The 72089-nt window shown below is 48.0% G+C and overlaps 1 protein-coding gene across 1 annotated transcript; it reads right to left on the bottom strand.

Annotated features, from left to right (window-relative positions):
- Positions 1-21117: 21117 nt before the first annotated feature.
- On the bottom strand, positions 21118-59818 carry LOC144505271 (SLAM family member 8-like). The gene is made up of 6 exons (XM_078231326.1): positions 59688-59818; positions 53549-53869; positions 37688-37972; positions 25262-25399; positions 24164-24285; positions 21118-22381 (listed from the first exon to the last, which is right to left on the bottom strand). The coding sequence occupies exons 1-6, from the start codon at positions 59752-59754 to the stop codon at positions 22286-22288; spliced, it is 1029 nt and encodes a 342-aa protein (XP_078087452.1). The 5' UTR covers positions 59755-59818; the 3' UTR covers positions 21118-22285.
- Between the last annotated feature and the right edge of the window lie 12271 nt (positions 59819-72089).

Below are 72089 nucleotides of genomic sequence, written 5' to 3'. Positions count from 1 at the left end.
GCGTGGGTTTCCTCCGGGTGCTCTGTTTTCCTCCCATAGTCCGAAAGATGTGCTGGTTAGGTGGATTGGCCATGCTAAATTGCCCCTGAGGGTCAGGGGGACCAGCTGGGTAAATAGGGGATGGTTACAGGGATAGGGCCTGGGTGGGATTGCGGCTGGTGCAGACTCAATCAGTGGGATTGGGAGTCGACCTTCCAACTAGAGGGATTCTATGATTTGGTGTGGATGTTGGGGAGGAAGGAGACAGAGAGAGAGAGAGAGAGAAGAGAGAGAGAGGTAGTCTGTAAGGTTATTCATGCTGGGCCCCTCATTCCCTCCCAGCAACCCATATCTCCATGAATCTGGATGCTGGCAAGCCAGCACCATCCACAATGCCATGTGTCACCTCAATGGGCTGCCAACCCTGGCCACATCCTCGTCATGGCGAGTACAGGTGGCTGTGAATGGGTCCCCATAGGGAACTCCTGAAGCTTATACAGGATGTGGGCTGCAGTGGCTTCCTGGGACGGCTGGCAGTTCAGACAGACGGTGGGGAAGCACCCTCGTGATGAGCACGAGATGGGTTTCCAATGAGGGCAGCACTGCAGAGTCCATGGTGTGTGAGGAGCTGTGTTAACACCAGCAGAGCTGTCTTGACTGGAGCAATAACTGCCAGGCCTGGTTCTTGTTGCTGTTAGTGGGGCGTGGGATGGGATGGCAGCAGTCAGCCACAGAGCCTGTCCAGCAGACAGATGTGGAGATGCCGGCGTTGGACTGGGGTAAGCACAGTAAGAAGTCTCACAACACCAGGTTAAAGTCCAACAGGTTTATTTGGTAGCAAATACCATAAGCTTTCGGAGCGCTGCTCCTTCGTCAGATGGAGTGGTCTCTGTTCTCCAACAGTGCACAGACACAGAAATCAAGTTACAGAATACTAATTAGAATGCAAATCTCTACAGCCAGCCAGGTCTTAAAAGGTACAGATAATGTGGTTGGAGGGAACATTAAACACAGGTTAAAGAGATGTGTATTGTCTCCAGACAGAACAGCCAGTGAGATTATGCAAGACCAGGGGCAAGCTGTGGGGGCTACTGATAATGTGACATAAATTCAACATCCCGGTTTAGGCCGTCCTCATGTGTGCGGAACTTGGCTATCAGTTTCTGCTCAGCGACTCTGCGCTGCCGTGTGTCGTGAAGGCCGCCTTGGAGAACGCTTACCTGAAGATCCAAGGCTGAATGCCCGTGACTGCTGAAGTGCTCCCCCACAGGAAGAGAACAGTCTTGCCTGGTGATTGTCGAGCGGTGTTCATTCATCCGTTGTCGTAGCGTCTGCATGGTTTCCCCAATGTACCATGCCTCGGGACATCCTTTCCTGCAGCGTATCAGGTAGACAATGTTGGCCGAGTTGCAAGAGTATGTACCGTGTACCTGGTAGATGGTGTTCTCACGTGAGATGATGGCATCCGTGTCGATGATCCGGCACGTCTTATAGAACACCGTCTACCAGGTACACGGTACCTACTCTTGCAACTCGGCCAACATTGTCTACCTGATACGTTGCAGGAAAGGATGTCCCGAGGCATGGTACATTGGGGAAACCATGCAGACGCTACGACAACGGATGAATGAACACCGCTCGACAATCACCAGGCAAGACTGTTCTCTTCCTGTGGGGGAGCACTTCAGCAGTCACAGGCATTCAGCCTTGGATCTTCAGGTAAGCGTTCTCCAAGGCGGCCTTCACGACACACGACAGCGCAGAGTCGCTGAGCAGAAACTGATAGCCAAGTTCCGCACACATGAGGACGGCCTAAACCGGGATGTTGGATTTATGTCACATTATCAGTAACCCCCACAGCTTGCCCCTGGTCTTGCATAATCTCACCAGCTGTTCTGTCTGGAGACAATACACATCTCTTTAACCTGTGTTTAATGTTCCCTCCAACCACATTATCTGTACCTTTTAAGACCTGGCTGGCTGTAGAGATTTGCATTCTAATTAGTATTCTGTAACTTGATTTCTGTGTCTGTGCACTGTTGGAGAACAGAGACCACTCCATCTGACGAAGGAGCAGCACGCTCCGAAAGCTTATGGTATTTGCTACCAAATAAACCTGTTGGACTTTAACCTGGTGTTGTGAGACTTCTTACAGCAGACAGATGGCAGGGTAAACAGAGCGACATCAGTGGGATTGGGAGTCAACCTCACAAGCGACCCCTCAGGGGTCATTCAGCGGTCAGAGGGAATCGCGCAACTCAAGCCCCAAGCCAGGGCCAACCCTGTCCTGAAGACCCTCCATACCGCCCCAAATCTCACAACCATGCAAGCGCCCCACCCACCCCGCTCCATGGCGGTGGCTGAGACCCCGCACTTCCCCCCACACACCAGGATGGTTGGTGATCAGTGGAACTCAGCTCCTCGATCTCCTTTGCTGTGCCTGAACCATGCTTTATAGAGCAGCTGTGATTCGAGCTAGCGTGACATCTTCCAGGGAGGTTAGAAGCATTTGGGAGGGGAATGATAGTGTACAGATTTGCTAATGGTATTGAAATCCATTCAAATTCATGATAATGAATGGCTCTCGCCATGAAAAGGAGAGTGGGAAGATACCAAACTGTTTGGCGTCTGGTGCAAAGGTTTTTTGGCAATGTATGCAAACATTCCAACTCACTATGCTGATTGACTGGTATGGAGTGGTTGTAAGATCACACCCATTGTTTTTCCTTGATTAAAGGGTTCAATAAAGTTGTGTTTTGGACCATTACCTGACTCTTGTCCCCTTTGACTACCTCATTGCGTAACACACCTGAGTTACACAGGGTTACTGCAAACTGGTCAAGATTAGTCAGAGTACCTTTCACTTTACAACATCATCAAACACTGCCAGGACAGGTAGAGCACGGGGTTAGATACAGAGTAAAGCTTCCTCTACACTGTCCCCATCAAACACTCCCAGGACAGCTACAGCACGGGGTTAGATACAGAATGAAGCTCCTTCTACACTGTCCCCATCACACAATCCCAGGAGAGGTACTGAATGGGGTTAGATACAGAGTAAAGCTCCCTCTACACTGTCCTGATCACACACTCCCAGGACAGGTACAGAATGGGGTAAGGTACAGAGTGAAGCTCCCTCGACACTGTCCCCATCAGACACTCCCAGGACAGGTACATTACGGGCTTAGATACAGAGTAAAGCTCCCTCTACACTGTCCCCATCAAACACTCCTAGGAGAGGTACATTATGGGGTTAGATACAGTGTAAAGCTCCCTTTTCGCTGTCCACATCAAACAGTCCGAAGACAGGTACAGCATAGGGTTAGGTACAGAGTAAAGCTCTCCCAACACTGTCCCCATCAAACACTCCCAGGATAGGTACAGCATGGGGTTAGATAGAGAGTAAAACTCCCTCGACACTGTCCCTATCAAACTCTCCCAGGACAGGTACATTACAGGGTTAGATACAGAGTAAGTCTCCCTATACACTGTCCCCATTAATCACTCCCAGAATATGTACAGCATGGGGTTAGATACAGAGTAAATCTCCATCTGCACTGCCCCCATCAAACACTCCCAGGGTAAGTACAGTATGGGGGTAGATACAGAGTAAAGTTCCATCTACACTGTCCCCATCAAACACTCGCAAGACAGGTACATTACGTGTTTAGATACAGAGTAAAGCTCCCTTTACACTGTCCTCATCAAACAATCCCAGGACAGGTACAGCATGAGGTTAGATACAGAATGAAGCTTCATCTACACTGTCCTCATCAAACACTCCCAGGACAGGTACAGCACGGGGTTAGATACAGAGTAAACCCCCTCTGTACTGTCCCCATCAAACACTCCCAGGACAGGTACAGCACGGGGTTAGATACAGAGTAAAGTTCCCTCTACACTGTCCCCATCAAACACTCCCAGGACAGGTACAGCACGGGGTTAGATACAGAGTAAAGTTCCCTCTACACTGTCCCCATCAAACACTCCCAGGACAGGTACAGCACGGGGTTAGATACAGAGTAAAGCTCCCTCTACACTGTCCCCATCAAACACTCCCAGGGCAGGTACAGCACGGGGTTAGATACAGAGTAAAGCTCCCTCTCCACTGTCCCCATCAAACACTCCCAGGACAGGTACAGCACGGGATTAGATACAGAGTAAATCTCCCTCTACACTGTCCCCATCAAACACTCCCAGGACAGGTACAGCACGGGGTTAGATACAGAGTAAATCTCCCTCTACACTGTCCCCATCAAACACTCCCAGGACAGGTACAGCATGGGGTTAGATACAGAGTAAATCTCCCTCTACACTGTCCCCATCAAACACTCCCAGGACAGGTACAGCATGGGGTTAGATACAGAGTAAAGCTCCCTCTACACTGTCCCCATCAAACACTCCCAGGACAGCTACAGCACGGGGTTAGATACAGAGTAAATCTCCCTCTACACTGTCCCCATCAAACACTCCCAGGACAGGTACAGCACAGGGTTCGGTTCAGAGTAAAGCTCCCTCTACACTGTCCTCATCAAACACTCCCAGGACAAGTATATAATTGGACTGTGACATCTGAATGCAATTACTTATTTCTATCTCTGTGACACTCACCAGGTTTGTTTTCATTGCAGACGTCACTCAGTTTGATGTGTGCAGTGTCTTCACTGACGGGGTTCCTGGCCTCACACTTGTACACATTGTGCTCGATCTGTGCTGTGAAATGAAGCTGTAACTCCTGTCCATTTTCAGAGAGATGATGGATGCTGTCATTACTCAATGCCTCTTGTCCCCTCCACCAACTGAAGCTGGTGTTGTCGCCTGTGTTCACTGAGCAGTGAGAGTTTTAACAACACCAGGTTAAAGTCCAACAGGTTTATTTGGTAGCAAACGCCATTAGCTTTCGGAGCGCTGCTCCTTCGTCAGATGGAGTGGAAATCTGCCCTCAAACGGGGCACAGAGACACAAAATCAAGTTACAGAATATTGATTAGAATGCGAATCTCTACAACCAACCAGGTCTTAAAGATACAGACAATGTGAGTGGAGGGAGCATTAAGCACAGGTTAAAGAGATGTGTATTGTCTTCAGACAGTGAGATTCTGCAAGTCCAGGAGGCAAGCTGTGGGGGTTACTGATAGTGTGACATAAACCCAACATCCCGGTGTAGGCCGTCCTCATGTGTGCGGAACTTGGCTATCAGTTTCTGCTCAGCGACTCTGCGCTGTCGTGTGTCGTGAAGAACGCTTGGAGAACGCTTACTCAAAGATCAGGGGCTGAATGCCCGTGACCGCTGAAGTGCTCCCCCACAGGAAGAGGACAGTCTTGCCTGGTGATTGTCGAGCAGTGTTCATTCATTCGTTGTCGTAGCGTCTGCATGGTTTCCCCAATGTACCATGCCATCTGACTCTGACATCCACTCCATCTGACGAAGGAGCAACACTTCGAAAGGTAATGGCATTTGCTACCAAATAAACCTGTTGGACTTTAACCTGGTGTTGTTAAAACTCTTACTGTGTTTACCCCAGTCCAACGCCAGCATCTCCACATCTTCACTGAGCAGCTCAGGGTGATGTTACAGTTCTCTGTGATCTGATAGCTGATCTTTGTTCCTGTCACAGGCTCTGATATTCAGATTGAAAGACAAGAAATACATGAGGAAGGAATATCGGCCCTTGTGGGTCACCTCAATATCCAGCACCCTCACGCCCGCTTCAGACACCCACGAGAAAAATCTGATCGCCGATCATTCCTTCATCCTCCATTTTAACCGTTCCCCTCGTCCCACTGAATTCAAACAGGCCATTTGTGTCAATATGAGGAGTGGACACAGCGTTACACAGTCTTTCACGACAATCACGAACATTAATTTACTGCATTTGGACATGCACTGCTTCTGTATCTGAGGAGTCGCAACTGATGCTGAACCTTGTGCAGTCTTCAGCAAACATCTCTACTTCTAACCTTGTGATGGCAGGTAGGGCATTGATAAAACAGTTGTAGATGGTTGGTCCGAGGACACTACCCTGAGGAACGCCGGCAGTGATGTACTTAACTGCCCTCTGAAATGACCCAGCTAGTGGCTCAGTTCAAGGGCAATTAAGGATGGGTAACAAAGGCTGGCCTTGCCAGCAATGCCCATATTTCATAGAAGAATAAAATATCCCCTGATGACTGGAATCCATTTGAGGCTGTCCTCTCTGATCTCAGCAACAATGACCAGAATTTACAAATGTCTGGACCAGGACACTGTGGTTGGAGCAACAACTCAGTTATTAACATGGGGAAGATGAGGAATTATTCAAGATGGTTAAAATTCTTAATGTATTTGACAAGGTAGATGCTGAGAAGCTGTTACCCACTTCCTTCCCTGCTTGCAAATGGTAGAATTAGAAGGGTCACAATCTCAGGATAAGGAGTCAGCCAATTCCAGACTGAGATGAGGATGAAAGTTCTTCAGTCAGAAGGTTGTGAAGATTTGGAATTCTCTCTCCGAGAGAGCTTGGGTTTCTCTCTCGATGAGGATCTTCGAGACCGAAATGGATAGGTGTTTAGATGGAAGTCGGATTGGGGGATTTGGGAATCGGGTGGGATGATGTAGTTGATGTTGCTGATCAGACAGGATCTTATTGAATGGTGGAATGGGCTCGAGGGGCTGAATGGCCTCCTTTTCTTCCTATTTTTTTAATGAAGCTCAGTCCATCCAATAGAATCTCACTTACTGTACACATCCAGTTTGAATCTCTCTGTAGTTTCCACTCCTGAGTTTCCTGTTACAATCACCTCATAATCCCTGGTGTCCGCTCTCTATAAGTCACTGATTTGCAGGCTGAAGCTCCCAGGATGAAGTTTTATCCATTTCCTGCAATCCTCAGCACCGAAATATTCAACATGGTCCTTCCTGTATCTTGCTATTCTGAGTCTGGGCACAGATCATTTTCAGAAACATTGATATCCATCAATCCATGTGGGATCTCTGGAGATAGAGAGACTGACTGACCCAGGGATCCATTTACTGGGAGACGGGCAGCCTGATTCTGAACTGAAGTTTAACAAGAGTTTGATCATGCCTTCCTGTCTCAAGTGGTAACCTGTGGCAATGTTTTGGATTTGTGTTTCAACAACCCGTGTGAGGGCAGATGGTCACATGTGCCGAGGTGGAGTTGACTGATTGGAGTGTGCTGATGAGTAGTTGGGAGGCATCATGGGGTCTAGTCAGAGATGACTGGAAGATGGGGTGGTGCCTGAGGGATAGGGAGTGAGGCCAGAGGGAATGGGGCTTGTAGGTGAGGAGGACGGACATGGGGAACAGATGGAGGGGACTCTGGGAGAGCAAAGGTCTTGAGGATGGGTGAGGCAAAAGAAATTGAGGAGCGGCTGGTGATGAGGGAGATGAGAAATAATCAACTCCAATCTCCCTGTGATAGCGGGCAATCCTTCGTGGGCCATGTGCCCTGGCTGAAACCAATGGAGCATGAGCGCAGGTACCTGATGAATCGGGAGCGAGGGCACGCATTCCCGGGATGGAGGGCTACGGGAGTAGACCTCGATCATTGTGCTGTTAAATCATTAGTTGTAGTTCGTTTCTCACTCAGTAAACCTTGCCACATCGAGTCACCTTGAGTTGCTACACTCGCTATCTCTGTAACTGCCTCCATCCTATAGAACCTTCCCTATCTCTGTAATCTCCTCCAGCCCCTACAACCCTCCCTATCTCTGTAACCTCCTCCAGCCCGAACAACTCTCCCTATCTCTGTAACCTCCTCCAGCCCCTACAACCCTCCCTATCTCTGTAACCTCCTCCAGCCCCTACAACCCTCCCTATCTCTGTAACCTCCTCCAGCCCCTACAATCCTCCCTATCTCTGTAACCTCCTCCAGCCCCTACAATCCTCCCTATCTCTGTAACTGTCTCCATTCCCTACAACTCTCCCGATCTCTCTAACCTCATCCAGATACTACAATCCTCCCTATCTCTGTAACTGTCTCCATTCCCTACAACCCTCCCTATCTCTGTAACCTCCTCCAGATACTACAACCCTCCCTATCTCTGTAACCTCCTCCAGATACTGCAACCCTCCCTATCTCTGCAACCGTCTCCATCCCCTACAACCCTCCCTATCTCTGTAACTGTCTCCATCCCCTACAACTTTCCCTATCCCTGTAACCTCCTCCAGCCCCTACAACACTCCCTATCTCTGTAACTGTCTCCATCCCCTACAACTTTCCCTATCCCTGTAACCTCCTCCAGCCCCTACAACCCTCCCTATCTCTGTAACCTCCTCCAGCCCCTACAATCCTCCCTATCTCTGTAACTGTCTCCATTCCCTACAACTCTCCCGATCTCTGTAACCTCCTCCAGCCCCTACAACACTCCCTATCTCTGTAACCTCCTCCAGATACCACAACCCTCCCTATCTCTGCAACCGTCTCCATCCTCTACAACCCTCCCTATCTCTGTAACCTCCTCCAGCCCCTACAACACTCCCAAGCTCTGTAACCTCCTCCAGATACCACATCACTCCCTATTTCTGTTGCCACTTCCAACCCCTACATCACTTGCTATGTCTGTAACCTCCTCCAGCCCCTACAACCCTCCCTATATCTGTAACCTACTCCAGCTCCTACAACCCTCCGAGATCGCTGCGCTCCTCCAATTCTGGCCTCTTGAACATCCCACTGATTCCCATCGCTCCACCATTGGTGGCTGTGCCTTCAGCCGCCTGGGGTCCTAACTCGGGGATTCCCTCCCTAAACCTCTCTGCCTGGATCAGCAATTGACATACATGAGTCCACTGCAGGTGACGTCTGTCAATCCCGTTTCAGGCCCAAATATATTCCTCAATGATCCACACAATTTTTAACATGGTGACTTTGTACTTCTGCAACATAAGAGACTGGTCCCGTTCTTTCCACAATTTTGCCTGCCACCCATCCTGGTCCACCTGCAAAGTTTCTGGACAGACTAAATCATCAGCTTCTAAAATGCTATCCCTTTTTCTTGAGTCATGATTTTCTTTCTTGGAGGTTTGCCTCGCCTCCTTCCACCCCATCAAGTCTGGAAATACCAAATCCAAGTGGGTTCGCGGGCAGTGTCCCATTAGTAATTCCGCTGGCATTACCCGTGTGGTCGCATTCGGCGCAGTGTTATTCAATAACAAGAAATTTGCCAAGCGTAAAACAGTGGCCTTGCTTTTTCATAGATGATTTGAACATTTGTACAGCTCATTCTGCTAAACCATTAGAAGCTGGCTGGTAAGGGGCTGGCCAAACATGGTGAATACCATCCAACTTAGTAAATTTCTGAAACTCCTCCGCTGTAAATGTTGTGCCATTGTCTGACACGAAGACCTTTGGGATGCCGTGGGTGACAAATATCTGTGAATGTGGCTGTGGTAGACTTTATCAATTGGACATCCAGCCGCTTTGAATGAGCATTCAGCAGGACGAGGAACATACGTCCCATGAACAGTCCTGCGAAATCTATGTGCAGTCTTGACCACAGCCCTCCCGGCCGCTCCCATTTGCTGGTGGTGACAGTGACTGCTGGGTTTCACAACTCAGAGACTGGCTGAGCATCCTTTCAATTTATTTATTGATGTAACTTTGGGCTCGTGTTTTCGTCCTAATTTGCCTGGGGTTCGCATTGTGCAATTCTTGTAATAAAAGTGGTCCCCCCTGGAGTGGACGATAACACAAGTCCCCCACAATAACACGCTGTCCTCACACGTTAGCTCCACCTTATGCTGCAGGTAAGGTCTTATTGCTCTGACTTATCATATTGCCAACCCTGTAACAGCATCCTCTTAATTTTTTACCATATTAGATCCCTTTTGGTCCAGTTTTTATATGGGCAGCTGCGACAGGCAAAGTCTCGATCGGGTGCAGCGCCAACACTATTTCTTGTGGTACAGGTGGTGATGGTACGGTCTGCAGCAGAAGGAGGCAGCTGAGTGCATCCACATTCAATATCTACACCCCTGGCCTATGTTGTAAAGAGTAGCTGTCTGCAGCTAGCAATGAAGTCCATCTCTATACCATCGCAGAGGTGACTGGTGGCAGTGGTTTATCCTCTCAGAATAAACCCAAAAGCGGATTGTGATCTGATACTATTGTGATCTGATACTATGCTTACCATATGTGGATTGATGAAACTTCTTCACCACATAAATTACCTCAACTCTCTTTTGTCAATTTGAAAATAATTTTTCTCAACATTTGATAAGGTTCTTGACACAAATGTGATTAGTCTCTCCACTCCACCTGACATCCTGTGGAACACGATTGCTCCCACGTCATATGGTGATGTATCACAGGTAACTACCAATGGTTTGGTTGGATCAAAATGTACAAGCAGTGTTGATGACTGTAAGGCTTGCTTTACTTTTGCAAATGCCTCTCTCCATTTTCATCACCTTTGCTTCTCAAAAGCTGGTGTAGTGGGGCTAAGATTGTAAACATATTTTGTAGGAATCTGCCGTAGTAATTTATCATCCCGAGGAACAATTTTAACTTCAGTACATTTTTAGGCCGGCGTGGTACATTCTTTATCACTTTAACCTTGTCCTCCAAAGGATTTGGCATCTACCCTGAAGCCCAGGTACGTAACTTCATTCTCCTGGAAAGTGCATTTCTCTTGTTTCAAACGGACACAAGCTTTTTAAAATCTTTTGAGGACTTCTTCTGGGTTTGCCCTGTGCTCTTCAAGGGACGCTCCCGTAACTAGTACATCACTATTTTGAGAATGCCTTGCAATAAACTTTCCATCATACACTGGAAAATGGCACAGGTCAATGAGACTTCAAAGGGTAAATGTGTGTACTGGTATAACTCGTTGTGAGTGTTGATGGTAACTAACTGCTGGGAATCTTCATTCAACTCCAGCTACCAGTAGGCGTGACTGAAATCTGAGCTTGGTGTACTTAGGTCCCCTGCTAATTTTGTGTAGAGGTCCTTGATTCTTGGAATGAAGTATCTATCTATCTGAGCTCCTCAATTTACAGTTAATTTATAATCCCCACAGATTGTTAAACCTGTATAGTTCTTATGACACCCAAGATTTCCAATCATCCGAGCTCCACTTCTACTTTATGATGGAGTGTGTAAGGCACCTTGTGGGCTTGAAAGAATTTAGGCATCGTCTCGGGGTGAAAAAACATTTTGGCTTTAGCCCTTTTTTTTCATCCCGGTTCCTTCTGGAAAATCCCAGAGTTTCTGCACAATAGCTCTTGAAATCCTACATCCCAAATATTCAATATCTCCAGCCAGTCCAATTTTATCTGTTTCAACCAGTCTTGACCCATGAGACAAGGTCTGTGTCCCTCAATCATTAGAACTGGTAATTGTGCTGTTTATTTACTGTCGGATACCATTACTATAACTGACCAAACTGTCTTCAGCATCTCTCCAGTAGATGTAGACAAAATAGCTTCCGATTCACTCAACCTCAATGATTACAAACCTTTCTCAAAGCAGCTGAATGCTTGTTCCCCTATGACTGTGGCTGTGGCTCCAGTGCTGACCTCCATTTTAAGAATTCTGCCATTGACCATCAAAGCTAATTCTATAGGTGACAACTTGCTGAGTTGGACCTGGTTTAAAGTGTTAGTTTCGGATCCCTTGTCAGGCTCCTCAGACACGTGCTCTAACGGTACTAAACTAACTTGTTTTTATTGTGTGTGTTCTGTCCTCTGTGCTCTATTTTGCACCATGCCTGTAAATGATCCTTCCTCTTGCAACGGAAACATACATAATTTCTGCATTGTTCCCTGGGAGAGCTCTCCCCTACACCAAAAACAAACATCCACCCCCAATGCTGTACTACACCTCTCAGGCTCTGCTGCACCCTTACTCGGCCTGTTCCTCACAGCAGCCATTTCATGACACAGACAGTTCACTTCATTAGGCACGCCTTGTACTTCACTTGTGTCCTGCTCAGTACATTCAGTCACCGAGGCCATTTCTATGGCATTTTCCAAAGAGATTTTAGTCTCAACCAGCAGCATTTTTTGTACTGTGAGGCTGTTAATTCCACAGACCAGTCTCTTAACATCTCCCCCAAAGTTGGACTGAATCCACAGAGCTCTGCTAACCCTTTCAATCGTGCCATGAACCCAGAGACTATCTTCCATGAGACCCTCACTGCAGAGTGAAACAAATACCTCAACATGATGATTGAAGGTTGGAGGTTAAAATTATCTTTGACCAATTTTTAACCATCTGTTTTCAGTGGGGGTGAAAGGGGATCCGCTGCCACTGAGATCAGTGGGAGAGAAGGGGGGAGAGGCCTGCGATCAGTATGGTTGGCGGGAGTGTGGGGGGATAAGGGGGTCAGTAATGTTGGGGGGGTGGGGCAATGTCTGTGGGGGCCAGGGGGAGGCATTAACCAGCCTGGGAGGGATGTGGCAGGGGAGCAGCATTCTATCATTTTATTTTCTGCACATGCGCAGTTGGAGGCGCTGATCGGAGCTGCTGAGTTTTGGACGTGTTAAGCCCCACCCACAAGCTTGTGCATGGTGATGCAGAATCGCTGATATTTTTGCAGGCAGAGTGCGTATGGGAGCACCTCAGAACGGGTCTAAAAGTCGGATCTGAAACACTCCCACTTTAAAGTCTGTCCAGCACTTAGAATCAAAATGGCAAAATAGGACCTTTTTCCTTCCACTTGAGGGATTCCAATCTCTGCTCTTGAGAAACAGTTTGGAATCTTCTCCCACACGCTTTCTCTCGGAAGCTTGCACTAAGGATTAAAAACCTCCAGGGTTTTTAATCTCTCCTTTTAGTTTTCCTTCGATCACCATGTGCATTCAAGCTTTGCTTTCCACAGACTCTCTCAGGGATTCAGTCACACCAATAGAATACCACTGCCTCACATCCATAATAAGGAGTCACCAACATTTTGAGCCTTTCAGATGTCTGGTTTCTCACACAGTCAACTTTAAATCTGTTTCTTGCAGCTGTCTGTTTAATTCAGAGTCTCCTCTCTGTCCTTCAATTTTACTGAACTGGACCTTGCTCAGATTTCCATTCTTTGTTCATTTTACTTAACCGTCTACCTGAGACTTTCCTTTGTTGCCTGATAAAAGTCTACAAGGTTATGAGAGGCATGGACAGAGTGGATAGTCAGAAGCTTTGTCCCAGGGTGGAAGAGTCAATTACTAAGGAGCACAGGTTTAAGGTGTGAGGGGCAAAGTTTCGAGGAGATGTACGAGGCAACTTCTTTACACAGAGGGTGGTGGGTGCCTGAAACTCGCTGCCGGGGGAGGTAGTGGAAGCAGATACAATAGTGACCTTTTAGGGGCGTCTTGACAAATAAATGAATAGGATGGGAATAGAGAGATACAGTCCCTGGAAGGGTAGGGGGTTTTAGTTCAGTCGGACAGCATGGTCGATGCAGGCTTGGAGGGCCGAAGGGCCTGTTCCTGTAATTTTCTTTGTTCTTTGCATTTCTTGATTTCTGGGACTTCCGTTCATTCTTTTGGGAAATCTGCTGTCTGCAGTCCCCTGTCCTATGCCCAGTTGCTATTGGCACTAGATTACAATTAACTCAAAAGCTCTTGCAGTCTCAGTGTGGCCTTTGGTTGCTGAGCAACAAGCTAATTTTATTTAAACCCTATTTGCTTTAACATCATTAAGCAATATATACAATACATTCATCTGGACCAAACTACAGACTGGCTTTCCCAGCACATAAATAAAGAAACACAAATCAAGCTTAAACTTAAAAGCTATACTTTATTTCTGATATCTGCAAGCAAATAAAAATAACGTAAAACTACCTCTACTTCCTGACACAAGCTTCTTGAGTGCTCTCAACCAAGCAAGTGGAGAATATTTCATCACACTCCTGACTTGTGCCTGTAGACTACTTAGCACTTCTGCATGAAGATGGTAGCAAATGCTTCAACCTTGCCTTTTGCACTGAAGTGCTCTTTTGCTTTCTAATTTTCTCAGTCTCCAGGAAGTGGACTTACTCTGCTACAGAAGAAGAAGCTAGTTATTTGCTGAGTAACTGGTAGTTGACTATGATTCATTCTATTCCTAAGGTTCAAAGTAGTCCAGGAACTGGTGCTAAGGTTAACAAACTATATAAAATCAAAATACATAATTGAATAAAAGTAATTAAAGTGAATTCGCGCACATTAAGGATGGCAGTACAGATGTGTCACAGCTGCAGCATGTAGGGCCCCTTGGATGCCGGTGTGATCCAGGGCAAACACATTTGGAGCATTTGAAGTTTGAACAGTTCGGCTCAGAGTGTATGAGCTGGAGGGTGAACTACAGACACTGCAATGCATCAGGTAATGGGAAAGCTACCTGGATTCTTTATATCAGGAGGCAGTCACACCTCTTTGGATAGAGCTTTCTGATTTGGTCAGTAGTCAAGGACGGGAATGTATGGCTGCAAGTGAGGCAGATAAGGGGACTCAGAGGGCAGAAGCACAGTAGATTCAGCCTTTATAATTCTGAAACAGGGTTTGAGGTTCTCTCAGCTTGTTTGGACGAGAGTGGAGGCTGCAGAGTGGATGAGCTAACTGGCCATGGCACAGTGGTACAGAAATTTAGTGGTTGTAGGGGACAGTATAATGAGAAGGATTGACACTGTTCTCTGCAATAAAAAGTGAGAATCCAAATGTCTGTGTTACCTGCCCAGTTACGATGTGGAGATGCCGGCGTTGGACTGGGGTAAACACAGTAAGAAGTTTAACACCAGGTTAAAGTCCAACAGGTTTATTTGGTAGCAAATGCCACTAGCTTTCGGAGCGTTGCCCCTTCGTCAGGTGGAGTGGAGAAATGCTCACAAACAGGGCATACAGAGACACAAACTCAATTTAGAGAATAATGATTGGAATGCAGTCTTTACAGATAATCAAGTCTTAAAGGTACAAACAATGTGAATGGAGGGAGCATTAAGCACAGGTTAAAGAGATGTGTATTGTCTCCAAACAGGACAGCCAGTGAGATTCTGCAAGTCCAGACAAGCTGTGGGGGTTACAGATAGTGTGACATGAACCCAAGATCCTGGTTGAGGCCGTCCTCATGTGTGCGGAGCTTGGCTATTAGTTTCTGCTCAGCGACTCTGCGCTGTCGTGTGTTGTGAAGGCCGCCTTGGAGAATGCTTACCCGGAGATCAGAGGCTGAATGCCCGTGACCGCTGAAGTGCTCCCCCACAGGAAGAGAACAGTCTTGCCTGGTGATTGTCGAGCGGTGTTCATTCATCCGTCGTTTTCCCAATGTACCAGGCCTCGGGACATCCTTTCCTGCAGCTTTTCAGGTAGACAACATTGGCCGAGTTGCAAGAGTATGTACCTGGTGGATGGTGTTCTCACGTGAGATGATGGCATCCGTGTCGATGATCTGGCACGTCTTGCAGAGGTTGCTGTGGCAGGGTTGTGTGGTTTCGTGGTCACTGTACTCCTGAAGGCTGGGTAGTTTGCTGCGGACAATGGTCTGTTTGAGGTTGTGCGGTTGTTTGAAGGCAAGAAGTGGGGGTGTGGGGATGGCCTTGGTGAGATGTTCGTCTTTATCAATGACATGTTGAAGGCTCCGGAGGAGATGCTGTAGCTTCTCCGCTCCGGGGAAGTACTGGACGACGAAGGGTACTCTGTCCACTGTGTCCCGTGTTTGTCTTTTGAGGAGGTCGGTGCGGTTTTTCGCTGTGGCGCGCGGAACTGTTGATCGATGAGTCGAGCGCCATATCCTGTTCTTATGAGGGCATCTTTCAGCGTCTGGAAGTGTCTGTTGCGATCCTCCTCATCCGAGCAGATCCTGTGTATACGGAGGGCTTGTCCTTAAGGGGTGGCTTCTTTAACGTGTTTAGGGTGGAAGCTGGAGAAGTGGAGCATCGTGAGGTTATCCATGGGCTTGCGGTACAGTGAGGTGCTGAGGTGACCGTCCTTAATGGAGATGTGTGTGTCCAAAAATGCAACCGATTCTGGAGAGTAGTCCACAGTGAGTCTGATGGTGGGATGGAACTTGTTGATGTCATCATATAGTTGTTTCAGTGATTGTTCACCATGAGTCCAAAGGAAGAAAATGTCATCGATGTATCTAGTGTATGGCATCGGTTGAAGGTCCTGTGCGGTGAAGAAGTCTTGTTCGAACCTGTGCATGAAGATGTTAGCATATTGAGGTTTGAATTTGGTCCCCATGGCTGTTCCGTGTGTCTGGATGAAGAACTGGTTGTTGAAGGTGAAAACATTGTGGTCCAGGATGAAGCGGATGAGTTGTAAAATTGCATCTGGAAACTGGCAGTTGTCGGCGCTGAGCACTGAGGCCGTTGCAGCAATGCCGCCATCGTGGGGGATGCTGGTGTAGAATGCCGAGACATCCATTATGACGAGGAGTGCTCCTGGTTCAACTGCTCCATGTGTGCTGAGTTTCTGTAGGAAGTCCGTCAGTCGCGACAAAAGCTGGGGGTTCTTTGTACAATGGGTTTCAGGATGCCCTCGACATAGCCGGAGAGGTTCTCGCACAGGGTCCCTTTGCCCGATACGATGGGACGGCCAGGTGTGTTTGCCTTGTGTAGCTTCGGGAGGCAGTAGAGATCTCCAACGCCGGGGGTACATGGGATGAGAGCACGGAGGGTGCTCCGAAGGTCCGGATCAAAGATCTTGATCAGAGTGTTGAGTTGATGGGTGTGTTCTTTGGTCAGATCTGTGGGTAACTGTCTGTAGTGTTCCTCGTTGTTCAGTTGTTGGTACACTTCTTTGCAGTAATCCGTTCTGTTCAGTATGACAATGGCCCCTCCTTTGCTGGTTTGATGACAATGTTGCGGTTGGTCTTGAGAGCGCAGATGGCATTGCGTTGTACTTGGATGATGTTCAGAGCTGTCTTGTGAGTGCGGCCGATGAATTTGGTGTTGACGCACCTCCTGATGGCTTGGGCATACATGTCAAGTCGAGGGCAGCGGCCTTCCGGAGGAATCTAATTCGACTCTTTCCTCTTCGGATGCACTGCGGATCTCTCTGTCAGCTGTTCCGGTTCATTGGCTGTCTCATTGTGTTCGCTGTTGGCCTCTTGGGGTTTATGGAAGAACTGCCACAGCCTCATTCACCTGATGAATTCCTCTGTGTCTGCTGCGAGACTGATGGGGTCTATTTTAGTGGTGGGGCAAAAATTGGGCCCTCGGCTGAGAACTTCGATTTCATCTGGCTGAAGTGTGTAGTCCGACAAGTTGACAATGGACTTTCCTGCAGTGGTACTGTTTTCTACTGTGGTACCGGGGGAGACTTGGTTGCTGCTGGTGGTGATGCCGAGTTTCTCAAGTTTCCTGTTCTTGGTGTGCATGTAGATGGTGTAGTTCCTTTGTCTCGTCTGCTTGGCAAAGTTTCACAGCTGGTCTGCGTCCTGAGCGTAAGTTGAGAATATGGATTCGATCTTGGTTTCCAGGCTGCGGCGTTTGCTGTAGAGCTGGTGTATGAGGTGGTTGAGGAGCGTGAGAAAGGTGCGATGGCAAAGTGTCTCAGCGTAGTCTGTGTTAAAGGTTGACCTGAGTGGGTTCGTGATCTGTAGTCCTTTCGGTATCTTGTCTGCTTTCTTGCATCTTTGTAGAAACTTGATGTCTGTGAAACTTGATTACCTGCCCAGTACCAGGGTTCTGGACACTTGCTCAATGTTGGAGAGCAACTTGCAATGGGAGGTGGAGAACAAATGACATAGACAGGACAAAGAAGGAAATTCTGCATGATCAGTACGAGGACCTAGGCACCAAATTAAGAAGCAGAACCCCAAGTCACAATCTCTGGATTATTACTTGAGCCGCATGCAAATTGGCATTGGACAAATCAGATAATAGAGGTGAATGCATAGCTCAAAGCGTGGTTTGGGAGAAGTGAGTTCTGATTTGTAGGGCACTGATATCAGTACTGAGGAAAATGGGGGCTGTACCATTGGGACCGTCTTCACACAAACCATGATGGGACCAGTATTCTTGCAAGCCACTTAACTTGGGGCATAAAGAGGATTTTAAACAAGGCAAGGAGGGGCAAGGAGTCAAATTTGGAAAAATGTGGTAATTCAATGAGCAAAGACAAGGCCAAAGAGAAAGGCATTATTACAGGAAATGAAAAACAGACTGTGACATCAGGAAAGAGAGTACAAACTAACACTAAAATCACTATCTAAATTTATGTAGCATTCAAAACAAAAACAGGTGAACTGAGAGCGCATATAGCAATAAATAAGTATGATTTGATGGCCATGGCTCTAAAACGACATGGATCTCGACCTGAATATTAAAGGGTAAACAATATTTAGGAAGGACAGGAAGTGAGGAAAAGGTGGCTCTGTTGGTTAATGATGCTATTAGCACACAACATGATGGAGGGGATCCTCAATGTGAAGATGCGATTTTGTCTCCACAAAGACTTTGTGGTGGCCACTCCTATCGATGCTCTCATGTACAGATGCATCTGCAGCTGGCAGGTTTGTGAGGATGAGGTCAAGTATGTTCTTTCCTCTTGTTGGTTCTCTCACCACCTGCCACAGTCCCAGCCTAGAAGTTATGTCCTTTAGGACACAGCCAGCTCAGTCTGCTTTGGTACTTGGTGATGGATATTGAAGTCCCCACCCAGAGTACATTCTGTACTCTTGCCACCCTCAGTGCTTCCTCCAAGTGGCATTCAATATGGAGGAGTACTGATTCACCAGCTGAGAAGGAACAGTATGTAGTAATCAGCAGGAATTTTCCTTGCCAATGTTTGACCTGTGCCATGAAACTTCATGTGGTCCATAGTCGGTGGTCAGGACTCCCAGGGCAACTCCTCCCCTACTGTATAGCACTCTGCTGGTACCTCTGCTGGGTCTGTTCTGCTGGTGGGATAAGACATAGTGAGGAATGGTGATGGTGGTGTCTGGGATATTATTTGTAAGATATAATTCCATGAGCATGACTGTGTCAGGCTGTTGCTTGACTAGTCTGTGAGAGCCCCAAATACTAGTAAAGACGACTTTGCAGGGTGAACACGGTTGGGTTTGCCTTTGTCATTTTGGTCCATCCGGTTTAATTCCTTTTTGACTCCACAGCAGTTTGATATGACGGAGTGGGTAGAATTTGTTGCCTATCCCCAATTGCCTTTGACCTGAGTGACTTGCGGACATTTCACTGGGAAGTTAAGATTCAATGACATTGCTGTGGGCCTGGAGTCACATGTAGGCCAGACCAACCAAGGGTGGCAGATTCCCTTCCCGAAAGGGACATAGAACATAGAACAATACAGCACAGAACAGGCCCTTCGGCCCACGATGTTGTGCCGAGCTTTGTCTGAAACCCAGATCAAGCTATTTCTTCCCTATCATCCTGAAGTGCTCCATGTGCCTATCCAATAGCTTCTTAAATGTTCCTAAAGTTTCTGACTCCACTATCCCTGCAGGCAGTCCATTCCACACCCCAACCACTCTCTGAGTAAAAAACCTACCTCGGACATCCTTCCTATATCTCCCACCATGAACCCTATAGTTATGCCCCCTAGTTACCGCTCCATTCACCCGAGGAAATAGTCTTTGAACGTTCACTCTATCTATCCCCTTCATCATCTTATAAACCTCTATCAAGTCTCCTCTCAACCTCCTCCGCTCCAAAGAGAAAAGCCCAAGTTCCCTCAACCTTTCCTCATAAGACCTACCCTCCAAACCAGGCAGCATCCTGGTAAATCTCCTTTGCACTCTTTTCAGTGTCTCCACATCCTTCTTGTAGTGAGGTGACCAGAACTGCACACAATATTCCAAATGTGGTCTCACCAAGGTCCTGTACAGTTGCAGCATAACCCCATGGCTCTTAAACTCAAACCCCCTGTTAATGAACGCCAACACACTATAGGCCTTCTTCACGGCTCTATCCACTTGAGTGGCAACCTTCAGAGATCTATGGATATGAACCCCAAGATCTCTCTGTTCCTCCACATTCTTCAGAACCCTACCTTTGACCCTGTAATCCACATTTAAATTTGTCCTACCAAAATGAATCACCTCGCATTTGTCAGGGTTAAACTCCATTTGCCATTTTTCAGCCCAGCTCTGCATCCTATCTATATCTCGTTGCAGCCTACAACAGCCCTCCACCTCATCCACTACTCCACCAATCTTGGTGTCATCAGCAAATTTACTGATCCACCCTTCTAGCCCCCTCCTCCAAGTCATTTATAAAAATTACAAATAGCAGAGGACCAAGCACTGATCCCTGTGGCACTCCGCTGGTAACCGGTTTCCAGTCTGAAAATTTTCCATCCACCACTACCCTCTGTCTTCTGTTAGATAGCCAGTTACCTATCCAATCGGCCAAACTTCCCTCTATCCCACACATCCTTACTTTCTTCATAAGCCGACCGTGGGGGACTTTATCAAACACCTTACTAAAATCCATGTATATGACATCAACTGCACTACCTTCATCTACACACTTAGTTACCTCCTCAAAAAATTCAATCAAATTTGTGAGGCAAGACTTGCCCTTCACGAATCCATGCTGACCATCCCAGATTAAGCTGCATCTTTCTAAATCGTCGTAAATCCTATCCCTAAGGACCTTTTCCATCAACTTACCGACCACCGAATTAAGACTAACCGGCCTATAATTACCAGGGTCATTTCTATTCCCTTTCTTAAACAGAGGAACAACATTCGCCACTCTCCAGTCCTCTGGCACCACCCCCGTGGACAGTGAGGACCCAAAGATCAATGCCAAAGGCTCTGCAATCTCATCCCTTGCCTCCCAAAGAATCCTAGGATATATTTCATCAGGCCCAGGGGACTTATCAACTTTCAGTTTATTCAAAATTGCTAGTACATCTTCCCTCCGAACATCTACTTCCTGCAGCCTATCAGCCTGTGACACCCTCTCTTCCTCAAAAACATGGCCCCTCTCCTTGCTGAACACCGAAGAAAAGTATTCATTCATCACCTCTCCTATCTCTTCTGACTCCATGCACAGCTTCCCACTGCCGTCCTTGACCGGCCCCAACCTCACCCTGGTCATTCTTTTATTCCTCACATAAGAGTAAAAAGCCTTGGGGTTTTCCTTGATCCAACCCGCCAAGGACTTCTCATGCCCCCTCCTAGCTCTCCTAAGCCCCTTTTTCAGCTCATTTCTTGCTAACTTGTAACCCTCCATCGAGCCAACTGAACCTTGTTTTCTCAACCTTACATACGCTTCCTTCTTCCTCTTGACAAGACATTCCACCTCTTTTGTGAACCATGGTTCCCTCACTCGGCCATTTCCTCTCTGCCTGGCAGGAACACACCTATCAAGGACACGCAGTATTTGTTCCTTGAAAAAGTTCCACTTATCATTAGTGCCTTTGCCTGACAATTTTTGTTCCCATCCTATGCTTCCTAATTCCCGCCTGATTGCATCATAATGTGTAAACCAGATGGGTTTGTATGACAATTGACAATGGTTTTTGTGATCATCATTAGACTCACTTTTAATCTCAGATTTTTATTAATTGAATTTAAATTCAGCTGTCGCTGGAGTGGGATTTTAACCTAGGGCCCCAGAACATTAGATTTTAACCTAGGGCCCCAGAACATTAGATTTTAACCTAGTGCCCCAGAACATTAGCCTCTGATTACTAGCCCAATGACAATACCGTTCACTCTGAGATTATGAAGGGACTTGACAGGGTAGACACTAGAGGCTGTTTCCCGCTGGCTGGAGAATCTGGAATGGTGAGACAATCTTAAAAGATGGTCATTTAGGACTGAGATGAGGAGCAATTTCTTCAGTCAGAGAATTGTGAATTTTTGGAATGCTGTCCCCAGGGGTTTGTGGATGCTCCATTCTTGAATATTTCAGGCTGAGTCAAACAGGTTATTAGTCTCTCGGAGACTGGGTGGATCTGAGGTAGTAATTCAGCAATGATCATATGGAATGGTGGAGCAAGTTTGAGGAGGCTGTGTGGTTCACTCCCGTTCTAATTCCGCATGTCCTTATGTCCTTGTTTATTAAAATGAATGTAGACACATATCTATATTCTTGTGTCACTCTGTCTTAAGCACACATTTGATTACAATGGATGGGATTTTCCAGCTATTCCTGCCAGTAGGATCTAACGGTGCCATCGGAGGGGGTTCTTGCGGTGGGTTCCTATAAGAGTTATAGAGGCGATAGCAAGAGGGTGTCAAAAACAAATTGAAGGGCCTTATGAAATAAGTAATTTAAAAAATCTGGCATAGGTGAGATGCTATGTTCTGGGAGCAAAGTCGAGTCGTAGCCTTGCTTCCTGTCGAGACAGGCTCGGTTCAGTTCACACAACACAGAGCAGGCAGAAATCTGAACCCATCCTGGTTTGAACTGGGTAGAACTTAATCACATTATTTATCCAGCAGTTCAGGCTCTGGCACTCCAGGGTTCCTGATCGTATCGTAGACTGTGAGTGGCATTTCCAAGCACTCTGACTGCTTTGGAACCTAAAGAAAAAGCAGAGAAATATTTTTGAAAGAAGAAATGGCTGTGATCTAAGAACCCCCTTATCCGTGGGCACAAATACTGAAATGGCCGTTAAATCTCAGCAAGAAGCCAAAATCTGGATTTGTGCCGGCGAGATCTCAGAACGAGATCTTACCTGTCCCCTGCGATGACATGAGGAGGTCGTGTGGAAGGGTGCGAGCCTGATTAGCAGATATTATAACACATTATAATATAATTAGTGTGCTTACTGCCGCGACATCCCCCCTCGTTGTAACGTCCCACCCAGGCGATGAGACGACACACTGGCACTAATCACTACTGGTTGACAAAAGCAAAAACAGTCGTGATGACCAGGTCGGGAGTGCAAAGATAAATAGAGCCCCCAGGCGGTGAGGGTGGCAGGGAATGCAGTAGAAATGCACTGATGCCTTGTGGAGGGAGGGGGAGAGGGAAGGGTGTGTGTGTCGATGCTAATAGTGGGATGGGTCACTCAGATCCTTGTGGGAGGGGGTCCTTTTACCTAAATCAGAGATAGGCGGCCCTTTAAAAAGGGGGTCGATCTTGGGATTCTTGGCCTTGCTGACTTTTTCAGCCCCACCCTGGCAGCTGACTGCCTGATTCTCACTTCCCCTTTGAAATTGCATGAGTGTTGTTTAATACAATAGGAAAAGTCAGCCGTGCAGTTACAGGTTTCACGCTAGTTTTCTTGCATTTTTGGGAAGATTCTGCCCACAACTTTTATTTATTTGTTCACAGGATGTGGGCCTCTCTGGCTCAGTCAGCATTTATTGCCCATCCCTAATTGCCCCTTGAGAAGGTGATGGTGAGCTGCATTCCTGAACTGCTGCAGTCCATGTGGTGTAGGTACACCCACAGTGCTGTTAGGGAGGGAATTCCAGGATTTTGACCCAGCTGCAGTGATGGAAAGTCGGGATGGTGAGTGACTTGGACAGGAACCTCCAGGTGCTGGTGTTCCCAGGTATCTGTTGCTCTTGTCCCTCTTGATGGTAGTGGCTGTGGGTTTGGAAGATGCTGCCCAAGGAACCTTGGTGAGTTCCTGCAGTGCATCTTGTAGATGGTGCACACGGCTTTCACTGTACATCGGTGATGGAGGGAGTGGATGTTTGTGGACGGGACAACAATCATGCGGGACTGCTTTGTCCTGGATGGCATTAAGCTTCTTGAGTGTTGGAGCTGCACTCATCCAGGCAAGTGGACAGTATTCCATCGCGCTCCTGACTTGTGTCTTGTAGAAGGTGGACAAGTTTTGGAGAGTCAGGAGGTGAGTTACTCACCACAGGATTCCCAGCCTCTGACCTGCTCTTATAGCGACAGTATTTTATGGCTGGTCCAGTTCAGTTTCTGGTCAACGGTAACACCCAGGATGTTGAGAGTGGGGGATCCAGTGAAGGTAATCTCATTGAACATGCCTCAGTGCTGTTTAGGAGGGAGTTTGCCCAGTGACAATGAAGGAATTGTCGATACATATCATGATTGGGATGATGTGTGTGTGCCTGAGAGAGATTTTGGAGGGGATTTGGAGCTTTTGCTGTTTCCACGCTAACCACCACCCTTGCCATTCTCAGTCTTGGATGTTATTTAGACAGGTGAGGCAACCTTAGGCTTCATTGGAACACTGGAATCTTGCTATCCGTGCATTTCCGGGATTCAGTACAGCAGGTGAGGTTCCAATGAGGAGATTGTTAGATATTGAGTGGGAATCAGGAATCCAGTGAATGTACGGGCCCTGGGGGTGAAATGTGTGTCCTATTTCCCATTACCATCTCATTTCCTTCTGGGGAAGGGCGTTGCTCTCCATGACTTTTCCCTGCCTGCACGCACGCATAAATGGTCTGTGACTCAGGACCTGTGGGATCCTGCACACTTCCCGACTTATTCGAACCTTTGAAAGGAAAGAATAGACAATAGTGAGTAACGTGGGAGTTCGTCAATGAAACCTCATCGTACATGTCCCTCCTCTTCACTCCCCACTCCCCCTCCACCTCTCCACAACCTGTCCATGCTGTCCTGTCTTCTCACTGCTGCTCCCTCCAACCTTGTGCTCTCCTCCGATGCCCTTCCTTTCATGTCCTCTCCATTCCTGCCTCACAATTCTTGCCCCCTTCCCTGTGGCACCTCATTCTTAACCAGCTGCCAAAACTCTACCGCAACCTATCTGGTCCCCTGAGATTTCATCCCTGCCCATTCCTCCCTTGTTCCCTCTTGCTCTGTGTCCTCTTCTGCTGCCCCTTGCTCTCTTGTTCCCATCTCCCCAACTCCCTCACGCTGTGCCTTCGCCAATCCTCCCCTCTTTTCACGAGACCACTCCTTCCCTTGACCCTCATCCCCTGCCGTCTCCAATCATGCTTCTACGTGTTCTTCTGCAGTCAGCTACACTCCTGCCTCTTCCCACTGGGCAACTTCCTCACAATTCTCCCACAAACTCTGCCACCCGTCATGTTCAGTCAGTCACTTCCCCATTACCACTTCACCCTCATTCCCTCCCATTCCCCTCGCTCCCCAATTTCCCTCCTCCCATTCCCCTCACTTCCTCCCTTCCCCTTCGCTCCCTCAATTTCCCTCATTCCCTCCTGTTTGCCTCACTCCCTGCATTTCTCTCTATCCTCACATTCCCGTAATTCCCTCCCATTCTGCTCAACCCTCACTCCCTCAATTTTCCCTCATTCCCTCCCATTCCCCTCACTCCTCCCATTCACCTTACTTCCTCCCATCCTCCTCACTCCCTCCAATTCCCCTCACTCATCCCATTCACCTCACTCTCTCCCATCCACCTCACTCCTACGCCATCCACTGCTGCAATTCTCCCTGTCACAGGATCATGAGTCTCCCAAACATAGAGAAGTATTTCCAAAACTTGCCTTCATGTATACAACAGTTTTTCCTTAATGCAGCTTTATTCTTCCAGGAACAATAGCAAAAGATGAGCAGGATGATGATGATGGGCACTGCTACATATCCTGTTATTTCATACGGGAAACTTCCAGATGAGTCAGTTTCTGAATGTTGCGAATGGGAGGATTAGAGTTTAGAATGACATCAATATGAATTTCACAAACAGACACAGCAGCACACGGACTACACGTAGCTAGCTGCCTCACACTGTCACTCAGTAACCCCTCTCCCCCAGCACCCTGTGTTACTGACTGTATCTCTACTGGTGTTAATCCAGCTCCCTCACACTGTCACTCAGTAACCCCTCTCCCCCAGCACCCTGTGTTACTGACTGTATCTCTACTGATGTTAATCCAACTCCCTCACACTGTCACTCAGTAACCCCTCTCCCCCAGCACCCTGTGTTACTGACTGTATCTCTACTGATGTTAATCCAGCTCCCTCACACTGTCACTCAGTAACCCCTCTCCCCCCAGCACCCTGTGTTACTGTCTGTATCTCTACTGATGTTAATCCAGCTCCCTCACACTGTCACTCAGTAACCCCTCTCTCCCAGCACCCTGTGTTACTTACTGACTGTATCTCTACTGATGTTAATCCAGCTCCCTCACACTGTCACTCAGTAACCCCTCTCTCCCAGCACCCTGTGTTACTTACTGACTGTATCTCTACTGATGTTAATCCAGCTCCCTCACACTGTCACTCAGTAACCCCTCTCCTCTATATTACTGACTGTATAGAGTTAGAGAGCAATACAGCATGGAAACAGGTCATTCAGCCCATGTCAACCATGGTGCCGTCCTAGCCAGTCCTAATTGCCCGTGTTTGGCCCATATCTCTAATCCTTTACCATCCATGTACTTATCCAAATGCTTTTTAAAATGTTGCTATTGTATCTGTCTCAACCACTTTCACTGGCAGCTCATTCCATATACACAACAACCTCTGCGTGAAGAAGTTGCCCTTTTAAATCTTTCCCCTCTCACCTTAAACCTATGCCCTCTAGTTTTCAATTCCCCTTCTCTGGGAAAGGCCTCTGCGCATTCATCCTATCTATGCCCCTCATGGTTTTATACACCTCAATAAGGTCACTCCTCATTTTCCCATGTTCCAAGGAATAAAGTCCCGGCTAACCTCTCCCTATAACTCAGGCCCACTGGTCCTGGCACCATCCTCGTAAAACTCTTTCCAGTTTATCAATGTCTTTCCTATAACATGGTTATCAAAACTGTACCCAATACTCTAAGTGCGGCCTCACCAACGACTTATACAACTGTAACATAATGTCCCAACTCCTATAGTCAATGTCCTGACTGATGAAGACCTGTGAGCTAAATGCCTTCTTCACCATCCTGTCTACCTGTGATGCCGCTTTCAACAAACAATGTACTTGTACTCCTAGGTCCCTCTGTTTCTCAACACTCCCCAGGGTTCTACCATTCACTGTATACGTCCTACCCTGGTTTGACTTTCCAAAGTGCAACACCTCACACTAATCTATATTGAAGTCCATTTGCCAATCCTCGGCCCACTTACCTAACTGATTAATATCCCCCTGTAATTTTAGATAACCTTCTTCACTATTAACAATTCTTCCTAACTTAGTATCATTCGCAAATTCACTAACCATGCCTTGTACAGTCACATCCAAATCATTTACGTAAGTACTTACAAGGGCCCTAACACCGACCCCTGAGAGGCACACCACTAGTCACAGGCCTGCAGTCCGAGAAACAAAACAAGACCATCACCTTCTGCTTCCTACCATTGAGCCAATTTTGAATCCAATTAGCTAGCTCTCCCTGGATCCCATGCAACCTAATCTTCCAGAATAGTCTGCCATGCCAAAGGCCTTGCCAAAGTTCATACAGGCAACATCTACTGCCCTACCCTCAATGGCGGCATGGTGTCACAGTGGTTAGTACTGCTGCCTCACAGCGCCAGGGACCCATGTTCGATTCCCAGCTTGGCTCACTGTCTGTGCAGAGTCTGCATGTTCTCCCGTGTCTGCATGAGTTTCCTCCGGGTGCTCCGGTTTCCTCCCACAATCCAAAAGACATGCTGGTTATATGCTTTGACCATGCTAAATTCTCCCTCAGTGTTACCAGAGTGTGGCGACTAGGGGATTTTCACAGTAACTTCATTGCAGTGTTAATGTAAGCCTACCTGTGACACTAATAAATAAACTTCAACTTTAAACAGCATTCTCTTGATTACCTCTTAGAGTTTTTGGAAAAGATTTGTCAGATATGACTTTCCACACACAAAGTCATCTGTAATCAGACCTCGACTATCCAACTGCTGGTAGATTCTGTCCCTCAGAATCCCCTCCAGTAACTTACCCACCACTAATGTCCAGCTCACCGGCCTGTAATTCCTTGACTTTGCTGCCCTTCTTTAACAAAGAACAACATTAGCCACCCTCCAGTCTTCCAGAACTTCGCCAGTGGAAAAGATGAAGCAAATATCTCTGCAAAGGCCTCTGCAATTTCTTCCCTAGCCTCCCACAAGATCCGAGAATACACTTGATCAGGCCCAGGGCATTTATTCACCTTAATGTGCTTTAAGGCTGTAAATACCTCCTCTCTAGTAACATGCATGTGGTCCATGACATCACCATTTGCTTCCCTTATTTCTTTAGCACCCATGATTTTCTCCTTAGTAAACATCGAGGAGAAATATTCATTAAATATCTCACCTATCTCCTGTGGCTCCACACACAGATGGCCATGCTGACCTTTAAGGGGGCCTATTCTCTCCCTGGTCACTCTTTTAGTCTTACTATAGACTATAGAACCTCTTGGGATTTTCTTTAACCTTACCTGCCAGATCCATTCATATCTTCCTGATTTCCCTCTTGAGTGAACTCTTACACTTTTTATAGTCATCGAGGAATTCACTTGTCCCCGATTGTCTAAACCCAGCTTCCTTCTGTTTCTTGACCAGAGCGTCAATATCCCTCACCAGCCAGGGATCCCTAAACTTGCCATCCTTTCCCTTCACCCTGACAGGAACATACTGACCTGGACTCTTGATATCACACTTTTAAAAGCTTCCCATTTGCCAGTTATTACTATCCCTTCAAACAGACTCACCCAATCGACCTCTGCTAGATCCTGCCTAACGGCCCTAAAATTGGTCCTACTCCAGTATAGGACCTGTGGACCTGTCGCATCTTTTTCCATAACTATTTAAAAACTAATAGTGTTATGGTCGCTGAACCCAATGTGCTCCCCAGCTGACACTTCAGTCACTTGTCCTACCTCGCTTTCTAAGAGGAGGTGTCCCCACGCACCCCCCCCACCACCCCTCCACACCACCCCCCCACCCCCCCACACCACCACCCCCACCCCCCCCCCCCCTCCACCCACCACCCCCCCCCCTCCACCCACCACCCCCACCCCACCCCCCCTCCACCCACCACCCCCACCCCACCCCCCCTCCACCCACCACCCCCACCCCACCCCCCCTCCACCCACCACCCCCACCCCACCCCACCGAGTAGGGCCCCTCTATACATTGATTCAGGAAACTTTCTTGGGCACATTTAACAAATTCCACCCCGTTCAGGCCCTTTGGGGAAATTAAAATCTCCCACTATTATTCTTACAACTATCTTTTCTCTCGTCACATCTGCTCCTCTCACCAACTTGATTGAGTTTTTGAAAAGGTGACAAAGATAATTGATGAGGAAAGGGCTCTGGATGGAGTTTTTATGGACATTAGTGAGGCGTTTGCCAAGGTCCCACGTGGCAGACTGGTACAAAAACTAAAATCACATGTGATTCGGGGTGGGCTGGCTAGATGGATACAGAACTGGTTTGGTTATAGAAAACAGAGTAGCGGTGGAAGGGTTTTTGTCGGAATGGAGATCTGTAGCTCGTGGTGTGCTGCAGGGATCAGTGCTGGGACCTCTGTTGTTTGTAGTACATATAAATGATCTGGAGGAAAATGTGGGGGGTCTGATTAGTAATTTTGCAGATGAAACGAAGATTGGTGGAGTTGCTGATAGTGCCGAGGATACAACAGGATATAGATAGATTGAAGACATGGGCACAGAAATGGCAGATGGAGTTTAATCCGGACAAATGTGAGGTGATGCGTTTAGGAGGATCAAACTTAGTTGTGAATTATACTGTGAATGGCAGAACTCTTAGGAACATTAATATACAGAGGGATCTGGGCGTGCAGGTCCACAGTTCCCTAAAAGTGGCAACACATGGGGTCCAAGGGGTTAAGGAACCATATGGCATGCTTGCCTTCATCGGCTGGGGCACTGAGTACAAGAGCCAGGAAATCGTGTTGCAGCAATTTTAAATGTTGATCAGACTGCATCTTGAGCATTGTGTGCAGTTCTGGTTGACACACTATCAGAAAGATGTGGAAGCTTTGGAGAGAGTGTAAAGAAGGTTCACCAGGATGTTGCCTGGTCTTGAGGGTGGTGACTATGAGGAGAGGTTGCATAAACTGGGATTGTTTTCACTGGAAAGACAGAGGCCGAGGAGGGACCTGATAGAGGGTCTACAAAATTATGAGAGGTATAGACAGGGTGGATAGTCAGAGGCTTTTTCCCAGGGTGGAAATGTCAATTACAAGGGGGCACAGGTTCAAGGACAGAGGGTGGATATGTGGGGGAGGTTTTTCATGCAGAGTGTGGCCTGGAATGTGCTGCCAGAGGAGGTGGTGGAAGTAGGCACATTAGCAACATTTAAGAGGCATCTGGATAAAATATGTTAAGTTCATAGAGGGATCCGGTCTGAGTAGGGGCATAAGATTTTTTTTAGTTTAGTTAGGGCATCATGAACGGTACGGGCTTGGAGGGCCGAAGGGCCTATTCTTATGCTGTACTTTTCTTTATTCTTTGTTCTTTCTTTGATGTCATTCCGGCTCCCTCACACTCTCACTCAGGAACTCCCTCTGAAAGTAGTACCTCATTAGATTATCCTGCCCCCACCTGATGCTACTATTGGACACAAGCCACTGAACGTTTGAGGTAGGTGTGAAAAGAGGGGCTAAAAGGATTAACTTGGAGCCCAAGCGCTTTCTGCGTTTTTTATCTTCTTCAGTGCCGTTTCCAGACTGACAGCTGAGAGCAGCTCAGCATCTCCAGCTCTTGGTATCCCATGGTGAGCATCATCTGACTAACCAGGCCCAGAAGACCACACCTGTGAGATGATCCAACAACCAGAACCAGCCCTAGACAAGAGGGGAAGGCCAAATCGACGACTACAGAACCTGAAACCTCCGCCAACCCTCAAAGAATGAGGAATATTCTGTCCCAGTGTTACTGAACAGATATTTCCAGTCTTTTCAGACAAAGAGTTCTAATTCAGTGATAGGGACCTGTGGATAGGGTGTAGCGAATCCTTGGAAGTGTGTGCCAGAAGTTGCTTGCCAGTGTAGATTAGAAACTGTTTACTTAAAGATTTAAGACTGTTTACTGAGGAGTCCTGTGAAGAGATTGATAGAGGTTGATAAAGTTTACTAAAGTACAATAGTAGAGTCTGATAAATATTTTTGTTTTTCCTTGATAAAGAGTTTAATAAAGTTGTGTTGGATCTTCACCTGACTCATGTCCCTTTTGTCTCTGTCATTGTGTAACAGGCCTGAGTTATAAAGGGTCACTGCAAACTGGTCAAGTTAGTCAGGGTACATTTACCCAGCATTCAGTTTGCAACATCATCAAACACTCCCAGGACAGGTACAGCACGGGGTTAGATACAGAGTAAACCCCCTCTACACTGTCCCCATCAAACACTCCCAGGACAGGTACAGCACGGGGTTAGATACAGAGTAAAGCTCCCTAAAACTGTCTCCAATAAACAATTCTAGGACAGGTACAGCATGGGGGTAAATACAGAGTAAAGCTTCCTCTGCACTGTCCCCATCAAACACTCCCAGAACAGGTAAAATACAGGGTTAGTTACAGAGCAAGTCTCCCTCTGCACTGTCTCCATCAAAAGCTTCCGGGACAGGAGCAGCACGGGGTTAGATACAGAAAAACCAGGCAGTGTACAGAGATCCATTGAGGAAGTTAGGGCCGAAACCACTTCCCGTGCTGTGTTTATCAGCCAACAAGTTCTCATAGCTGCAAGAGTGAAGCTTAAACTGTTTTTACCCAAACTAGCCCCAGCAATATGCAGAACGTAATGTATAGTTCTGCATTTACACAGCACCTTCAGTTCATCATTGCAAGATTCTCTATGGAAGTAATTAAATTATATTTAACACTGAGACAGAGAAGCAGATATTCAGGACTATTAAAGGAGGAGTAAGTGAGAGAAGGAGAGAGAGAGTAACAGAAAGAGAAAGAGATAGAGGAAGCGAGAGGTAGACAGAAAGAAATAGAAATACAGAGACAGAGACAGCGAGCTGCAGAGTGAGGAGAGAAACAGACAGAGAGAGAGAAAGACAGAACTGAAGAGAGAGAGATGGAGGCAGTGCCAGAGAGCGAGAGAGATAGAACTAAAGGCCGACACAGAGAGAAAAACATAGAGGCAGATAGAGGAAAGATAGAGCTGGAGAGGTTTAGAGAGGCAATTCCTGAGTTAGGGCCCCAGCAGCTGAAGGCACAGCTGCCAATGGTGGAGCGATGGGAATCGGTAGGATGTTCAAGAGGCCGGAATTGGAGGAGTGCAGAGATCTCGGAGGGTTGTAGGCACCGGAAGTAGTTTCAGAGATAGGGAGGGTTGTAGGGGCTGGAGGGGGTTACAGAGATGCGGAAGAGTTGGGAGCTGGAGGAGATTACAGAGACAGGGAGGGTTGTAGGGGCTGGAGGAGGTTACAGAGATAAGGAGGGGTGTAGGGGCTGGAGGAGGTTACAGAGTTAGGGAGGGTTGTAGGGGCTGGAGGAGGTTACAGAGTTAGGGAGGGTTGTAGGGGCTGGAGGAGGTTACAGAGATAGGGAGGGTTGTAGGGGCTGGAGCAGATTACAGAGATAGGGAGGGGTGTAGGGGCTGGAGGAGGTACAGAGACAGGGAGGGTTGTAGGGGCTGGAGGAGGTTACAGAGATAGGGAGGGGTGTAGGGGCTGGAGGAGGTACAGAGATAGGGAGGGTTGTAGGAGCTGGAGGAGGTTACAGAGATAGGGAGGGGTGTAGGGGCTGGAGGAGGTACAGAGACAGGGAGGGTTGTAGGGGCTGGAGGAGGTTACAGAGATAGGGAGGGGTGTAGGGGCTGGAGGAGGTACAGAGATAGGGAGGGTTGTAGGAGCTAGAGGAAGTTTCAGAGACAGGGAGGAGTGTAGGAGCTCGAGGAGGCTACATAGATAGGGAGGGTTTTAGGGGCTGGAGGAGATTACAGAGACAGGGAGGTGTGTAGGAGTTAAAGGAGGTTACAGCAGCTCGAGGTGAATTGATGTGGCAAGTAACAAACTAAAAGGTTTTTTGACTGAGAACTATGTAGATTTAAACAGCACAACGGTACAGGTCCAGTCCCGCCAATGCCCTGGGAGTGCGTGCCCTCACTCTCAATTGGCCCAGGTTCCTGCACTCACACTCTATTGGTTTGACCAGATCACATGCTCCCTGAAGGATCGCCCATTATAGGGGGAAAACTACCATGGGGACGGTTATAGTTGATTATTTCTCACCTCCCTCATCACCAGCTACTCCTCAAACAGTTTTGCCTCACCGATCTTCAAGCCCCTTGCTGTCCCACAGACCCCTTCATCTCTTCCTCCTATCCGGCCTCCTCATCCACAAGCCCCATTCCCTCTGGCCTCACTCCTTATCACTCAGGCCCCACCCATCTTCCTCAGGCTCATCTAATCATCTCTGGCTAGGCCCCATGATCCACTTCATCACCCACCCTCCAATCAGTGAACTCTGTCTCAGCACATGTGACGTATAATCTCTTATCTCACATGGGTTGTTCAATCATTACTTGATCCAAAACATCACCAGAGGCCACCACCCAAGACTGAAGGGTATGGTTTGAACTCTGACCCCAAAACTGATGCCTGACTACGAACATAGGCAGTGACTTCTGACCCCTGACTACAGAGCCTTGCAGTGAACCCTGACTCCACATGCTGGCAGTGAACTCTGACCTCTGACTGCACACACAGTCAGCGAACTCTGACCCCTGATTGTGCGCACAGTCAGTGAACTCTGACCCCTGACTGCTCACACGGTCAGTGAACCCTGGTCCCTGGCTGCGCTCAGTGTCAGCGAACTCTGACCCCAGACTGCACATCACAACCATCCACACTGGCCCCAGGTCACACTCTGACCACTGTGCACACTCCGTGACCCCAGACTGATGTCACACCATGCTCCTGACTGTGGCTCTGACCCCAAAACCCCTCACTTAAAAACCCTGAATCTGAGTCCCAAACTTTGACCCTATAACCCTCATCCTTAGGCAGGCACAAACCAAGGTGACAGCCCTCTTACCCTGCCCCCCCAATACACAACATTTAAATCCTGCTCCGAAAAACCCACTGCACAACTCGTGCTGCCCCCTCTGCACTTTCTTCTGAACACTGGCACACAGACTCACCTCACAGACTCCCCAACACATGGCAGTTTGAGGGGCGGCCGAGATTATGAGCTGAAGTCTCAGGTGGTGGGAAGATTGAGAGAAGTCTGCAGTTTGCAGACGGAACTTCAATTCCCCGTCCCCCATTTCCTCTCTGCCCTCTCCCAGGAAAGCAGGAGAATGGTGTGTTCAGCTCCACTCACTCTCTTACTCAATAACTGTGGCCTTGACATCAGCGCTTGGCTCTATCTAATTTTAAAATTACTTCTTGGTTTCCTGTTTTCACCCAGTGTCTGTTTTCTGCTGCACAACCGTCTATGACCTGACACTGATTGGATAGTGAGACCCTGTTAGAGCTGAGTGAAGCCTCCCCGAGCCCACCATCCAACCCAATCCCACTCCAACTATATACCTCAGTGTTAGTAGTCCTGGGGAATGGGGGACTTCAGTCGATGGGAGATTCTGGGAGGAGCTGGGATTGTTCTCCTCAGCACAGAGAAGGTTAAAGAGAGGGATTGAATTGAGGTATTCAAAATCAGGAAGTGTCCGGATGGAGTGAATGAGGAGAAGGATTTTCCCGTGACAGGAGAGTCAGTAACAAGATGGACAGAGATTGAAGAGAATCAGTAAAGAACCAGAGAGGAGGATGAGGAGGAATGTTTTTACACAGCAAGTTGTTGTGATCTGGAAGGTGCTGCCTGGAAGGCAGTGGAAGCAGATTCAATAGCAACTTGCAAATGGGGGAATTGGAGAAATACTTTGAAGGGGGAAAATGTACAGGGAGATAGGGGACAGACCAGGGAATGGGATAAATTTGATTGTACCGTTAAAGCGCTAGCATAGGCATGATGGGTTGAATGTCCTCTTCCTGTACTGTGTTGTGCTCTGAATTGAAATATCCTCCAGTCACTGGGCTGGCCTTGTTCTGCACTCACTGACTGTCTCCTCTTGTTAAACTTCAGTAAAGAGTCAGGCTGCCTGTCTCCCTGTGAATCGATCCCTGGATCAGTCAGTCTCCCTGTCTGTGAAGATCCCACATGGAGTGATAGATATTGAGCTTCTCTCGATACAATCTTCACCTGATGCACCATATGCAAATAGAATAATTAAATATTTTGGTACTGATGTGGACAAGAAACGGTTAAAACCTCATCCTGGGCACTTCAGTCTGCATATCAGTGACTTCGAGAAAGGTGCTGGGGTTTATGAGGTTATTGTAACAAATGATTCAGGAGAGGAAAATACAGAAACAGTTAAACTGGATGTGTACGGTAAGTGAGATTCTATTGGATGGACTGAGCTTCACTGCTCACTGAAAGATAGGAATAAGAGGTCATTCAGCTCCTTGAGCCTGTTCCACCATTCAATAAGATCCTGTCTGATCAGCTACATCAACTCCATCATCCCACCCGATTCCCAAATCCCTCAATCCGACTTCTGTCCAAACATCTGTCCATTTCAGTCTCAAATATCCTCATCAAGTGAGAAGCCTGAACTCTCTGGGAGAGAGAATTCCAAATCTTCTAAACCCTCTGAGAAAAAGCATCTGTCAAACACACTAACAATTTTAACCGTCTCATGTAATCCTTCACCTGTCCCATGTAAATAAATGAGTTGTTGCTTCAACCACCATCTCCTCGTCCAGATGTTACTGAGATCAGAGAGGACAGCCTCTAATATATTCCTTTCGTCAGGGGATATTTTATTCTTTCATGGGATGTGGGCGTTGTTGGCAAGGCCAGACTTTGTTTCCCATCCCTAATTGCCCTTGAACTGTGCAGCTTTCTTGACAATCTCAGAAGGCAGTTAAAAGTCAGCCACATTGCTTTGGATCTGAAGTCACATGTAGGCCAGACCAGGTAAGGACAGCAGATTTCCATCCCTAAAGGACATTATGAACTTGATGGGTTTTTACAACAATCAATGGCAGTTTCATGTTCACCATTGCTGAGATTAGTTTTCAATTCCAGATGTTATTAATTGAATTTAATTTCTATCAGCTGCCATGGTTGGATTTGAACCGACATCAGCAGAGCTTTAGTCTGGGTCTCTGGATTACTGATCCAGTGACATTATCACAACACCACTATCTCCCTGAACAGGGTACACAGTGACAACTCTATCATCATTCTAGAGTCTCTCTATTTGTGAACCCAGACTGATCTTCTTTAACCAATTCCCCAGCAGATCGAGAGGGTGCGATTGAGGTATTGTTCCTCCAGTCTGCGCTGAGTTCACTAGAACATTGCAAAAGGCCAAGGACGGACATGTGGACAGGAGAGCAGGGTGGTGTGTTGAAGTGACAAGCTATAGGACAGACCGAATGTGTTCAGCAAAGTGGTCACCCAGTCTATGTTTGGTCTTTCTGCTGTAGAGTAGACCACATTGGGAGCAGCGAATGCAATAGACCAGACTGAAGAAGATGCATGTGAAGTGCTGCTTTATCTGAAAGGAGCATTTAGGTCCTGGGTGGTGAGCAGGGGGAAGGTAACGGGAAGGTAAAGGCGATTGCATAAGAAGATGCCTTGGGCAGGGGGTGAGGTGTTGGACATGATGAACGAGTGGATCGATGTGTCCCGGAGAGAATGGATCCCTGTGGAAAGCTGACAGGGGGAGTGAGGGGAAAATGTATTGAGTGGTGACATCATGCTGGAGTTGGTGGAAATGGCGGAGGATGATCCTTTGAATGTGGAGGCTGGTGGGGTGCAAACTGAGGACAAGGGGGACCCTATCCTGGTTCTGGGAGGGAGGGGAGGGAGTGACAGCAGTGGCCCAGGGGATGGTTCAGGCACAGTTGAGAAGCTTGTCAACCATGGTGGGTATTAATTCAGCTCCCTCAAAATGTCTCTCTCGGTAACCCCTCGACCTCTGCTTTCAGTGTTACTGACTGTATCTTTACTGATGTGAATCCAGATCCCTCACATTCACTCAGTAACCCCTCTCCCCCAGTGCCCTGTGTTACTGGCTATCTTTACTGATGTTAATCCAGCTCCCTCAGACTGTCACTCAATAACCCCTTTCCCCCAGTGCCCTGTGTTACTGACTGTATCTCTACTGATGTTAATCCAGATCCCTCACATTGTCACTCAGTAACCCCTCTCCCCCAGCACCCTGTGATACTGACTGTATCACTGCTGATGTTAAGGCACCTCACTTATAGTGTCACTCAAGAACCCTCATGCAACAACTTGTACAAGAACAGGATCTCAGTTATTTTAATGATATCATTCTACTTTGTCCAATCAAACATTGCAGGGATACGAAAAGTACAGTATGAGATACAGAGTAAAGCTCCCTCTACACTGTCCCCATCAAACACTCCCAGGACAGGTACAGCACAGGGTTAGATACAGAGTAAAGCTCCCTCGACACTGTCCCCATCAAACACTCCCAGGACAGGTACAGCATGGGGTTAGATACAGAGTAAAGCTCCCTCGACACTGTCCCCATCAAACACTCCCAGGACAGGTACAGCATGGGGTTAGATACAGAGTAAAGCTCCCTCGACACTGTCCCCATCAAACACTCCCAGGACAGGTACAGCACAGGGTTAGATACAGAGTAAAGCTCCCTCTACACTGTCCCCATCAAACACTCCCAGGACAGGTACAGCATGGGGTTAGATACAGAGTAAAGCTCCCTCGACACTGTCCCCATCAAACACTCCCAGGACAGGTACAGCACAGGGTTAGATACAGAGTAAAGCTCCCTCTACACCGTCCCCATCAAACACTCCCAGAAGAGGTAAAACATGGAGTTAGATACAAAGTATAATTCCTCGATATTATCCCCTTCAAACCTTCCCAAAGAGATCGAGCATGGTTTAGAAACAGAGTAAATCTTTCTCTACATTGTCCCCATCAAACACTTGACTGTGTAATAACTAATTGCTGATTTATTTGTGACACTCACCAGGTTTGGTTACATTGCAGACGTCCCTCAGTTTGATGTGTGCAGTGCCTTCACTGACTGGGTTCCTGGCCTCACACTTGTACACATTGTCCTCGATCTGTGCTGCGAAATGAAGCTGTAACTCCTGTCCATTTTCAGAGAGATGATGGATGCTGTCATTCCTCAATGTTTCTTGTCCCATCCACCAACTGAAGCTGGTGTTGTCGCCTGTGTTCACTGAGCAGCTCAGGGTGATGTTACAGTTCTCTGTGATCTGATAGCTGATCTTTGTTCCTGTCACAGGCTCTGATATTCAGATTGAAAGACAAAAGATACATGAGGAAGGAATGTCGGTAATATCCAGCACCCTCACGCCCGCTTCAGACCCTCACAAAACAACTCTGAACCCCACTCAACCCTCCATCTGCCAATTTAACCATTTGCCTCACCCTCTTGGTTGAAGCAGGTCATGTGTCAATATGACGGGTGGATGGAATGCATGTCGATTGTAACACAGTCTTTCACTACAATCACAAACATTAACTTATAGAATCTCTACTGTGCAGAAAGATGCCATTTAGCCCATCGAGTCTGTTCTGACAACAATCCCACCCAGGCCCTATCCCCGTAACCACATGCATTTACCCTGCTAATCCCCCTGACACTAAGGGGCAATTTAAGCATGGCCAATCAACCTAACCTGCACATCTTTGGAATGTGGGAGGAAACCGGAGCACCCGGAGGAAACCCACGCAGACATGGGGAGAACGTGCAAACTCCACAAAGACAGTGACCTGAGGCCGGAATTGAACCGGCAGCAGGGCTAACCACTGTGACTGCCCAGGTTTTGGAATTGTAGCCTGGGAATTCTCATTGGTGACTCCAGTAAGTGGACCTTTATTATCTGGAGTGCAGCCTCTGTCTCTATTCTGTGTTTAGTTAATGTTTGTGGAGCCTCCGACATTGGGATAGACCCAGAATTACATTGACATTGTTCCTGGTAGTTCAGCATGTGTGTGTGAATGTGGGGAACATTGCTGTAAATCTCCGGTCACTCACAAAGTAGTGGATAAACAAGCAGAATGGGTGTGTCATTGAAATGATAAGTTCAACTTTAATCAGAGGGAGCCGGTGATAGACTCACAAAGGAATGGTAAGAGAGAGACTGATACAATTTTATCTGCACCAGTGCTTGTTTATAAGGCTGTGAACTTTTCAAACAAACGGGTGGGATTCTCCCAACAGAATTCTAAGTGCTGAATTTGCGTAAAAACCGAGTAAATTCCGCTGGTTATTTCAGCAGGATTTTCAAAATTAATCTCCCATACTGTGCATCACAGAGAGCCCCCTTGCATTAATCCCATTAGAAATCTGTGGGTGGGGCTTCTTCCTGCTGGAGAGGCCGGCATTGGACTGGGGTGAACACAGTAAGAAGTCTCACAACACCAGGTTAAAGTCCAACAGGTTTATTTGGTAGCAAATACCATAAGCTTTCGGAGCGCTGCTCCTTCGTCAGATGGAGTGGATATCTGCTCTCCAACAGTGCACAGACACAGAAATCAAGTTACAGAATACTAATTAGAATGCGAATCCCTAAAGCCAGCCAGGTCTTAAAGGTACAGACAATGTGGTGGAGGGAGCATTAAACACAGGTTAAAGAGATGTGTATTGTCTCCAGAAAGAACAGCTAGTGAGATTCTGCAAGCCCAGGAGGCAAGCTGTGGGGGTTACTGATAATGTGACATAAATCCAACATCCCGGTTTAGGCCGTCCTCATGTGTCCGGAACTTGGCTATCAGTTTCTGCTCAGCGACTTTGCGCTGTCGTGTGTCGTGAAGGCCGCCTTGGAGAACGCTTACCTGAAGATCCAAGGCTGAATGCCCGTGACTGCTGAAGTGCTCCCCCACAGGAAGAGAACAGTCTTACCTGGTGATTGTCGAGTGGTGTTCATTCATCCATTGTCGTAGCGTCTGCATGGTTTCCCCAATGTACCATGCCTCGGGGCATCCTTTCCTGCAGCGTATCAGGTAGACAACGTTGGCCGAGTTGCAAGAGTATGTACCGTGTACCTGGTAGATGGTGTTCTCACGTGAGATGATGGCATCCGTGTCGATGATCCGGCACGTCTTGCAGAGGTTGCTGTGGCAGGGTTGTGTGATTTCGTGGTCACTGTTCTCCTGAAGGCTGGGCAGTTTGCTGCAGACAATGGTCTGTTTGAGGTTGCGTGGTTGTTTGAAGGCAAGAAGTGGGGGTGTGGGCATGGCCTTGGCGAGATGTTCGTCTTCATCAATGACATGTTGAAGGCTCTGGAGGAGATGCCGTAGCTTCTCCGCTCCGGGGAAGTACTGGACAACGAAGGGTACTCTGTCCACCGTGTCCCGTGTTTGTCTTCTGAGGAGGTTGATGCGGTTTTTCGCTGTTGATCGATGAGTCGAGCGCCATATCCTGTTCTTATGAGGGCATCTTTCAGCGTCTGGAGGTGTCTGTTGCGATCCTCCTCATCCAAGCAGATCCTGTGTATACGGAGGGCTTGTCCGTAGGGGACGGCTTCTTTAACGTGTTTAGGGTGGAAGCTGGAGAAGTGGAGCATCGTGAGGTTATCCATGGGCTTGCGGTACAGTGAGGTGCTGAGGTGACCGTCCTTAATGGAGATGCGTGTGTCCAAGAATGCAATCGATTCTGGAGAGTAGTCCATGCTGAGTCTGATGGTGGGATGGAACTTGTTGATGTCATCATATAGTTGTTTCAATGATTGCTCACCATGACTCCAAAGGAAGAAAATATCATCGATGTATCTGGTGTATAGCATCGGTTGAAGGTCCTGTGCGGTGAAGAAGTCCTGTTCGAACCTGTGCATGAAGATGTTGGCATATTGAGGTTTGAATTTGGTCCCCATGGCTGTTCCGTGTGTCTGGATGAAGAACTGGTTGTTGAAGGTGAAAACATTGTGGTCCAGGATGAAGCGGATGAGTTGTAAAATTGCATCTGGAAACTGGCAGTTGACGGCATTAAGTACTGAGGCCGTTGCAGCAATGCCATCATCGTGGGGGATGCTGGTGTAGAGTGCCGAGGCATCCATTGTGACGAGGAGTGCTCCTGGTTCAACTGCTCCATGTGCGCCGAGTTTCTGTAGGAAGTCTGTAGTGTCGCGACAAAAGCTGGGGGTTCTTTGTACAATGGGTTTCAAGATGCCCTCGACGTAGCCGGAGAGGTTCTCGCACAGGGTTCCATTGCCTGAAACGATGGGACGGCCGGGCGTGTTTGCCTTGTGTATCTTTGGGAGGCAGTAGAGATCTCCAACGCGTGGAGTACGTGGGATGAGAGCACGGAGGGTGTTTTGAAGGTCCGGATCAAAGGTTTTGATCAGAGTGTTGAGTTGACGGGTGTGTTCTTTGGTCGGATCTGTGGGTAACTGTCTGTAGTGTTCCTCGTTGTTCAGTTGTCGGTACACTTCTTTGCAGTAATCCGTTCTGTTCAGTATGACAATGGCCCCTCCTTTGTCTGCTGGTTTGATGACAATGTTGCGGTTGGTCCTGAGAGCTTGGATGGCGTTGCGTTGTGCTTGGGTGATGTTCGGGGCTGTCTTGTGAGTGCGGCTGATGAATTTGGTGTTGACGCACCTCCTGATGGCTTGGGCATACATGTCAAGTTGAGGGCAGCGGCCTTCCGGAGGAGTCCAATTCGACTCTTTCCTCTTCGGTTGCACTGCGGATCTCTCTGTCTGCTGTTCCGGTTCATTAGCTGTCTCATTGTGTTCGCTGTTGGCCTCTTGGGGTTTGTGGAAGAACTCCCGCAGCCTCATTCGCCTGATGAATTCCTCTGTGTCCGCTGCGAGACTGATGGGGTCTATTTTGGTCGTGGGGCAAAAGTTGAGCCCTCGGCTGAGAACTTCGATTTCATCTGGCTGAAGTGTGTAGTCCGACAAGTTGACAATGGACTTTCCTGCAGTGGTATTGTTTTCTACTGTGGTACCGGGGGAGGCTTGGTTGCTGCTGGTGGTGATGCCGAGTTTCTCGAGTTTCCTGTTCTTGGTGTGCATGTAGATGGTGTAGTTCCTTTGTCTCGTCTGCTTGGCAGAGTTTTGCAGCTGGTCTGCGTCTTGAGCGCAAGTTGAGAATATGGATTCTATCTTGGTTTCCAGGCTGCGGCGTTTGCTGTAGAGTTGGTGTATGAGGTGTTTGAGGAGTGTGAGAGAGGTGCGACGGCAAAGTCTCTCAGCGTAGTCTGTGTTATATGTTGACCTGAGTGGGTTCGTGATCCGTAGTCCTTTCGGTATCTTGTCTGCTTTCCCGCTGGGCACCGGCCAGCGGCATAGCGCTGAGCGGGTCACTGTGCATGCGCTGATCTGTCAGTGCCAGGATCAGTGCATGCACAGGAGCCCCACACAGCCGGTCTCTGGTCAGCTCGATCGCTGGTCAGACCTGTGGCCTGCTCTCTTCCCCGCGCCCCCATCTCCCCCGCCCCCTTCCCCCCATCTCCCCCTTCCCCCCTGCCCCCCTTGCCCCCCCGCCCCCCCTTCCACTCGCCCCCCCTTCCACCCGCCCCCCCTTCCACCCCACCCCCATTCCCGGCCCCCCTTCCACCCCGCCCCCCCTTCCACCCCGCCCCCCCTTCCACCCCGCCCCCCTCCCCCCCCTTCCACCCCGCCCCCCCTTCCCCCCACCCACCCCCACCCGGTCTCACTGACCTCCCTGACGTGTCCGGGCCAGCTCCGACACCCACCCCCACCTGGGCCGCCTCGATCTCCCCTGCTTACCCCTCCCCCCTCCCCGATCCTGAACCCCAACCCCCTCCCCACTGGTGGGGAGCTGGTATAAACCCCATTGGAGTGAAACACTCCTGGCCAGGGGTGGGCGGGCTGGTGGAGAGGATTGCGGGCCCAGAGACTTCAGTCCTGGGCCCGCGAATGAAATGTAAATTATCATTTGCATAATTTATACACCACCCCACCGATTTCTGGCGCAGAGCTGACAATGCTTGAAATCCAGTGGTCGGAGACACGTGGTGCCCAGCGGGAAGCCTGCTACACGGCCTCCGCGAAAGCAGCGCAGTGGGCTGGGAGAATCGCCCCACATTGGAGTTTACTTTTTGAGATGTAATTGAAAATGAGAGAAGTTATGTTAAACTTTTATGAAACCTTGCTTGTAGTACATTTGGAGCGCTGTGCACAATTCTGGTCTCCATATCCCTCAGTTATACCACATTTGGAGCACGATTCACAGTGCTTAATAGGATGGACATACAGAAAATGTTTCCACTTATGGGTGAGACTAGAATCGGAACACAGGAACATAGGAATTAGGAGCAATTCAATTAGTTTATGGCTGATCTCTCCCTGGTCTCAAATCTACCTCCTTACCGGTCCATTTAACCTGTTTTTTCACAGAAATATATCTATCTCCTTCTTGAAACCATTTAATAATTCAGACTCCACCATGCTATGGGGCAACGAGTTCCACAAATTCATCATCCTCTGCAAGAAGCAGTTCCTCCTCATAGTTTCATGTCTACCACCTCTCAATCCATACCTGTGACCTTTTGTTTTAGATTACCCCTACAAGGGGAAACATTTGGTCCACGTTTACTTTATCAACGCCTTTTAGTATCACCTTGATCAGATCCCCCCTCAGCCTTCTAAACTCCAGCGAGTATGAGTCCAAACTGTTTAATCTCTCCTCATATGTCAATCCTTTCATCCCTGGAATAGGGACTATAAATATAAGATTGTCACTGATTACTCCATTTGAGAATTCAGGGAAATGTTTTTGTAATAAATCCACGGAGGCGAATATCCCGTCACCAAAAGTTCCTTTATTTACAAGATATACAACACAACAGAGTGCTCCCTGTGTGCTTCCTGCTTCAGCAGGCAGAGATACTGACACGCCTGCTTTAAATAGGGCACATGAGGCTCCATGATTGAGTCCTAATTAATGGCCCAATCAGAGAGTTCATACTGTAGCAAGCCAACCTCATTAGCCTGACTGAACTCATCACACTCCTCCCCCCCCCCAAATCCTCTCGGTCAACTTTCTTCAGGGGTCTTTTTCTCCGCTTGAGTGCTGGGTTTGATCCTCCAGCTTGGCCTCTGATGTCGGCGAGTGTGTCAGTTGGGTGCTCATCTCTTCCACAGCGAATGCCAGAAGGCTGGTTCCTCTTCCACTTCTGATAGTAAGGGAACTGCTGCAGCTTCGTTCCCTGTGTCCATCTCGGACTCTGAGGTCCTCACCAGTAGAGAGATGGTACTGGCCCGTCGAGGAGGACTCTGCTCGGCCCTAGGACTGCAAGGCTGACTCAGCTCAGGAACGGGTGATGAGTTTGAGGCACGGACCTGATCTAGGTGTTTCCTTAAGACGGCCTCACCCACCTGGTAGGATACCGGTCCCCTCCTGAACTCGACTTTTCCCGTTATCCATGCGGGTCAATTTGTATAATTTCTTACCCAGACTTTCTCGCCTCTCTTGGTGAGAGTTGTCATGGCCCCGGCAATGGGCTTCTTGGTGTTTTTCCACTTTCCCTCTCAGTCTGGTGCGGGATCGTCTGTCCATCAGTAATTCTGCTGAAGTTATTCCCGTGGTGGTGTGTGGAGTTGTTCTATAGTCGAATAGCCAGCGCGAGAGTTTAGTCTCTAATGAGGCCACTGGCTGTTTTTCCAACCCGGCTTTTAAGGTTGGCACTGATCTCTCCGCTAGCCCATTTGATGCCGGGTGATAAGGTGCCGTCCTGATGTGCCAAAACCCATTCGAATTCATGAATTTTGTGAACACTAGGCTGGTGAAAACGGATCCATTGTCGGAAACTAATACCTCTGAGATCCCGTGCCTCGCAAACAAGGTGCGCAGTTTCTCAACGGTTAGCATTATGTTTGCCGAGTTCAGTTTGTTGACGTACAACCATTTGGAATGGGCATCTACTATTACCAAAAACATGGACCCCATAAACGGGCCTGCAATATCAACATGGAGTCGCGACCATGGTCGACCTGGCCATTCCCACGGGTGTACTGGGTTACTGGTGACGCCTTCTGCCCCTGTTGGCACTGTCCCACCAAATCTGCCATGTCTGTATCCAGACCTGACCACCAGACATAGATCCTGGCCAGCATCTTCATTTTGAACACTCCGGGGTACCCATGGTGGAGTTCAGCCAGGATGGCCCGACGGCTCTGACTTGGGACTATGACTCTTGCTCCCCCTAGCGGTATCCTGTCTTCCATAGAGATCTGCTCTCTTCTGCTCCAATCAGGGTGGAACTATGGCTGGACTGGTCTTTCCAACTCTCCTGTTAGCAGCAGGTGCTTTACCTTTGCTAATAAGGGGTCCTTTTGTGTCCACTGGCATATGCTGTGTGCGGCCACCGGGAGGGTATCCAAGAGGTTTAGTGTCATCACCGTTTCCTCTACTCTGGGTGCCAAAGGTGGGGTGTCCAGTAATGGTAGCCAGCTTAGGGCATCGGTGTTTGCCACTCGAGTCCCTGGCCGGTATTGGTATGCTGCCATAATAATGCCCAGTGCTGGATCCGGGCTGAAACTATTAGCAGCACTGCTTTGTCCTCCTTGTGTAGGCCCAGCAAGGGTTTGTGATCAGTGACGATTGTGAATTTTCACCCACATAGATATTGGTGGAATTTTTTTACTGCGAAGATTGGGCGGCATGGTAGCACAGTGGTTAGCACTGCTGCTTCACAGCTCCAGGGACCTGGGTTCGATTCCCGGCTTGGGTCACTGTCTGTGTGGAGTTTGCACATTCTCCCCATGTCTGCGTGGGTTTCCTCAGGGTGCTCCGGTTTCCTCCCACAGTCCAAAGATGTGCGGGTTAGGTTGATTGGCCATGCTAAAATTGCCCCTTAGTGTCCTGAGATGCATAGGTTAGAGGGATTAGTGGGTAAAATGAGGGTAGGGCCTGGGTGGGATTGTGGTCGGTGCAGACTCGATGGGCCAAATGGCCTCTTTCTGCACTGTAGGGATTCTATGATTCAAAATTACAGCCAGACCTTCTTTTCCGATTTGGGCATATCTTCACTCTGCCATTGCCAGGGTCCTGGAGGCATACGCTATTGGCCACTCCTGTCTGTTTTGCCATCCGTGTGCCAGGACTGCGCCAACCCCATATGAGGACACGTTGCAGGTGAGCACTAATTCTTTCCTGGGGTGATAATGCACTAAAACATTTTCTGATGAGAGCTGTTGTTGAATTTTCTTGAAGACCCAGTCTTGGAGGGCCAACCATTCCCAGGGTTGCTCCTTTTCAAGTAACTGGTGAAGGGGATCCAGAATGGAGGCCCTGTTCTGTATGAATTTCCCATAAAATGCCACCAGCCCTAAAAATGACCGTAACTCCTGGATTGTGGTGAAGACCAAGGCATCTTTTATTGCTCCCACCCAATCCTCCAGAGGATGTAAGCCCGACCTTTCTACTTTTTAATCCAGGTAGGTTACTTGCAGTGCTAAAAAGACAAATTTCTCTCTTTTCAAACGCACACATGTGGCTGCAAATCTCCGAAGGACTTCCTCCAGGTTTTGCAGGTGTTCCACCCTTGTTTTTCCTAGAATGAGGACATTGTCCAGGTAAATGGCAACCTGTGGCAATCCCTGTATTATGCTCTCCATGGTTCTCTGGAATATGGCACAAGCTGACGATGCCCCGAAGGGTAATCTTTTGTACTGAAAAAGGCCTTTCAGCATCTTTATTGGAGCAAATTTTTGTGAATCTCTGTCTAGCTGCAGCTGCTGGTCCGCGTGATTCATTCCAGTTTTGTGAATAAGAGTCCTCCTGCCAACTTTGCGTAAAGATCCTCGATCCGGGGAATTAGGTATTTATCGAGCTGAGAGTAATGACTTACGTCTGTTTGAAATCGCCACAAAGACACACTGAGCTGTCTTGCTTTACGATAGGGACCACGGATGCCGCCCATTCTGAAAACTGGACCGGTTTTATTATTCCTTTATGCTCCAATCTTTTAATTTCGATGACATGTTGAAGGCTCCGGAGAAGATGTCGTAGCTTCTCCGCTCCGGGGAAGTACTGGACGACGAAGGGTACTCTGTCCACTGTGTCCCGTGTTTGTCTTCTGAGGAGGTCGGTGCGGTTTTTTGCTGTGGCGCGCGGAACTGTCGATCGATGAGTCGAGCGCCATGTCCTGTTCTCATGAGGGCATCTTTCAGCGTCTGGAGGTGTCTGTTGTGATCCTCCTCATCTGAGCAGATCCTGTGTATTCGGAGGGTTTGTCCGTAGCTGGAGAAGTGGAGCATCGTGAGGTTATCCATGGGCTTGCAATAGAGTCAAGTGCTGAGGTGACTGTCCTTGATGGAGATGTGTGTGTCCAAGAATGCAACCGATTCCGGAGAGTAGTCCATGGTGAGTCTGATGGTGGGATGGAACTTGTTGATGTCATCATATAGTTGTTTCAGTGATTTTTCACCATGAGTCCAAAGGAAGAAAATGTCATCGATGTATCTAGTGTATAGCATCGGTTGAAGGTCCTGTGCGGTAAAGAAGTCTTGTTCGAACCTGTGCATGAAGATGTTGGCATATTGAGGTGCGAATTTGGTCCCCATGGCTGTTCCGTGTGTCTGGATGAAGAACTGGTTGTTGCAGGTGAAGACGTTGTGGACTAGGATGAAGCAGATGAGTTGTAAAATTGCATCTAGAGATTGGCAGTTATCTGCATTGAGTACTGAGGCAGTTGCAGCAATGCCATCGTCGTGGGGGATGCTGAGACATCCATTGTGACGAGGAGTGCTCCTGGTTCAACTGCTCCATGTGTGCTGAATTTCTGTAGGAAGTCTGTACAATGGGTTTCAGGATGCCCTCGACGTAGCTGGAGAGGTTCAGCAGTCACGGGCATTCAGCCTCTGATCTTTGGGTAAGTGTTCTCCAAGGCGGCCTTCACGACACACAACGCAGAATCGCTGAGCAGAAACTGATAACCAAGTTCCGCACATATGAGGACGGCCTCAACCGGGATCTTGGGTTCATGTCACACTATCTGCAACCCCCATGACTTGCCTGGGCTTGCAAAATCTCACTAACTGTCCTGGCTGGAGACAATACACATCTCTTTAACCTGTGCTTAACCCTCTCTCCACTCACATCGTCTGTACATTTAAGACTTGATTACCTGTAAAGACTCGCATTCCAACCATTATTTTATAAATTGAGTTTGTGTCTTTATATGCCCTGTTTGTGAACAGAACTCCCACTCACCTGACAAAGGGGCAGTGCTTCGAAAGCTTGCGGCTTTTGCTACCAAATAAACCTGTTGGACTTTAACCTGGGGTTGTGAGACTTCTTACATGGGTTGTACCCATCACTTTCAGTGGTTCCCCCCGTACAGGTCCTGAGCCTTGCCAAAGATTTGGTCAGGGCTAAGGGTTGGAGTCCAGTGCGTATCTTGTTAAACACTGTTTCCCCTATGACTGTGTTGACCTCCATTAAAACTGGACGTCCATTCAGTTTTGCTGACAATTTGATAGGTTCTGATTTTGTCATCTCTACGCACAGTAGCTGTTCCTCGTCAGAGGTAGAGGGGAGCTTCCAGGTTGTGCATTCTCCTGTCCCTCGGCCTACATGTTCTTTTCAGAAATGTCGGTTTTGGAACCTTGCTTTTCTTCAGCGCCTCCTGACATTGGCAATCATTGCAATGTCGTGTCGGGCGGGGCTCTGCAGTGACTGCTGTTGCTCTGGGCTTAATTCGGCCTTAAGGGCGGTTCTATAGGCAGACCTGGGCTCCCTCGTCTCCGAATGTTTCCTGAGGGCCGCTATGTAGTGGCCTGCCCCGTAGCGGTAGTCCCCTAATCCAGTTGCACTGGTGTTGGTGTCTACCTCCATCGGAATATCCTGTAGCTCATGCGCTCCGCTTGCCACTTTTTCTAAAGACAAAGTCAGCTGTAATACGTGTTTACAGTTCAGCTGGGCCTCCGCCAACACACGTTTCTGTATGGCCATATCATTTATTCCGCACACCAATCGGTCTTGGAGCATCTCATTTAATGTCACCCCAAATTCGTAAGCCTCGGCTAATTGCCTTAATCTTGTCAGGAAACTAGTGACCCCCCTGTCTCTCGGAATGCCGAGTAAAACCAGGACCTTTGCAGGATCAGAGGTGGCTTAGGGTCATAAGATTCTTTTACTAAGTCCGTCCACTCCTGGAAGGATGTTGTGTCCAGTGCCTCCGGGAAAGTTAAACTGCGCATAATAGCAAGTCCACAAGCAGTCAGCAGAATAACCTGTTGCTTTTCATCTGAGACTATGACGTTAGCTCTGAAGAAATACTTCATCTGTTCCGCATGTTGGGCCCAGTCTTCCACTGTGGGGTGAAAAGAGTCCAACTTCCCAAACAGCAGCATGTTTGTCCAGCAATGGCTTACCCTCAATGTGTGGTGGTTAAGCAAGTTCCTTCAGGTCACTCCCTTTTCCCTCATCGCCACTGTAGTAAATCCACAGAGGCAAAGGTCCCGTCACCAAATGTTCCTTTATTTATAAGATACACTACACAACAGAGTGCTCCCTGCTTCAGCAGGCAGAGAGACTGACACACCTGCTTTAAATAGGGAACATGAGGCTCCCTGATTGGACCATTAATTAGGACTCAATCAGGGACATCTTTTTTGTGTCCAACCAAGGACTCAATCAGGGAGTTCATACTTTAGCAGGCCAATCTTATTTGCCTGACTGAAGTCATCACAGTCTTAATCCAGAGAGTGATCAGAATGTTAAGATTTGCTATTAAATGGAGTTACTGGGGTGACTGCATATGTTATAGGTGTCAGGTTATAGGACTATGTTGTTTTAGGACTATATGTTTTGGTTTGTAAGACTGTTATAGCTTGGGAATGTGCCCTTAAATTTTAGTTCAATAAAAGGGGTCATTTGACCTATGCTGATAACCACCTGACACTAAATCTGGTTGGTTTAAATCTGAAAGATCAAATGAAGACTCAGATTATGGTATTGAAAAGATGTCAGATATTTACAGTTGTGGAAAATGTTGGTTGTTCCTAACTCCAGAATGAGAGGATCCTGAGGCCAGAATTACACGTTGCTTGGGTGGATGCACACCCGACCCAGAAGTGTGTGAAATCACAGGAGAAGTAAACAGGCGGGTGTCCCAACATCGTTGCGCACTCGATAATATTTCAGTGGCTGGGCACACATGAGGGTCGGAAATGTTCCCCTCGACAATCCAGCAGATACTTTAGCCCATTGAGGGACCAATGGAACAGAGTTTTACGTGGTCCACCTGCTTGTACAATTGGTGGGTGGGCCAACTGGCCAGGCGGCCTTTACATTTTAGCTTCAACCCTGATCCAGGGAGAAATGTGTCAGAGCTTAAATAAAATTCAAATATGTCTGGGGATTGAGGTGCTGCTTGAAGGACCTGCTTCCATGCTGTAATCCTCTATGACTCTAAAAATCCCCACAATAAGACGTTGCGATGGAAGACAATAATTGGGAAAGAAAAATAACAGAATTAAACCATTGGGAACTGTGAAACACATAGGATTAGTTCCACGAGATTGAATGTCCACTTATGAGACTGAATAACAAAACAAAATTGGACTTTTCAATTGCAGTTCAAAGTAGAAAGGGCCAGACTTTGTTTGGTTTTCAAGTATGAGCTCCCGATGAGATGGAAATAGTGTTTAATTAATGAAACATTTTTTTTTACAGAGGGGTGGTGGCATAGTGATATTGATAAACTAGTAATTCAGAGATTCATGATAATGCTCTGGGGACCTGGGTTGAAATCCCACCATGGCAGAAGGGGGAATTGAATTTAATGCATAAAACCTGGAATTAAAATTCTAATGATGACAATGAAACCATTGTTGATTGCCGTAAAAACCCATTTGGTTTTGGGACACGAGATACATGGTCCTTTAGAGACCATGCTGGTCCTTTCCTGGTCTGGTCTACATACATGTGACTCTTAAATGGCCTAGCCAGTGTTACAACACAGAGGTTAATCCCCTTTACCTTGTGTCGAAATCTGCTACAATTATCTGGGAAGCTGTTAACTGTTCTTAATTAACATTTAGAGGTTCATTGACATAAAGGCCTGACACTCGCTTTAAGTGAATAATTAACAAGATAGTTTATTTAAATAACTAGGAACTTTAACTAAACAAGGAACATATTAATTAAGTTACGGATCGACTGAAATGCTGTTCGAATAATACAGGAACATTCCTTACCAAAAACGTAATAATGGAATTTTAGTCACTCTCAAATAAATTATGCAGCCAGGCTTGATGGAACTTGGAAGCTTTTGGAGTTTTTCTGTAGTTGTCCACTGTCTATCAGATCTTTCTGACTCGGTATCCCTTCTGTTACATAGCTGGATAATTCTCCTGAGAGATATTTAAACTGGCACAGTGGAGAGCTGCTCTTAGAGATGAATGCTGGCTTTTCTGACTGGTTGCCCTGGCCTCTGGGGATGTTCTCCTTAGAAATGGCTGTTGCTTTGACTTTTATACCTACGAATGCCTCACAATTTTCTCACACCAGGATTGGTTTGGTGTTGTCAACAATATCAAATTCAAATCTGATGGTCCTTTTTAAACAGATAGGTTGGCAGAATGCAAAAGCTTGTTAACAAGTCAACCCTGGTGCTTGGTCCTTTTGAAAGAAATATTGCCACCTGCAGTCTGTGTGTACACTGAATTTTAGCACAGAACTCAAAAACAGCTTTTAAAGGGACCACGCACTGTTTTCTTTCTCTCCAACATTTTTTACAATATTTTTATATCTTTACAAACATTCTTTATATCTTTACAACCTCAACTTCACAACACATGCCACTCAGTTCAAGGACAATTCAGGATGGGCAATAAATGTTGCCAGTGATGCCTACATCCCATGAACTAAAAATAATAATGTTTGAGTCAGTAAAAGTTGTTTGAAAATGTGAAATCTTGCATGTTACCTCGCCAGTCAACTGGAAATTCTTTTTTTTTTAAACGATAATTGGTCTCTACAGGGATGCATTTAAGAGAGATGTAAAAACACATAGCGCTGGATTTTATGGCTTCGCTCGGGCAAGACCAGAAATTCCTGCCCGAGGTCAATGGAGAATTCCATTGTTGGACCCTCGCCCGCTCCTATTCGGTGGCGGGCGAGGTGGTAGAGTTCCAGCGATAGTGCGGGCGAAAGCAATAGTAAGATATGTGAGTGGTAATGAGCTGAAACTTACTGAACACGAGGCTGGTGGAAGTGGAGACAGTGAATAATTTCAAAAAGAAACTGAATATGGACACTTGAGGGAATTAAAGTCGCAGAGATATGGAGATAGAGTGGGGGAAATAGGACTGATTAGATTGCTCTATATGGAGCGGGCATGCTCTCAATGGGCTGAATGGCCTCCTTCTGTGGTGGAAAGCCAATGTATGTCAACAGTCCATGGACTGGGATTGAGACACCCATACTGCTGCTGTGTGTAACCAAACTGAACATTGACACACCAGGACATTGGAATGCTACCCTTTATTACAAGAGGAATTGAATATAAAAGTATGGATGTTATGTTTCAGTTATGCAGGGTATTGGTGAGACCATGGGTCCAATTTTACCATCGTGTTGCGCCGGTTTTTGGGTGCGAAAACTGGATAAAGTCGAGCATGAGGCGACTAGCCCGATCTACGCCCGCCTCCGCGCCGGTTCCCCCTTTACCAAGGCCCAAAAATGGTTGCGATCGGGACCGTGCCTGAAACAGGCGCGACGGCCATTTAAATGCATTTGCATGCATTTAAATTGACTTAATGGGCTGCACGCCCAACTTTATCGGCACATCCCCCTTTACCACTGCTTTCGCCCATCCAGAATCGGTGTGAAGCAGACATACTACATAGAAGTCCGATTTGGGCGCTCCAGTTAGTGAGGAGATGGGTGCCTAGCATCCGACAGCTCTCTGCCTGAGATTGGTGGGGGAGAGGGGGAGTGGAAGAGAGTGTCCGCTGCCGCTCTGCCTGAGATCAGTGAGGGGGAGACGGGGGGTCATGGGAATGGAGGTAATATATTAGCATGGATAGAGGATTGGTTAATGCACAGGCGGCAGAGAGTGGGCATAAACTGGGCTTTTTCAGGCTGACAGGCTGTGACTCGTAGAGAGCTGCAAGGGTCAGTGTTAGGGCCTCAGCAATTAACAATCTACATTAATGACTTAGACAACGAAACAGGGAGCAAGGTATCTAAGTTTGCTGATATGAAGGTAAGCTGTGGGGAGAACAGAGAGAGGCTGCAAAGAGATAGAGACAAGTTAGATGAATGGGCAATAGGATTGCAGATGGGAATTAATGTGGAGAACTGTGAGGTTGTTTAGGTCTGGACAAAGAACAGAAAAACTGAATGACTTTTCAATGTTGAGAAGCTGTTAACTTGGGGTTCAGACGCAGGATATATATGTATTTGTATGTGAAACATATAAATTTAATATACAGGCTGCAGTCAACACATCGGAATGCAAATGGTATTTTTCCCTTCAAGTCAAAGTGATTGGAGTATTCGAGTCAGGAAATCTTGCTGGAATTGTAAAGAAATTTGATAAAACCACCAGGAATACAATATATAGTTTTGTTCTTTTTACCCAAGGGAGTGTATAATGCCCTCGAGGAGTTGCAATGTATGTTCAACTGACTGATCCCTGGTATGAGGCGGAATTTAAATGAATGTGACATAATCTAGTTGAAATATGAGATTCTGAGAGGGCTGTGGCAGCATTGATTCTGACAGATTGATTTCACTTGGCTGTCAATCCCAAACACAAGGGGCATTATATCAGGATAAGAGGTCTGCTCTTTAGGATGGTGAGGACAAATTTCTTCAATAATGACAGAGGTTTCAGGATCTTGTGAAAACCAAGCACATCCAATAGAATCTCACTTACCGTACACATCCAGTTTAACCCTCTCTGTATTTTCCACTTCTGAATTTCCGGTTACAATCACCTCATAATCCCCGGTGTCCGCTCTCTGTAAGTCATTGATTTGCAGACTGAAGTTCCCAGGATGAAGTTTTATCCGTTTCTTGTAATCCTCAGCACCAAAATATTGAACATGGTTCTTCATGTATCTTGCTATTCTGGGTTTGGGTGAAGATCGTTTCCAGAAAACCTCGTCAATCTTCAATCCATGTGGATTCTCCAGAGACAGGTAGACTGACTGACCCAGGGAGCCATTCACAGGGAGACGGGCAGCCTGACTCTGAACTGAGGTAACAAGAGGAAACAGTCAGTCTGTGCAGAAAGATAGAGAACCCAGGATCAAGCCTGTAGAACAAGGCAGCTAAAAGACAAAAATTACTTTAGAAATTAAGTTACTGTGTAAGTGTAGGGAAATATGGCAGAAAATTTGTGTCGGATTAAGATCCAGAATAAATCTCCCCCTACACTATCCCATCAAACACTGTTATGATGGCTACAGGGGATTGTGAATTGATCTTCCCTTGTGCCTGGCCGAATATGAATTCCCTATTGAGCAAGTGGAGGCTTGCCCAATGGGAAAGGAGCAGCGGGAGTTTAAAATAAGCTGTGCGTACCCAGACCGGGGACTGTGGGTCTCCGGGCTTTGACTTGTGTACTGTAGCCGCAGAAGTGGTGCTTTATTCACTGTGTAAATAAAGGGTGTGGTGACAGAAGATTGGCCTCAGTGAGAGTTTCACATTGGTGATGAGGAGTAAAACAAGTTTTTCTTCCCTCTGGCCAACCATCATCGCCAAGACAAGTAAATCTCCTCTGGCAAGAAAAAATGTCTCTCTGATAAACTTGAAGCCTATGATGTAAGCATGGAAGACATTCAGCGTGATAAAAATGTTGACATATCCAGATGCCCCTGACCCCAAAACCTTTAACGAGTTAGTCGACTTGGAAAAAGGCTACTCTGACCCAAAGCCCTCTATTATACTCCAGTGACCCTGCTTTAAGACAGCAGGGGGAGAGCCCTGGGGAATATGTCACTGAATTATTGACCAGGTTACCCACATTTGTAATGCACAGTGAATTTGGGCCACCCCTGAATGACATGTTGCGAGACAGATTGTTATGTGGAATTAATAAGGTGACAGCTCAAAAGAATTATTGGCAGAACCCAACATGGATCTAAAAAAAGTCAATTGAGATAGCTCTAGTACTCAAGAGAATGCAGAGCAAAGAGCTCTGGCAGACAAACAGCAGTGCCCTCCGATTAGGGGAGGGACCTCGTGCAATGTTCGTTCCTCAACTGAGAGCATTTGTGTAAGTATCAGAGAGTCCATTACAATGTTGGAGCCCAAGTTGTATCACTATGCATTCAACGAAAGGCAGTGACAGTCTTAAGACGACTAGATGTTCCAGAAGATTGTAGATGGCAGAAAATGGACTGTCGCAAACACTGCAAAAGACCATAATCAAGGCAAATTTATAGGGATAGGCAAAATGCATGCGGTTTATGAAAAAGGCCAAGGCCAGAACAAGACCATACCTTGCAGGTATGTCCAGTACCAGGAGATGGGCTAATGTAATTAAACCGCATCTCCACGGGGCTGTGGTCTCCTTTATCAGGCAGCAGACATATGATCGTCTCCAAACTGGTATTCAGCTTCTGAGCTTAGAAGACACAAAGGCCAAGGAAATCCACATTTACAGGGGAACCATTACAAATGAGTGCACCATGGTGACCCCAGTGACTTACAGGCAGCAGTCAGCTCGACTTCCTCTCATTATTTTACGGAGACAAGGGCAAAACCTGATGAGGAGAGATTAGCTCCAGCACATCAGGCTGAACTGGCTGGAGATCTTCAGGCTGGCCGTGGGGGAACTGTATGAAATTATCAACAAGTCTTGCAAAGTTTTCCAGGAAGGACTTGGAACAATAAAGGGATCCAAAGCCAAAATCTACGTCGACCATGATGCTCCTCCTAAGTATTTTAGAGCTAGACCAGTTCCATACTCTTTGTTGGGAAATATGGAGATGGAACTTGAATGCCTGAAAAAGCTGGACATAATAAGGCCCATACAACTTGCAGAGTCAGCCGTGACTGCCATCCCTGTTCTTAAGCCAGGTAAGTCAGTTCGAATTTGTGGAGACTATGAGCTCAGTCAATCGGGTTTCTAAACTTAACAGATACCCCATGCCCCAAATCGAAGGTATGCCAGGTTAACGGGCAGCCAAGTCTTCTCTACATTGGACATTAGCCATGCATATCTCCAACTTGAATTAGACGCGCCTTCCCAAAGGTATGTGACAATTAATCTGCATAAAGGCCTACACAAGTACACTCATCTGCCCTTCAGGGTCTTGTCCACATGTGCCATTTCCCAATGGGTCATGGAGAATATACTTCAAGGATTACCTCAAGTGATGGTGTACCTGGACGACATACTAGTTATGGAGACTTCAGAACGAGAACACCGAGCAAACCTGGAAGATGTTCTCAAAAATCTGAGTATGCCTGAAGAGGGAAAAGTGTGTCTTCTCAGAAAATGTCGTGACCTACTTAGGCCATTGGATGGATGGCAGGGGCCTCCATCCATTGGAGGACAAGATAAGGGCCATTAAGGAGGCACCAACTCCAAGGAACATCACGGAATTGAAATCCTTCCTGGGGCTAGTGAATTATGATGTGGAGATGCCGGCGAGTGAATTATTACAGGAAATTTATTCTGTATTTGGCTTCCTTACTGGTCCCTTTGCATATCCTACTATGGAAACGCTAAAACCAGTCTGAGGAGGCGCCACCGGTGGAGGCTTTCAATAATGCTAAACAGCAGCTTCTATCGCCTAACGTACTGAACCCAAAAAAGGAACTTGTCCTGAAATATGATGCTTCACCCTATGAGGTTGGAGAAGTACTGGCACACGGCTGGAAAGATGAAACAGAAAAGCCGATTGCATACACATCCATGATCCATTTGGATGCTGAACGGAGGTATTCCCAAATTGAGAAAGAGGAGCTGGCAATTGTCTTTGGCGTTAAAAAGTTCCATCAATGCGTCCACAGTAGACACTTTATAATAGTAACCAATCACAAACCCTTGTTGGGACTTTTTAAAGATACGAATATCCCCTATTGCTTCTGCTCAGATACAGCATTGGGCCTTATTACTGACATCCTGGAGCCTCGCCCCGGCACCCAGATGGCCAGCACTGATGCACCAAGTCATCTTAGTGGAGCTACATATGGCCCGGCTTTGATACAGATATTACAGACTTTGTCAGACAGTATGACCTAGTGCCATTGCCCACAAAGCTGGTTTCTTTACCGGCTTTGGGAGAGGTTGTGATGACCTTAAATTCTTTGGAGACATTACTGGTATCTGCAATGCAAATCAAGGTCTGGATGCAAAAGGACCCAGTCCTACCAAAAATGTAAAATACATGATTCTTGAATATCGGATTCAGAATACAACCCTCAGATGAAATGAAATCCCACCTGATGGAGAAAGATGAGCTTAGTGTTAAGGATGGCATCATCCTCTAGGGGTTCCATGTGGTTGTACTTTGCCCAGGACAACTTCCGTTCTTATGGAATTACAACATAGCCACACTGGAGTATCAAAATGAAAATGCTAGCCAGGCCCTGATGCAAACATTACAGACTTGGTCAGGAGAATCAAAATCTCCTCCCTTCAGCCTCCCTACATCAATGGGAGTGGCCTGGTGGGCCTTGGGTGTGAGTGCACATGCACTTTGCCAGGCCTTTTATGGGTTCCATGTCTTTGATCATGGTGGATGCACATTCCAAATGGTTGGAGATACATCACATGAGCTCCACTACCTCCCATGCCATGATTGAGAAACTACGACAAAGTTTCTGCCACACACAGGACACCAGAGGTCCTGGTCTGTGACAACGGTACTGCCTTTACAAGTACTGAGTTCCTTCATGTTTACTAATGTCATCAAACATGTTAGAACAGCACCCGATCACCCAACATTGAAAGGGTTGATTAACAAGCAGTGCAGACTTTTAAGCTCAACATCAAGAAACAACTTACAGCATCCATGAAGACCAAACTGGCATGGTTGTTTTTGGACTATATGGCTACCCTTCACACAACAACAGGAATCCCCCCCCCCCCCCCAGCAGAATTGGGGGGGGGGGGGGGGGGGGGGGGGGCTTTAATGGCACAGAGGCTTCAACCAAGGCTAACCTACTGTTCACAAACCTGGCAGGTAGGGTGGAGTCCCAACAGGAGAACCAGAGGAAGAAGGACAAGGGCAGAAAGAATGTTCAAAATGGGTGACCCAGTTCACATAAGGAAATTCCAAGATGGTCTCAGCTGGTCCCTGTGATCACAATGGAGAAAATGGGGCCTGCATCTTAAGTAAAAGTGCAGGTCAAATTTATGAAGAAGCACTGACTCAGGAGTGGGGAGCCCGCTCCAGTGCGGGTCTCATTACCAGCCATGGAGATAGCCACCGCCAGAGTTGTGCCCTGACTTAAAGCCAACCTGAAGCCTGCTCATCCGGATGATGAGGACACGGATTCCAAGGTGAAGGATGAAGAAGCTGGTGCCCCAACTGAAGCAGAGGCCCATGAAGAACCTGTATCAGTGGCTTTACGATGTTCTCTTCAAAAGCAAAAGTCTCCAATTCAGTTCACACAAACATATCCAGTTCCGCCTTCAACCATCCCCAGGTTGATCGTCAAGTGGCAGAAGGGCCTTCACGTGGTTGGGTGTTGGGGGACACGCGGAGTTATGATGGCTCCTGGGGATTGTCAGTCAATCTCCCTGTGGGCCTCGTGGAATAGGAATCTGACTAATGAGCAAGCAGTGCCCCACCCAGTGGGAGTTTAAAACCAGCTATGTCTACCTGGACCAGCGAATGCAGATCTCGGGACTTTGACTTGTGTGCTGTAGCTGCAGAAGCAGCTTTCATTCACCGTGTAAATAAAAGGTGTTGATGATCAAAGACTGGTCTTGGAGAGATTAATAAACATTCCCAGGACAGGTACAGCACGGGGTTAGATACAGAATAAAGCTCCCTCCACACTATCCCCATCAAACACTCCCAGGACAGGTACAGCACAGGGTTAGATACAGAGTAAAGCTCCCTCCACACTATCCCCATCAAACACTCCCAGGACAGGCACAGCACGGGGTTAGATACAGAGTAAAGCTCCCTCTACACTGTCCCCACCAAACATTCCCAGGACAGGTACAGCATGGGGTTAGATACAGAGTAAAGCTCCCTCTACACTGTCCCTATCAAACACTCCCAGGACAGGTACAGCACGGGGTTAGATACAGAGTAAAGCTCCCTCTATACTGTCCCCATCAAACACTCCCAGGACAGGTACAGCACGGGGTTAGATACAGAGTAAAACTCCCTCCACACTGTCCCCATCAAACATTCCAGGACAGGTACAGCACGGGGTTAGATACAGAGTAAAGCTCCCTCTACACTGTCCCCATCAAACACACCCAGGACAGGTACAGCACGGGGTTAGATACAGAGTGAATCTCCCTCTGCACTGTCCCCATCAAACACTCCCAGGACAGGTTAGATACAGAATGTTTATTTTGTGCCTCCAAACTTTATCAGCTTAATCGTCAAGCAGAATCTAGTTGGTTATGATTTTATTGGTATTGTTAAGTTTTACTACTAAGTACCAAAATGATCTGTAGCAATGCGTGGTGCGGCATTTAATCGTAGACATGGAACAAGAAATGACTTAATCTGTCTGTAATGGCGGCACATTTTACAAACATTTTAGCAGTAAATGCAGTCAGGATGTGGTCGAGACACGAATACTTCTTGTAAAGGAGAAGTAGAGAATAACGCTTGTCTAAAAAGAGAGCGCGGGTGAGGGGGGGTGGAGAGAGAGAGAGAGAGAGGAAAACAGAGTGAGGGGAATACAGCGGATAGGGACAGAGAGAAAGAGACAGAGCGATTCGGATGAATGTGACTCGTTTCAGGGTGCGGTCTAGTAGATTCTGGTACTGCAAGGCTGAATGGCCTTCACACACACTGGACACATTCACTGGTCCTACACTCTGCTCACTGCATTTAAAAACAGAATGCATTATAAAAGATATTTCTTACCGAAACAGAAAACAGAGATCGAGAGACTGAACAGGCTGAAGCCCCTTTTCACAGCAAAATTAAACATCTTGTTTTAGGTTGAAAGAAATCAATTCAGCATGGTCAAAGTCAGGAAGCAGATACAACGGAACTAAACGTCATCAGTGCGAGAAATTTGTGGTGATCGGAAAATTTACAGTGGTACTTACAGGATGTATCGCTCAAATATAGAAGGCCGGGGGAAACTGAGAATTTGTTTTCCTGGATTGGCAATTCATAGAATCCCTACAGTGCAGAAAGAGGCCATTCGGCCCATCAAAGCTAAACCAACAAAAAAAAGCACTCAGACCCTATCCCCGTGATTCCACATATTTACTCTGCTAATCCCCTGACACTAAGGGGCAATTTAGCATGGCCAATCCATCTAACCTTTTGGAGCGTGGGAGGAAACCAGACCACCCAGAGGAAACCCACGCAGACACGGGGAGAATGTGTAAGCTCCATACAGTCATCAAAGCCGGGAATCGAACGTGGGTCCCTGGTGCTGTGAGGCAGCAGTTCTAACCACTGTGCCACCGTGCCACCCAGTAATTCCGCCTTCCCTGACTGGGGAACGAACCAGGGCCGTGGCGGTGAAAATGCCGAATCCTAACCACTAGACCGTCAGAGGGTCAAATTCATGCTGTGAGGACAGTGGTTCAAATCTCATTGCAATTGGTAGAATTTAAATTCAATTACTTAATCCGGAATATAAAGTAGTCTCAGTAATTGTGACCATCGATTGCTGGAAAATCCAATCTGATTCACTAATGCCCTTTCAGGAAGGAAATCTCACAGCCTTACCTGGTCTGGGCGACATGTGACTCCAGATCAATACTAATCTGATGGCTGACTATCCTCTGAAATGGCCAAGCAAGTGACTCAATTCAAGGAGGGATGAGAAATGAACATTGGCATTCTTAGTGTCAATAACCTCTGTAATAAGTCCTCAGAGGCAGAAGTCCCTTCATCAAAATCCCTTTATTTACAAACCCAACAACAGCATTGTGCTTTCAGTTCGCCAGGAGTCCCAGAGGAACTGACACTCCTAGTTAAATACAAAGCATGAGGCTCCCTGATTGACGCATCAATTTGGCCCTTTATCAGGGAGTTTATATTCTAACAGGCCCACCTCAATTGCCTGATTAATGTCATTACACTTCTTCCCCCCAAAGTCAGAAGAATCCCCGTGATCTGCTCGCCTCACGGGTCCTTTCCTCCACTTCTGCGCTGGGTCTGGATCCTCCAATTTGGCCTCTGACATTGAAGGGTGTATTGGCTTGGCGCCCATCCCTTCCGCAGTGAGCGCCGGAGGGCTGTTTTGCAGTCTTCCTCCGGCAGTTGGGGAACAGCTGCTTCTTTGTCAGCCGTGTCCATTTCAGACTCTAAGGTTCCCACCAGCGGTGCTGGAGAGACGGGGCTGGCCCGTCGGGGAGGACTCCCCTGCTGGGCCAAATTGGTTCGAGAACGAATGTTGAATTCACGGCCTGCATTTTTCCGAAGGCCTCGCCCACGCGTACCTGGTAGGATACTGGTCCCGTCCTGGACTCGACCATGTGGGCCCATTTGAGCAATTTCTTACCCAGACTTTCTCACTGGCGTCGAAGTGCCCCTGCAGTTAGCCTCTTGGTGCTTTTCCACCCCCCCCCCAGGTTTGGGAATAGCAGGCTTAGCCTGGTGCGGAGTCATCTGCCCATGAGTAATTCCACTGGAATTATTCCCGTGGTGGCGTGTGTGGTTGTCCTATAATCAAATAGCCAATGGGAGAGCTTAGTGTCTATTGATGCCACTGCCCTTTTTTTCAACCCAGCTTTTAAAGTCTGGACAGCTCCCTCCGCCAGGCCATTTGATGTTGGGTGGTACGGTGCTGTCCTGATGTGTCAAATCCTGTTCGACTTTATGAATCTGGTGAACTCTTGGCTGGCGAAAACCGATCCGTTGTCTGAGACTAACACCTCTGGAATTCCATGTGTCGAGAACGAGGCTCGCAGCTTCTCGACGGATGTTGTTGTGTTTGTCGAATTCACCTTGTAGACATCCAACCATTTTGAGTGGGCATCTATTACCAAAAACATCGACCGCATAAAAGGACCTGCAAAATCGATGTGAAGTCGCGACCATAGTCTAACTGGCCATTCCCATAGCTGTAACAGGGTTGCCGGTGGCACCTTCTGCCCTTGTTGGCATTCCTGGCACCAACCCACCAATGCCGCAATATCTACATCCAGACCTGGCCAGCATCTTCATTTTGGACACTCTGGGGTGTCCATGTAGTTTGGCCCGACGGCCCTGACTTGGAACTATAACCCATGCCCCCCCCAGAGCAGTATTCAGTCTTTGATGGTGACCTGCTCTCCTGCTCCAATCGGGGTGGAATTGCAGCTGAACTGCTCTTTCTGTTTCCTCTGTTAGGGCCAGGTGTTTTACTTTTGCTAATTCTGGGTCCTTTTCTGTACACAGGTGTATATTGTGTGCGACCACCGGAAGGGTATCCAAGAAGTTCAGCGCCATCACCGTTTCTTCTACTCTGAGTACCAACGGTGGGGTGTCCGGCAATAATAGCCTGCTTAGGGCATCGGCATTTGTCACCCGAATTCTTGGCCGGTGCTCCAGTCTGGTATGCTGCCAGTAATAATGTTCAGTGCTGGATCCGGACTGATGCTATTGGAGGCACTGCCCTGTCCTCCTTGAGTAGACCCAGCAACAGTTTGTGATCAGTGACGATCATGAATTTCCACCCATATAGGTACTAGTGGAATTTCTTTACCGCAAAAATTATGGCCAGTCCTTCTTTTTCAATCTGGCCGTACTTCCATTCCACTATTACTAGGGTCCAGTAGGCATATGCTATTGCCCTTCCTGTCCGTTTTGCTATCTGTGTGCCAGAACAGCACAAACACCGTATGGAAATGTGTCACGAGTGAGCATCAACTCTTTCCTGGGTGATAATGCACGAAAACATTTTCTGATGAGGGCTGTTGTTTGATTTTCTTAAAGGCCCGGTCTTGGCGGGCAAACCATTCCCAGGCTTGCCCCTTTTTTAGTAGCTGATGTGGGGGATCCAAGATGAAGGCCCTGTTTTGTATGAACTTGATGTGGAGATGGCGGCGTTGGACTGGGGTAAACACAGTAAGAAGTCTCACAACACCAGGTTAAAGTCCAACAGGTTTATTTGGTAGCACAAGCCATAAGCTTTCAGAGCGCTGCTCCTTCATCAGGTGAGTGGGAGTTCTGTTCACAAACAGGGCATATAAAGACACAAACTCAATTTACAAAATAATGATTGGAATGCGAATCTTTACGGGTAATCAAATCTTAAAGGTACAGACAATGTGAGTGACAATGTGAGAGCAGCACTCTGAAAGCTAGTAGCTTGTGCTACCAAATAAACCTGTTGGACTTTAACTTGGCGTTGTGAGACTTCTTATTGTATGAACTTCCCATAATACTTCACCAGCCCTAAAAACAACCATAACTCCTGGATTGTGGTGGGGGCCGGGGCATCTCTTTTTGCCGACACCCGATCCTCCAGAGGATGTAGGCCCGACTTGTCCACTTTGTGACCCAGATAGGTGACTTGCAGTACTAAGAAAACACATTTCTCCCTCTTTAAGCGCACACCAGCTGCTGAAAACCTTCTAAGGACTTCCTCTAGGTCCTGCAGGTGTTCTGCCCTCATTTTCCTGGTGATGTGGACATCCTCCAGGTAAATGGCGACCAGTGGTAACCCTTATAGTATGTTCTCCATCGTTTTCTGAAATATCGCACAGGCTGACGATGCCCCCAAGGGTAATCTTGAAAAAGGCCCTTCACTGTGTTGATTGTGGAGAATTTTTGTGAATCTTTATCCAGCTTCAGCTGTAGGTATGCGTGACTCGTATCTAGTTTAGAGAATAAGAGTCCTCCTGCATATAGATCCTCAATCCAGGGAATTGGATATGTATCAAGTTGTGAGGAGCTGTTTATTGTCTGCGTGAAATCTCCGTAAAGAAGAACTGAGCCGACCAGCTTCAGAATAGGCACCATGGGTGCCAGACATTCCGCAAACTGGAACAGTTTTATTGTGCCTTCATGCTCCAATCTTTTGATTTCCATTTCCACCTTTTCCCTTAATGCGAATGGTATTCTGGGACTGCCTCCGGATCGACATGGAATGTCACTTTTACTCCTTTAATTGTTCTTAGTCCTTCTTGAAAGATCTCCGGGTATTTGAGCAGGACTTCGCTCAGGCGACCATTTTCTAACTGAAAAATGTTTACCCAGTCTAGTTGGATCTCCTTCACCAATTCCATCCCAATAGGCTCAGTCCCAAACCTTCCACTACCATCAATGGTAGCCTAACCAGTTGCTTTCCATAAGCAACAGGCATATGTGTTGTGCCCAACACTCTGTGGTTTCCCCCCTATAATTCCTCAGTCTTGCCAAGGTCTCGGTTAGGGATAAAGGACTCCAGTGCGAATTTTGTTGAACACTGCTTCCCCTACCATAGATACGGCTGTGCCTGTATCGATCTCCACTATTATTAGACATCCATTCAGCCTTATGAATAATAGGTTCCAATTTGGCCATTGCCATCAAAGTAGTTGTTCCTCGTGAGAGGCAGGTGGAGCTTCCAGGGTATGCATTCTCCTGCATCCCAGCCTACGTGTCCTTTTCCAAAATGTTGGTTTTGAAACTTTGTTTTTCTTCTCCGACTCCAAATACTGGCACCAATTGCAATATCTTGCCGGGCGGGACTCTGCAGGGACTGCTGTCTGTCTAGTCCTAATTTGGCCTGGTTTAGGAGTGTTCTGTGAGTGGGCCTGGGTTTCCTAGTATCCAAATCCTTCCCGAGGACAGGAATATAGCTGCCTGCCCCACTGTGGTAGTCCCTTAACTCAGTTGCACTGGTGTGTGCATCTACCTCCATCGGAATACCCTGTAACTCGTGCTCCACTCGGCGCTTTTTCCAAGTACAAAGACAGCTGTAATGCTTGCTTGCAGTCCAGCTCGGCCTCCGCCAACAGGCATTTTTGTACGGTCATATTAGAGTTTCTGCACACCAGTCTCGGAGCATCTCATTTTACATCAAACCAAATTTGCAAGCCTTTGCCAATCACCTTAATCTCATCAGGGAACTAGTGACTGACTCCCCCGTCTCTCAGAATGCTGAGCAAAACCAGTACCTTCACAGGATCAGAGGTGGCTTAGGGTCATAATACTCTTTTACTAAGACTGTTAATTCCTGGAAGGTTTTTGTGTCCGGTGCCTCCGGAAAGGCTAAACTGCGCATAACAGCAAAAGCTGACGGTCCACAAGCGGACAGCAAAATAACCCGTTGCTTTTCATCTGGGACTATGTCGTTAGATCTAAAGAAATACCTCATCCGTTCCACATATTGGGCCCAGTCTTCCACGGCAGGATCAAAAGCATCCAATTTCCCAAATAGAGGCATGTTTGCCAGGCAATGGCTTACCCTGAATGTGTAGCGGCTGATAGTAAGCAAGTTCCTTTGGGTCATTCCTTTTTCTTCATCACAACTGTAATAAGTCCTCAAAGGCTGAATTCCCTTCACCAAAATCCCTTTATTTACAAACCTGACAACAGCATTGTGCTTTCAGTTCACAGTCTACACCAGGAGTCCCAGAGGGACTGACACTCCTGGTTAAATACAAAGCTAGAGGCTCCCTATTTGACCCATCAATTTGGCCCTTAATCAGGGAGTTCATATTCTAACAGGTCCACCTCAATTGCCTGATTAAAGTCATTACAAACTCCAAGGAAATGATATAGAGAAACATGTTTGTCTCTGCTGCTCCCTCTATCTGAGTGACCCCCTCAGTCTCCCCCTGTAACTACTGAGTGACCCCCTCAGTCTCCCCTTTAACTTTCTGTGACACCCTCAGTCTCCCCATGGAACTCTCTGAGTGACCCCCTCAGTCTCCCCCTGTAACTTACTGAGTGACCCCCTCAGTCTCCCCTTTAACTTTCTGTGACACCCTCAGTCTCCCCATGGAACTCTCTGAGTGACCCCCTCAGTCTCCCCCTGTAACTTACTGAGTGACCCCCTCAGTCTCCCCTTTAACTTTCTGTGACACCCTCAGTCTCCCCATGGAACTCTCTGAGTGACCCCCTCAGTCTCCCCTGTAACTCCCTGAGTGACCCCCTCAGTCTCCCCTGTCACTCTCTATCTGAGTGACCCCCTCAGTCTCTGCTGGAACTCTCTGAGTGACCCTTCAGTCTCCATAGTAACTCTATCTGAATGACTCCGTCAATCTCCCGTAACTCTCCAAGTAATCCTTCAGTCTCCCCGCAACTTTCTGAGACTCACCTTCAACTCTGAATTTCCCCCTGGAATTTTTTGTTATATATTTAAATAGTTGCAAGATTGCTTTCAGAATTGATTACATGATTTGAAGAGTTGTTTCAGAGGCTCACGCATTTAGTTTTAGTTAGTTCTCTGTATAGGGCCCGAATAAACCTGTTGTATTTTATTTTGAATCTGTGTGCCCAAACCACATTTTTTTGTTTAAAATCCACAACGTCCAACATACTGAGTTCATTACAAAAAGAAAATTTGCAAGGAGTTGGAATTTTGTTTTTCATCAAGAACATCAAGAAAAGATTCTGGGGGTAATTCTCCCATCCCACTGCGCTGATTTGTTAGGGCAGTGGGCTGGGAGATTCAAGCGGCAGTCGATTTGTGTGATTTCGCACTGGGCATCCGGCCCTGAGTGCTTCTCCCAACTTAAGTTTTTTGGTGTCAATGGATCCGCACTGAAAATCAGCGTAATGACATTAGCATGCGTTTACATACCTGACCATCTAATTCGCGAGTCCGCGACTAGAATCTCCATCCCCGCTAGCGTCTACCCCCATCTGACGTGACATCATGCTGGCGGGGATTACAACAACTGTATAAAATTTGGGATCTGGCATGACAATGTTGAACAGGAGTAAGGAGATAAGTTTTAAGGAGCTGCGGCCCCGGGAGTGCAGGGGAGGTTGGAGGCCAGGCCTGGAAAATTTCTGCATGCTGTAGGGAGGTCCCTGGAGAGCTGAAAGTGCTGTTCCCAGGCCCAGAATGTTCCATGTAGTCTCTGTAGAGTTGGGAGGTCTCCTTTACTGACTGCTGTCTGCAACCACTGGGCTATTCCATTGTTCTGGCTGTGGGGTGTGGTGAGGGACTGGACTAACTGCTGGCGTTTTGAGGGGCCGGTGGGGGGGGAGTGCACCATGTGCTGCTTGAGGGCTCATCAGTTCAGGCAGCTGGTATTCCAAGCAGGGGTGCTCTGGTGAACATAGACACTCATACTGCATGTATCTGCAATGAATAGGAACCCATCTTGTGATCAAAAAGCAGTCAGTCCCTGTCCCGTGTGCATGACCTGCAACACATGCCTGGAAAGGAATGCTGTAGTTGCACTCATGGCAATGGTTCAAGAGTGCGCAATGGTCACGCCCACACACCAACCTGCATGCTCTCCCTGCCAGCCGTGTTCATGATGCCAATGGCAGTCAACCTAATCAGGTGACGCATGGCACCACAGATTGTGTTGTGTTGCCAGCATCCACAAGTGGGAAGACTGGACCAAGTGAGGGATTGGAGGGGTGAGGGGGTGGGGAAGGTGGTGCTGGGGTAGTTGCAAGCAATGACATGTATCAATCTCTCTCTCTCTCACCCCCACCGTGCAGAATGGATCTTAATCACATTGATTTCGATCATGGTGGCGGCTGGGGAGGAGGCGGCGGTTCAGCTCAGGAGGTACAGGTTGTAGGTGGGCCACTCCAGGAGCAGCCTGTGGCAGCTCCTCAAGAAAGGAGGGTAGGGGGCTGCCACTGATGGCCATGAGGTGGGAGAGCAGTGTCCCAAAAGGGTGGCCAGGAGAAGGAGGATGCGGAGGTACCGGACCAGGACGTTATTCGAGGCACTGTTGGAGGTCATGTGCCATCGCCGGCTCTGCCTATCCAAGGACACGGTCCAGCACCTATCTGAGGTGCTCTCACACCTGGCACCTGAGGGCAGGGGCAGCCACCCGTTGCCACGAGAAGTTAAGGGGACTGCGGCACTTAATTCCTATGCAAGAGGGTTGTCTCAAGCAGCTAGTGGCGACCTTTGTAGAATCTCTCAGGCCTCAGTTCACAGATGTGTTCGTCAGGTAACAGATGCCTGTTCGCCCAGGCAGGCCAACACATCCATTTTGATGTTGGACAGGGCGAGCAGGAGGCCCGGGCTGCAGGCTTCGCCACCATTGCTGGGATGCCCCATATCCAGCGGCAGTGGATGGGACACACATCGCACTGCAGTCCCTGCGAGGTGAGAAGCAGTCATTTATTAACAGAAAGGGGTTCCACTCCCTCAATGTACAAATCATATGTAACCTCTGGATCACGCAGATCTGTGCATGCGACCCAGGGCGTGTCCACAACAGCTATGTGCTGAGGCGGTCGGACTTCCCTGGGATCTTTGAAGACCAGCCCAGGCTGCCGGAATGGCTCGTGGGGGATAAGGGCAACCCACTGATGATGCCAGTGTGGAGGCCCCAGACCGAGGCAGAGACACGTTATAATGAGGCACACACTGCCTCATTATAATGCGATTCCGGTGCCTGGACCGCTCTGGGGTGCCCTGCAGTATGGCTCTGTGCATGCATCAGGCATTATAATCGTCTGCTGCATCCTGCACAACATAGCACAGCAGCGGGGAGACCAGCAGGAGGAGGAGGAGATTGGCACCAGGCAGAGCTCGACGACTTGTCATATGAGAAGCTGGAGGATGGAGGGTAGGCGGCGATGGCAGCTGTCTGGCAGGGCAGGGCAGCAAGAAAGGCCCAGATAGCAGACTGCTTGACATACCTGGTGACATCCAGTGTGGGGGCAGCTCCCAACACCCTTCCAGCTCACCCCAGGAGTCACTGTAGCCGCCACCCCCCCACAACCCAAAGTTGGCCACTCAACCCACATGACCTTCCCCTTCCCCAGCCTCTCTCAGCCCACCCCCCTTCCTCACCCTCTCTCAGCCCACCCCCTCCTTCCTCACCCTCTCACAGCCCAACCCCCCCTTCCTCGCCCTCTCTCAGCCCACCCCCCACCCTTCCGCACCCACTCTCAGCCCACCCACCCCCTCCCCCACCCGCACCGCCCCTCCGAGCTCAAGAAACACCGCAACAGGTTAATGGGCCTGGGCTGGCACTGGTAGCGAGTCTTTGGTGAAGGCTGGAAGATGGTGACGACTCGTTATAAGGCAGACTGGGATCCTGCACCTGGTGCCACTCAAGCCTGCTCTCCAAATGCACACTGCCACCTGGGCCCATATAGCAGTAAGTGTTCGGAACACAAGCGTGTGGGGCAATGGGTCAGGGAATTCAACCGGGGCGGTGCGGGGGGGGGGGAGGCAGGGGGGCGGGTGTGGGGTGGTGGGGGAGGTGATGCCAGGGGGTGGTCTTTGACTAATGGTCCGGTGGATACTGGGAAAGTAGTGTAGGCCGTCTATGATGTTTGGCCGAGGGGCTGGTATTGCGCAGCACAGTAGTCTGCGTTTCGATGCGTGGGATTGGGTTACACTCAGCTCTGTTGGGGGAGAATCAGAGACAGATTAGTCACAGCTGTGAGGTGCAAAATTTTTTAAATTGTGTTCTTAGCATTGGCCAAAACTTAATCCCGACTACTGGTGACCTTATTAATGTTTTGTCTGTACTTCAGTCACACGCTCCTGATCTACGGACACCCGGTGCGGAGGGGGCGGGGAAGGCGGAGAACCTCCTCATGAAGCTGCTCCTGGGCCTCTCCAAACTTGCCATAAACAGGTCCAAGCAGTGGGAGACTGAGGGGGCCGTCCGACCCGACTGTCTGCCCCTCTACCGCGGCTACATTCGCAGCCGCGTGTCCCTGGAGAGGGAGCATGCGGTGTCCGAGGGCACCACTGAGGTCTTCCATGCTCAATGGGCACCACAGGGACTGGGGTGTATTATCGACCCCATTAATCACATTTTAGTTTGATATTTTAAGTTTCCTTTCTGCTTTGTTTTTTTCAGGCAGTTTCCTTCTTTTTGAGGGCTGCCCTTTATAATTTCTCCCTCGGTTAATTTGTTTTAGTTTAATTGTTTAGTCAAAAAGATTGACTACTGATGAGCCCTCTTAGTGACCCAACAACTTCCTAATCTTGTGCAGCCTACTGCACTGTCTAGGTATTCCCCCAGAATGCATATTGGAGGTGGAGGGGTCCAGCTCTGATCTGCCTGTGATGCCCTTGGCAGCCATCCCCTGGAGGGGCCGAGACCTGGAAGACCCCGGCCAACTTGCAGATGACACATGTTTTTGTGCCACCCTGTTCATCCAGCTGGTCTTTGATGCCCCAGTGTGAGGAAGGGGGAATCGGAAGGTCTTGGGACATCCGGAATCTTCTGGGTGGAAGGCCCCCCCATGGGCTCCAGAACTTCCTCCTCCCTCGGGATGTCCATAGGCCCCGGACACACTCCATGGGATGTCAGGGTAGTTGGGCTGAGCTCCAGAAGCTCTGTGTCAGCTGGCTCTGCCAGTCCTGGAGCCCCTGATGCATCCATTGCATGGTCCGTGATCCCTCAGCACTGGCCCTCTGAGACTGGGCCAAGCTCCAGAGTCCCTCCGCTACAGCATTCTGTGTGTGAGCCAGGCTCTGGAGCCCCTCAGCAGTAGCCCTCTGAGCCTGGGCTAAGTTGTCGAGGCTCACAGCCACGGCCTGCTGTGTCTCCAGAATGCCAGCGAGAGTCCCCCCAACCATGGCCAGTAGTGTCTCCCACATGCCCCCGACACTCATGGCCACGGATCGATGTGTCTCCAGGATTCCGATGACATCCTCGGCTGTATCTCTGCCATGGCCCGCTGTGTCTCCAGGATGGCCTGGAGCCTATCACCCATGAGGCCAGGTCCCTGACGCCAGACTTTCCGTTATGGTGGCCACACTTGCAGTGTTGGTCTGGTTAACACGTTATGTAGGCACCACATCCTGCAACAGCACTCTGTTGAATTCCCCTAAACAGCCTTGCAGTCGCAGCATCATAGAAACCCTACAGTGCAGAAGGAGGCCATTCGGCCCATCGAGTCTGCACCGACCACAATCCCACCCAGGCCCTACCCCCACATATTTACCCGCTAATCCCTCTAACCTACGCATCTCAGAACTCTAAGGGGCAATTTTTAACCTGGCCAATCAACCTAACCCGCACATCTTTGGACTGTGGGAGGAAACCGGAGCACCCGGAGGAAACCCACGCAGACACGAGGAGAATGTGCAAACTCCACACAGACAGTGACCCGAGCCGGGAATCGAACCCAGGACCCTGGAGCTGTGAAGCAGCAGTGCTAACCACTGTGCTACCGTGCCGCCCATGGTTGCTGACAGCCCTTCCACAAATCCCCGGGTTTGCTGCTGCATCTCCACCAGCCTTGGGAGTAACATACACCGAGGTCCGGCATCTGGCTTGGGGCCAGCTGCGTCCTGGCCTCTGGCAGACCTCTGTGTGCCTGAGCCCTCGGATGTGCCCGCCTACACATGATGTGCATCAGTGTCCATGATGCGCTCACCAGTAAGTGATGCAGAAGCCTCAACACTAACATGACCCACCGTGGTGACAGTCTCTTTGTTGGTGGGTTGTGCTGATGATGCCTGTGCCAAATCACTGGTACTGTAATTGAGTCATGGAGGTTTACAGCATGGAAACAGGCCGTTCAGCCCAACTTGTCCATGCCACCCTTTTTTTTTAAACCCCGAAGCTAGTCCCAATTGCCCGCATTTAGCCCATATCCCTCTATACCCATCTTACCCATGTAACTATCCAAATGCTTTTTAAAAGTCAAAATTGTACCCGCCTTTATTATTACCTCTGGCAGCTTGTTCCAGACACTCACCACCCTCTGTGTGAAAAAATTGCACCTCTGGATGCTTTTGTATCTCTCCCCTCTCACTTTAAACCTATGCCCTCTCGTTTTAGACTCCCCTACCTTTGGGAAAATATATTGTCTATCTAGCTGATCTCTGCCCCTCATTCTTTTATAGATATCGATAAGGTCACCCCTCAGCTTTCTACGTTCCAGAGCAAAAAGTCCTAGTCTATTCAGTCTCTCCTTATAACTCAAACATCAAGTCCCTGTAGCATCCTAGTAAATCTCTTCTGCACTCATTCAAGTTTAATAATATCCTTTCTTTAATAGGGTGACCAGAACTGTACACAGTATTCTAAGTGTGGCCTTACTAATGTCTTGTACAACTTCAGCAAGATGTCCCAACTCCTGTATTCAATGTTCTGATGTGGAGATGCCGGTGTTGGACTGGGGTAAACACAGTAAGAAGTTTAACAACACCAGGTTAAAGTCCAACAGGTTTATTTGGTAGCAGAAGCCACACAAGCTTTCGGAGCTCCAAGCCCC

This window comes from Mustelus asterias, chromosome 16, assembly GCF_964213995.1.
Source record: "Mustelus asterias chromosome 16, sMusAst1.hap1.1, whole genome shotgun sequence".
Classification (NCBI taxonomy): domain Eukaryota; kingdom Metazoa; phylum Chordata; class Chondrichthyes; order Carcharhiniformes; family Triakidae; genus Mustelus; species Mustelus asterias.
This window is presented reverse-complemented; position numbering and strand designations above follow the sequence as displayed.

Bases quoted from the DNA above. Each gene is read 5' to 3' on its own strand.
- LOC144505271 (XM_078231326.1), bottom strand. From the start codon at position 59,754: ATGTTTAATTTTGCTGTGAAAAGGGGCTTCAGCCTGTTCAGTCTCTCG. The intron at 37,973-53,548 runs GTAAGTGAGATT...TCTGAATATCAG, and splicing joins GGTTAAACTGGATGTGTACG to AGCCTGTGACAGGAACAAAG. The intron at 22,382-24,163 runs GTAATGGGAAAT...CTTTTTCTTTAG, and splicing joins CCCCAGAAGGAAATGAGATG to GTTCCAAAGCAGTCAGAGTG.